General features: G+C 56.3%; 4 protein-coding genes and 1 pseudogene across 4 annotated transcripts; 4 read left to right on the top strand and 1 right to left on the bottom strand.

Moving 5' to 3' along the window:
* The first annotated feature begins 25,103 nt into the window (after window positions 1-25,103).
* Window positions 25,104-26,274, top strand: LOC137319902 (N-acetyllactosaminide beta-1,3-N-acetylglucosaminyltransferase 2-like; annotated as a pseudogene).
* Window positions 26,275-29,620: 3,346 nt separating this feature from the next.
* Window positions 29,621-52,251, top strand: sart1 (spliceosome associated factor 1, recruiter of U4/U6.U5 tri-snRNP). The gene is made up of 20 exons (XM_067981799.1): window positions 29,621-30,047; window positions 32,326-32,380; window positions 32,558-32,613; window positions 33,971-34,100; window positions 35,825-35,930; window positions 36,226-36,303; window positions 38,134-38,233; window positions 38,849-38,988; window positions 39,558-39,764; window positions 39,874-39,992; window positions 41,747-41,880; window positions 43,134-43,255; window positions 43,666-43,836; window positions 46,819-46,929; window positions 47,108-47,195; window positions 48,204-48,294; window positions 49,196-49,331; window positions 50,443-50,532; window positions 50,971-51,092; window positions 51,640-52,251. The coding sequence occupies exons 1-20, from the start codon at window positions 29,840-29,842 to the stop codon at window positions 51,656-51,658; spliced, it is 2,283 nt and encodes a 760-aa protein (XP_067837900.1). The 5' UTR covers window positions 29,621-29,839; the 3' UTR covers window positions 51,659-52,251.
* eif1ad (eukaryotic translation initiation factor 1A domain containing) lies at window positions 52,251-58,283 on the bottom strand. Its single transcript, XM_067981800.1, has 6 exons — window positions 58,060-58,283; window positions 56,590-56,719; window positions 54,680-54,788; window positions 54,193-54,301; window positions 53,265-53,306; window positions 52,251-52,996 (listed from the first exon to the last, which is right to left on the bottom strand). Exons 2-6 carry the CDS (start codon window positions 56,674-56,676, stop codon window positions 52,831-52,833), a joined length of 513 nt encoding a protein of 170 aa, XP_067837901.1. The 5' UTR covers window positions 56,677-56,719; window positions 58,060-58,283; the 3' UTR covers window positions 52,251-52,830.
* A 34-nt stretch (window positions 58,284-58,317) lies between these two features.
* Window positions 58,318-63,803, top strand: LOC137319905 (barrier-to-autointegration factor A-like). Its single transcript, XM_067981801.1, is given in 5 exon segments — window positions 58,318-58,396; window positions 62,369-62,507; window positions 63,571-63,580; window positions 63,583-63,687; window positions 63,690-63,803. Coding segments are annotated over 4 exon segments (264 nt in total). The 5' UTR covers window positions 58,318-58,396; window positions 62,369-62,384; the 3' UTR covers window positions 63,716-63,803.
* A 3,352-nt stretch (window positions 63,804-67,155) lies between these two features.
* On the top strand, window positions 67,156-68,204 carry LOC137319906 (barrier-to-autointegration factor B-like). Its single transcript, XM_067981802.1, has 2 exons — window positions 67,156-67,354; window positions 68,001-68,204. Exons 1-2 carry the CDS (start codon window positions 67,274-67,276, stop codon window positions 68,145-68,147), a joined length of 228 nt encoding a protein of 75 aa, XP_067837903.1. The 5' UTR covers window positions 67,156-67,273; the 3' UTR covers window positions 68,148-68,204.
* The last annotated feature ends 372 nt before the right edge of the window (window positions 68,205-68,576 follow it).

The raw sequence follows: 68,576 nt of genomic DNA, 5'->3' as shown, positions 1-68,576 counted from the left end.
CTTACAGGATGCTGGGCTTTATAAATAGAGGCATAGAGTACAAAAGCAAAGAGGTCATGATGAACCTTTATAAAACACTGGTTCGGCCACAGCTGGAGTATTGTGTCCGGTTCTGGGCACCGCACTTTAGGAAAGATGTGAAGGCCTTAGAGAGGGTGCAGAAGGGATTTACTAGAATGATTCCAGGGATGAGGGACTTTAATTACGTGGATAGACTGGAGAAGCTGGGGTTCTCCTTGGAACAGAGACGGTTGCGAGGAGATTTGATCGAGGTGTTCAAAATCATGAAGGGTTTAGACGGAGTAGCTAGAGAGAAACTGTTCCCATTGGCAGAAGGGACAAGAACCAGAGGGCGTAGATTTAAGGTGATTGGCAAAAGAACCAAAGGTGACATGAGGAAAAACTTTTTTACACAGCGAGTGGTTAGGATCTGGAATGCACTGCCCGAGGGGGTGGTGGAGGCAGATTCAATCATGGCCTTCAGGGAACTGGATAAGTACTTGAAAGGAAAGAATTTGCAGGGCTACGGGGGAGCGGGACTAGCATGGATTGCTCTTGCAGAGAGCCGGCACGGCCTCAATGGGCCGAACGGCCTCCTATAGAATGGGGAATCGAGGAGCCAGAGCTTGGCATAAAGCCTTGGCCAAGACGGTCAGAGGCCTAGTACGTCAGGGCTCCGAGCTTCAGCCCGCAGGATCGGAAGGACGTGGGTCGTTGGCAGGCACGGATGGTGCTGGTGGGGGGGAACGAGAGGCCCTCTGATCTGTAAACTCGAGGGTCACCAACCCTCCAGGAATTAAATATGAATCTCCGGGACGCTGCGAGCAACCGGGGCGATGAACCGCAGAATCTGGCAGCACGGAAGGAGGCCACTCGGGCCATCGTGCCTGTGCTGGCTCTGTGAAGGAGCTATCCCATCAGTCGCACTCCCCCCTGCTCGCTCCCCCCGAGCCCTGTAAATGTCTCCTTTTCAATCATAGCGGCATTTGAGAAAATGTAGTGTGATTGATTTTTTTTTCCCAAGGCTTTCATTTATTAGTTATAAAAAATATTGAAGATGGGAATTTTTAAAAAAGGCTGTTTGACGGACAGTCGAGCATTATCCAATCGGGTAACAGACAGCCTGTTTGCTATCCAATTGGTCTGGGAAGGAGGGGCACTGCGATGATGGACGTGTCGGGCGACCAATTGCCTGGGCAGGGGTATGAGTGACATGTCAGACGACCAATGTCGGGGCTATGATTGACAGGGCGGGTGACCAAGGGCGGAGGCATGATAGTGACTGACAGACGAGGCGACCAACGGCGGGAGCGTGGCGTGATTGATGTGTGAGGCGACCAATGGCAGGAGCGTGGCGGTGATTGATGTGTGAGGCGACCAATGGCGGTAGCTTGGCAGTGATTGACATGTGAGGCGACCAATGGCGGTAGCTTGGCGGTGATTGACATGTGAGGCGACCAATGGTGGGAGCATGGCGGTGATTGACGTGTGAGGCGACCAATGGCAGGAGTGTGGCAGTGATTGACGTGTGAGGCGACCAATGGCAGGAGTGTGGCAGTGATTGACGTGTGAGGCGACCAATGGCAGGAGTGTGGCAGTGATTGACGTGTGAGACGACCAATGGTGGGAGCATGGCGGTGATTGACGTGTGAGGCGACCAATGGCGGGAGCATGGCGGTGATTGACGTGTGAGGCGACCAATGGCGGGAGCATGGCAGTGATTGACTTGTGAGGCAACCAATGGCGGGAGCGTGGCGGTGATTGACGTGTGAGGCGACCAATGGCGGGAGCATGGCGGTGATTGACGTGTGAGGCGACCAATGGCGGGAGCATGGCAGTGATTGACTTGTGAGGCAACCAATGGCGGGAGCGTGGCGGTGATTGACGTGTGAGGCGACCAATGGCGGGAGCGTGGCGGTGATTGACGTGTGAGGCGACCAATGGCGGGAGCGTGGCGGTGATTGACGTGTGAGGCGACCAATGGCGGGAGCGTGGCGGTGATTGACGTGTGAGGCGACCAATGGCGGGAGCGTGGCGGTGATTGACTTGTGAGGCGACCAATGGCGGGAGCGTGGGGCGGAGCGATTGGCGGGTATATGATGAAACCTCCAGGAATACGTTGGCGACCGTAAGACCGTAGCTTGCTGGCTCGTGAGGAAAAAAGAACCGGGAATGTGTTTGATTTTACCTGATCAGTTCGTGCCTTTGTTCCACCAATTTGTTTATCCTCAGCTGCCCCTCGCTCTCCTTCCTCCTTAGCCCGAGGCCTGGGCCATCACGCTCCTCCTCCCCGTCTCCCGCCGACCAGGCGCGGTGCTCGGGCCGCCGTCCAGAGGTCAGCAGCGGTTCCAGAACCTTCCGGTACTGCCCCAAGAATTGGCGGTAGTGGTCGGCGCCACCGGGGCCCCGCTCCCTTCCGTTGGGGCGCGCCGGCGGCAGGGCCCGCTGGGCTGCCCCGGGCTCGCTGGTCGCCCTGATGACCGTGTTGCTAAGGGGCGGGGCCGGCGGCTGCTCCCGCCCGCCGCGTGCCTGCGCACCCCACCGTGCCTTGTCCATCTCCCCTCGGCTGGCCGGGGAGTGGCGGCCGCGTCCCGGCCCCTTCCTGCCTCTGGCCGCCGCCTTGGGGTCGCAGGGGAGGGAGACGCACGGTGGAATGGGTGTTCGACGGCACGTCCGAGGACTCGCGGCGGCTCTCGGCCACCCTCCGCGCTGCTGTTGCTGCTGCCTGCTCCCCACCTCCTGCTGCGGGCTGATTTGGAAGAGTCCGCCGGCGGTGACCTTTGACCCTTTGGCGCCTTTCGCCTGGCCTGGGGCGCACGTTTCCGGCTCGTATGGCGACGCGCTCGCCGCCCTGGGCTTCCTGCGGGGGGCGTAGTCATCGACGGAAAATCCCTCCCACATCCAGCGCAGGGGCGAGCGGCCTTGGCGTCCGCTCCCGTCCGTGCCCCTGCCCGGCGGACATGTCCCAGCGTCCGTGCCCCTGCCCAGGGGGCATGTCCCAGCGTCCGTGCCCCTGCCCAGGGGGCATGTCCCAGCGTCCGTGCTCCTGCCCAGGGGGCATGTCCCAGCGTCCGTGCCCCTGCCCAGGGGGCATGTCCCAGCGTCCGTGCTCCTGCCCAGGGGGCATGTCCCAGCGTCCGTGCTCCTGCCCAGGGGGCATGTCCCAGCGTCCGTTCCCCTGCCCAGGGGGCATGTCCCAGCGTCCGTGCCCCTGCCCAGGGGGCATGTCCCAGCGTCCGTGCTCCTGCCCAGGGGGCATGTCCCAGCGTCCATGCCCCTGCCCAGGGGGCATGTCCCAGGGTCTGTACTCCTGCTCAGCGGGCATGTCCCAGCATCCGTGCCCCTGCCCAGGGGGCATGTCCCAGTGTCCGTGCCCCTGCCCAGGGGGCATGTCCCAGGGTCTGTACTCCTGCTCAGCGGGCATGTCCCAGCATCCGTGCCCCTGCCCAGGGGGCATGTGCCAGTGTCCGTGCCCCTGCCCAGGGGGCATGTCCCAGTGTCCGTGCCCCTGCCCAGGGGGCATGTGCCAGCGTCTGTGCTCCTGCTCGGCGGGCATGTCCCAGCATCCGTGCCCCTGCCCAGGGGGCATGTGCCAGGGTCCGTGCCCCTGCCCAGGGGGCATGTCCCAGCGTCTGTGCCCCTGCCCAGGGGGCATGTGCCAGCGTCTGTGCTCCTGCTCGGCGGGCATGTCCCAGCGTCCGTGCCCCTGCCCAGGGGGCATGTCCCAGCGTCTGTGCCCCTGCCCAGGGGGCATGTCCCAGCGTCTGTGCCCCTGCCCAGGGGGCATGTCCCAGCGTCCGTGCCCCTGCCCAGCGGGCATGTCCCAGCATCCGTGCCCCTGCCCAGCGGGCATGTATCTTCGCCCTCGGCCTCCGCAGTCACCGTTCGCTCCAAGTCGAGAACCGCCGGCTGAAATTCGGGACTCGAATCCCAGGCCCGTTTACACGACCTTAACCAAAATGCAAAAGGAGTCTGATCAGCACGGGTTAGATACAGAGTAAAGCTCTCTCCACACTGTCCCATCAAACACTCCCAGGGCAGGTACAGCACGGGTTAGATACAGAGTAAAGCTCCCTCTACACTGTCCCATCAAACACTCCCAGGGCAGGTACAGGGTTAGATACAGAGTAAAGCTCCCTCTACACTGTCCCATCAAACACTCCCAGGGCAGGTACAGGGTTAGATACAGAGTAAAGCTCCCTCTACACTGTCCCATCAAACACTCCCAGAGCAGGTACAGGGTTAGATACAGAGTAAAGCTCCCTCTACACTGTCCCATTTTGCTCTCCACTAGCAGACACTCCCCTCTGCTCTCCCCGAATGTTGTGTTGGTTCCACCTATTCACTTACCAGTGTTTTCTGGGTATCTCTGCCTCCTCACTCTCTCTGTGAACGGATGGTTCATCGCTGTCTCGATCGCCACAGTTGGTCATTAGTGAGACACTGAACTTGATTTCCTCATCCTCCCCAGTGGACTATGAAAAGATGGATAATAACAAACGGGGCCATGTGTCCCAGGTACTGCACGGGTTAGATATAAACAGCAGCTGCCATTAAAGAGGACGTGTATCCCACTAACGGGGTAATATCCCACTAACGGGGTAATATCCCACTGACGGTAATATCCCACTAAAATAATATCCCACTAACGGGGTAATATCCCACTAAAATAATATCCCACTAACGGGGTAATATCCCACTAAAATAATATCCCACTAATGGGGTAATATCCCACTAAAATAATATCCCACTAACGGGGTAATATCCCACTAAAATAATATCCCACTAATGGGGTAATATCCCACTAAAATAATATCCCACTAACGGGGTAATATCCCACTGACGGTAATATCCCACTAAAATAATATCCCACTAATGGGGTAATATCCCACTAAAATAATATCCCACTAACGGGGTAATATCCCACTAAAATAATATCCCACTAATGGGGTAATATCCCACTAAAATAATATCCCACTAACGGGGCAATATCCCACTGACGGTAATATCTCACTAAAATAATATCCCACTAAAATAATATCCCACTAACAGTAATATCCCACTAACGGGGCAATATCCCACTAATGGGGCAATATCCCACTAACAGTAATATCCCACTAATGGGGTAATATCCCACTAATGGGGCAATATCCCACTAACAGTAATATCCCACTAATGGGGCAATATCCCACTAACGGTAATATCCCACTCACGGTAATATCCCACTAATGGGGCAATATCCCACTAACGGTAATATCCCACTAACAGTAAGATCCGATTAACGGGGCAATATCCCACTAATGGGGTAATATCCCACCAACGGTAATATCCCACTTAGGGGGTAATATCCCACTAACAGTAATATCCCACTAACAATAAGATCCCATTAACGGGGCAATATCCCACTAGCGGTAATATCCCACGAACAGTAATATCCCACTAACGGGGTAATATCCCACGAACAGTAATATCCCACTAACGGGGTAATATCCCACGAACAGTAATATCCCACTAACGGGGTAATATCCCACTGACGGTAATATCCCACTAACGAGGTAATATCCCACTAACGGGGTAATATCCCACGAACAGTAATATCCCACTAACGAGGTAATATCCCACTGACAGTAATATCCCCCTAACGGGGTAATATTCCACTGACGGTAATATCCCACTGACGGTAATATCCCACTAACGAGGTAATATCCCACTGACAGGGACCATGTACCCCATGAATGGCCCAAGTAACCCGCTAATGGGGGCCATGTACCCCTCCAATGACCCATGTACCCCTCTAATGGCCCATGTACCCCGCTAATGACCCATGTACCCCTCTAATGACCCATGTACCCCTCTAATGACCCATGTACCCCTCTAATGACCCATGAACCCCTCTAATGGCCCATGTACCCCTCTAATGACCCAAGTACCCCGCTAATGGCCCATGTACCCCGCTAATGGCCCATGTACCCCACTAATGACCCATGAACCCCTCTAATAACCCATGTACCCCTCTAATGACCCATCTACCCCTCTAATGACCCATGTACCCCACTAATGACCCATGTACCCCTCTAATGACCCATGTACCCCACTAATGACCCATGTACCCCACTAATGGCCCATGTACCCCACTAATGGCCCATGTACCTCTCTAATGGCCCATGTACCTCTCTAATGGGGACCATGTACCCAAAGCCCAGCCACCCAGTGTCCTCTCCTCTGTTTCCTGCCTTGCTGGTGCCTGCTCCCTGGCTGGATGGGGGTGTGTGTGTGGGGGTGGTTTGGGGGGTGTGTGTGGTGGGGGGTGGGGGGTTGGGGGAGGTTGGTTTCTTTGTGATCAAATCCAGCCGTGGGGCTTCAGTGTAACTCACCTGGCATTGAAGGTCGAACATGGAGGCGAGATACCGCATCAGCTCTGCCTGCAGGGATGCCTCGGAGGCGGTCCCGCGGAGCCGTGCCCTGCCCCGGGGGTGGGGTCCGGGTCCGGGGCCGGGACAGGGGCTGGGGCTGGGGCTGGGGCAGGGGCTGGTCCTGGGGCCGGGCTTCACGCAGTGGTTCCTGAACACCGCCTGTCTGTGTGGCGGCCACATGCTGCGCGGGAAACTGCAACTCACCGACCCGGCGTTGCCAGGGCCGCGGTTACCGGGGCAACCGCTACTCGCTCGCAACCAATCAACGGCGCCGCTCCATTTGTTACATCGTGGGCTCTTGTTAAAGGGACCGCCTCACCCTCTTAAAGGGCCCCCCGGGGCTGAGCTTTGGGTACATGGTCTCCTTTAGTGGGGAACATGGGCCATTAGAGGGGTAGATGGGTCATTAGTGGGGTACATGGGTCATTAGTGGGGTACATGGGTCATTAGAGGGGTACATGGGTCATTAGAGGGCCACATGGGTCATTAGAGGGGTACATGGGTCATTAGTGGGGTACATGGGCCATTAGAGGGCCACATGGGTCATTAGAGGGCCACATGGGTCATTAGAGGGGTACATGGGTCATTAGAGGGGTACATGGGTCATTAGAGGGGTACATGGGTCATTAGAGAGGATCATGGGCCATTAGAGGGGATCATGGGCCATTAGAGGGGTACATGGGTCATTAGTGGGGTACATGGGTCATTAGAGGGGTACATGGGTCATTAGAGGGCCCATGGGTCATTAGAGGGGTACATGGGTCATTAGAGGGGTACATGGGCCATTAGAGGGGTACATGGGCCATTAGAGGGGTTCATGGGTCATTAGAGGGGTACATGTGTCATTAGAGGGGTACATGGGCCATTAGAGGGGTACATGGGTCATTAGAGGGGTACATGGGTCATTAGAGGGGTACATGGGTCATTAGTGGGGTTCATGGGTCATTAGAGGGGTACATGGGCCATTAGAGGGCCACATGGGCCATTAGAGTGGTACACGGGTCATTAGAGGGGTACATGGGTCATTAGAGGGGTACATGGGTCATTAGTGGGGTACATGGGCCATTAGAGGGGTACATGGGTCATTAGAGGGGTACATGGGTCATTAGAGGGGTACATGGGTCTTTAGTGGGGTACATGGGCCATTAGAGGGGTACATGGGCCATTAGAGGGGTACATGGGTCATTAGAGGGGTACATGGGCCATTAGAGGGCCACATGGGCCATTAGAGTGGTACATGGGCCATTAGTGGTGTTCATGGGTCATTAGAGGGGTACATGGGTCATTAGAGGGGTACATGGGTCATTAGTGGGGAACATGGGCCATTAGTGGGGTAGATGGGTCATTAGTGGGGTAGATGGGTCATTAGTGGGGTACATGGGCCATTAGAGGGGTACATGGGTCATTGGTGGGGTAGATGGGTCATTAGTAGGGTAGATGGGGCATTAGTGGGATACATGGGCCATTAGTGGGATACATGGGCCATTAGTGGGGTACATGGGTCATTAGTGGGGTACATGGGCCATTAGTGGGGTACATGGGTCATTAGAGGTGTACATGGGTCATTAGTGGGGTACATGGGCTATTAGTGGGGTACATGGGCCATTAGTGGGGTACATGGGTCATTAGTGGGGTACATGGGCCATTCGAGGGGTACATGGGCCATTAGTGGGGTGGATGGGCCATTACTGGGGTAGATGGGTCATTAGTGGGGTACATGGGTCATTAGTGGGGTACATGGGCCATTAGAGGGGTACATGGGCCATTAGTGGGGTGGATGGGCCATTACTGGGGTAGATGGGTCATTAGTGGGGTACATGGGCCATTAGAGGGGTACATGGGCCATTAGAGTGGTACACGGGTCATTAGAGGGGTACATGGGTCATTAGAGGGGTACATGGGTCATTAGTGGGGTACATGGGCCATTAGAGGGGTACATGGGCCATTAGTGGGGTTCATGGGTCATTAGAGGGGTACATGGGTCATTAGAGGGGTACGTGGGTCATTAGTGGGGTACATGGGCCATTAGAGGGGTACATGGGCCATTAGAGGGGTACATGGCTCATTAGAGGGGTACATTGGCCATTAGAGGGGTACATGGGCCATTAGAGGGGTACATGGGCCATTAGAGGGGCACATGGGTCATTAGTGGGGTACATGGGCCATTAGAGGGGTACATGGGTCATTAGTGGGGTACATGGGCCATTAGTGGGGTACATGGGTCATTAGTGGGGTACATGGGCCATTCGAGGGGTACATGGGCCATTAGTGGGGTGGATGGGCCATTACTGGGGTAGATGGGTCATTAGTGGGGTACATGGGTCATTAGTGGGGTACATGGGCCATTAGAGGGGTACATGGGCCATTAGTGGGGTGGATGGGCCATTACTGGGGTAGATGGGTCATTAGTGGGGTACATGGGCCATTAGAGGGGTACATGGGCCATTAGAGGGATACGTGGGCCATTGGAGGGGTACATGGGTCATTAGAGGGGTACATGGTCCCCATTAGAGGGGTACATGGGCCAATAGAGGGGTACATGGGCCATTAGAGGGGTACATGGGCCATTAGAGGGGTACATGGGTCATTAGTGGGCCACATGCGTCATTAGAGGGGTACATGGGTCATTAGAAGGGTACATGGGTCATTAGTGGGGTACATGGGTCATTAGAGGGGTACATGGGTCATTAGAGGGGTACATGGGTCATTAGAGGGGTACATGGGTCATTAGAGAGGTACATGGGTCATTAGTGGGGTACATGGGCCATTAGAGGGCCACATGGGTCATTAGAGGGGTACATGGGCCATTAGAGGGGTACATGGGCCATTAGAGGGGTACATGGGCCATTAGAGGGGTTCATGGGTCATTAGAGGGGTACATGTGTCATTAGAGGGGTACATGGGTCATTAGTGGGGTACACAGGTCATTAGTGGGGTACATGGGTCATTAGAGAGGTACATGGGTCATTAGTGGGGTTCATGGGTCATTAGAGGGGTACATGGGTCATTAGAGGGCCACATGGGTCATTAGAGGGGTACATGTGTCATTAGTGGGGTACATGGGCCATTAGAGGGCCACATGGGTCATTAGAGGGGTACATGGGTCATTAGAGGGGTACATGGGTCATTAGAGGGGATCATGGGCCATTAGAGGGGTACATGGGTCATTAGTGGGGTTCATGGGTCATTAGAGGGGTACATGGGTCATTAGAGGGCCACATGGGTCATTAGAGGGGTACATGGGTCATTAGAGGGGTACATGGGTCATTAGTGGGGTTCATGGGTCATTAGAGGGGTACTTGGGCCATTAGAGGGCCACATGGGTCATTAGAGGGGTACATGGGTCATTAGAGGGGTACATGGGTCATTAGAGGGGATCATGGGCCATTAGAGGGGTACATGGGTCATTAGTGGGGTTCATGGGTCATTAGAGGGGTACATGGGTCATTAGAGGGCCACATGGGTCATTAGAGGGGTACATGGGTCATTAGAGGGGTACATGGGTCATTAGTGGGGTTCATGGGTCATTAGAGGGGTACTTGGGCCATTAGAGGGCCACATGGGCCATTAGAGTGGTACACGGGTCATTAGAGGGGTACACGGGTCATTAGTGGGGTACATGGGCCATTAGAGGGGTACATGGGTCATTAGTGGGGTTCATGGGTCATTAGAGGGGTACATGGGTCATTAGAGGGGTACATGGTTCTTTAGTGGGGTACATGGGCCATTAGAGGGGTACATGGGCCATTGGAGGGGTACATGGGCCATTGGAGGGGTACATGGGTCATTAGAGGGGTACATGGGTCATTAGTGGGGTTCATGGGTCATTAGAGGGGTACATGGGCCATTAGAGGGCCACATGGGCCATTAGAGTGGTACACGGGTCATTAGAGGGGTACACGGGTCATTAGTGGGGTACATGGGCCATTAGAGGGTTACATGGGTCATTAGTGGCGTTCATGGGTCATTAGAGGGGTACATGGGTCATTAGAGAGGTACATGGGTCATTAGTGGGGTACATGGGTCATTAGTGGGGTACATGGGTCATTAGAGGGGTACATGGGCCATTAGTGGGGTGGATGGGCCATTACTGGGGTAGATGGGTCATTAGTGGGGTACATGGGTCATTAGTGGGGTACATGGGCCATTAGAGGGGTACATGGGCCATTAGTGGGGTGGATGGGCCATTACTGGGGTGGATGGGTCATTAGTGGGGTACATGGGCCATTAGAGGGGTACATGGGCCATTAGAGTGGTACACGGGTCATTAGAGGGGTACATGGGTCATTAGAGGGGTACATGGGTCATTAGTGGGGTACATGGGCCATTAGAGGGGTACATGGGCCATTAGTGGGGTTCATGGGTCATTAGAGGGGTACATGGGTCATTAGAGGGGTACATGGGTCATTAGTGGGGTACATGGGCCATTAGAGGGGTACATGGGCCATTAGAGGGGTACATGGCTCATTAGAGGGGTACATTGGCCATTAGAGGGGTACATGGGCCATTAGAGGGGTACATGGGCCATTAGAGGGGCACATGGGTCATTAGTGGGGTACATGGGCCATTAGAGGGGTACATGGGTCATTAGTGGGGTACATGGGCCATTAGTGGGGTACATGGGTCATTAGTGGGGTACATGGGCCATTCGAGGGGTACATGGGCCATTAGTGGGGTGGATGGGCCATTACTGGGGTAGATGGGTCATTAGTGGGGTACATGGGTCATTAGTGGGGTACATGGGCCATTAGAGGGGTACATGGGCCATTAGTGGGGTGGATGGGCCATTACTGGGGTAGATGGGTCATTAGTGGGGTACATGGGCCATTAGAGGGGTACATGGGTCATTAGAGGGATACGTGGGCCATTGGAGGGGTACATGGGTCATTAGAGGGGTACATGGTCCCCATTAGAGGGGTACATGGGCCAATAGAGGGGTACATGGGCCATTAGAGGGGTACATGGGCCATTAGAGGGGTACATGGGTCATTAGTGGGCCACATGGGTCATTAGAGGGGTACATGGGTCATTAGAGGGGTACATGGGTCATTAGAGGGGATCATGGGCCATTAGAGGGGTACATGGGTCATTAGTGGGGTTCATGGGTCATTAGAGGGGTACATGGGTCATTAGAGGGCCACATGGGTCATTAGAGGGGTACATGGGTCATTAGAGGGGTACATGGGTCATTAGTGGGGTTCATGGGTCATTAGAGGGGTACTTGGGCCATTAGAGGGCCACATGGGCCATTAGAGTGGTACACGGGTCATTAGAGGGGTACACGGGTCATTAGTGGGGTACATGGGCCATTAGAGGGGTACATGGGTCATTAGTGGGGTTCATGGGTCATTAGAGGGGTACATGGGTCATTAGAGGGGTACATGGTTCTTTAGTGGGGTACATGGGCCATTAGAGGGGTACATGGGCCATTGGAGGGGTACATGGGCCATTGGAGGGGTACATGGGTCATTAGAGGGGTACATGGGTCATTAGTGGGGTTCATGGGTCATTAGAGGGGTACATGGGCCATTAGAGGGCCACATGGGCCATTAGAGTGGTACACGGGTCATTAGAGGGGTACACGGGTCATTAGTGGGGTGCATGGGCCATTAGAGGGTTACATGGGTCATTAGTGGCGTTCATGGGTCATTAGAGGGGTACATGGGTCATTAGAGAGGTACATGGGTCATTAGTGGGGTACATGGGTCATTAGTGGGGTACATGGGTCATTAGAGGGGTACATGGGTCATTAGTTGGGTACATGGGCCATTAGAGGGGTACATGGGTCATTAGTGGGGTACATGGGTCATTAGAGGGGTACATGGGTCATTAGAGGGGTACATGGGTCTTTAGTGGGGTACATGGGCCATTAGAGGGGTACATGGGCCATTAGAGGGGTACATGGGCCATTAGAGGGGTACACGGGTCATTAGAGGGGTACATGGTTCATTAGAGGGGTACATGGGTCATTAGTGGGGTACATAGGCCATTAGAGTGGTACATGGGCCATTAGTGGTGTTCATGGGTCATTAGAGGGGTACATGGGTCATTAGAGGGGTACATGGGTCATTAGTGGGGAACATGGGCCATTAGTGGGGTAGATGGGTCATTAGTGGGGTAGATGGGTCATTAGTGGGGTACATGGGCCATTAGAGGGGTACATGGGTCATTGGTGGGGTAGATGGGTCATTAGTAGGGTAGATGGGCCATTAGTGGGATACATGGGCCATTAGTGGGGTACATGGGTCATTAGTGGGGTACATGGGCCATTAGTGGGGTACATGGGCCATTAGTGGGGTACATGGGTCATTAGAGGTGTACATGGGTCATTAGTGGGGTACATGGGCTATTAGTGGGGTACATGGGCCATTAGTGGGGTACATGGGTCATTAGTGGGGTACATGGGCCATTCGAGGGGTACATGGGCCATTAGTGGGGTGGATGGGCCATTACTGGGGTAGATGGGTCATTAGTGGGGTACATGGGTCATTAGTGGGGTACATGGGCCATTAGAGGGGTACATGGGCCATTAGTGGGGTGGATGGGCCATTACTGGGGTAGATGGGTCATTAGTGGGGTACATGGGCCATTAGAGGGGTACATGGGCCATTAGATTGGTACACGGGTCATTAGAGGGGTACATGGGTCATTAGAGGGGTACATGGGTCATTAGTGGGGTACATGGGCCATTAGAGGGGTACATGGGCCATTAGTGGGGTTCATGGGTCATTAGAGGGGTACATGGGTCATTAGAGGGGTACATGGGTCATTAGTGGGGTACATGGGCCATTAGAGGGGTACATGGGCCATTAGAGGGGTACATGGCTCATTAGAGGGGTACATTGGCCATTAGAGGGGTACATGGGCCATTAGAGGGGTACATGGGCCATTAGAGGGGCACATGGGTCATTAGTGGGGTACATGGGCCATTAGAGGGGTACATGGGTCATTAGTGGGGTACATGGGCCATTAGTGGGGTACATGGGTCATTAGTGGGGTACATGGGCCATTCGAGGGGTACATAGGCCATTAGTGGGGTGGATGGGCCATTACTGGGGAAGATGGGTCATTAGTGGGGTACATGGGTCATTAGTGTGGTACATGGGCCATTAGAGGGGTACATGGGCCATTAGTGGGGTGGATGGGCCATTACTGGGGTAGATGGGTCATTAGTGGGGTACATGGGCCATTAGAGGGGTACATGGGCCATTAGAGGGATACGTGGGCCATTGGAGGGGTACATGGGTCATTAGAGGGGTACATGGTCCCCATTAGAGGGGTACATGGGCCAATAGAGGGGTACATGGGCCATTAGAGGGGTACATGGGCCATTAGAGGGGTACATGGGTCATTAGTGGGCCACATGGGTCATTAGAGGGATACATGGGTCATTAGAAGGGTACATGGGTCATTAGTGGGGTACATGGGTCATTAGAGGGGTACATGGGTCATTAGAGGTGTACATGGGTCATTAGAGGGGTACATGGGTCATTAGAGAGGTACATGGGTCATTAGTGGGGTACATGGGCCATTAGAGGGCCACATGGGTCATTAGAGGGGTACATGGGCCATTAGAGGGGTACATGGGCCATTAGAGGGATACATGGGTCATTAGAGGGGTACATGGGTCATTAGAGGGGTACATGTGTCATTAGAGGGGTACATGGGTCATTAGTGGGGTACACGGGTCATTAGTGGGGTACATGGGTCATTAGAGAGGTACATGGGCCATTAGAGGGGTACATGGGCCATTAGAGGGGTACATGGGCCATTAGAGGGATACATGGGTCATTAGAGGGGTACATGGGTCATTAGAGGGGTACATGTGTCATTAGAGGGGTACATGGGTCATTAGTGGGGTACACGGGTCATTAGTGGGGTACATGGGTCATTAGTGGGGTACATGGGCCATTAGAGGGGTACATGGGTCATTAGAGGGGTACATGGGTCATTAGAGGGGATCATGGGCCATTAGAGGGGTACATGGGTCATTAGTGGGGTTCATGGGTCATTAGAGGGGTACATGGGTCATTAGAGGGCCACATGGGTCATTAGAGGGGTACATGGGTCATTAGAGGGGTACATGGGTCATTAGTGGGGTTCATGGGTCATTAGAGGGGTACTTGGGCCATTAGAGGGCCACATGGGCCATTAGAGTGGTACACGGGTCATTAGAGGGGTACACGGGTCATTAGTGGGGTACACGGGCCATTAGTGGGGTACATGGATCATTAGTGGCGTTCATGGGACATTAGAGGGGTACATGGGTCATTAGAGAGGTACATGGGTCATTAGTGGGGTACATGGGTCATTAGTGGGGTACATAGGTCATTAGAGGGGTACATGGGTCATTAGTGGGGTACATGGGCCATTAGAGGGGTACATGGGTCTTTAGTGGGGTACATGGGCCATTAGAGGGGTACATGGGCCATTAGAGGCGTACATGGGCCATTAGAGGGTACATGGGTCATTAGAGGGGTACATGGGTCATTAGTGGGATACATGGGTCATTAGAAGGGTACATGGGTCATTAGTGGGGTACATGGGTCATTAGAGGGGTACATGGGTCATTAGAGAGGTACATGGGTCATTAGTGGGGTACATGGGCCATTAGAGGGCCACATGGGTCATTAGAGGGGTACATGGGCCATTAGAGGGGTACATGGGCCATTAGAGGGATACATGGGTCATTAGAGGGGTACATGGGTCATTAGAGGGGTACATGTGTCATTAGAGGGGTACATGGGTCATTAGTGGGGTACACGGGTCATTAGTGGGGTACATGGGTCATTAGAGAGGTACATGGGTCATTAGTGGGGTTCATGGGTCATTAGAGGGGTACATGGGTCATTAGAGGGCCACATGGGTCATTAGAGGGGTACATGGGTCATTAGTGGGGTACATGGGCCATTAGAGGGGTACATGGGTCATTAGAGGGGTACATGGGTCATTAGAGGGGATCATGGGCCATTAGAGGGGTACATGGGTCATTAGTGGGGTTCATGGGTCATTAGAGGGGTACATGGGTCATTAGAGGGCCACATGGGTCATTAGAGGGGTACATGGGTCATTAGAGGGGTACATGGGTCATTAGTGGGGTTCATGGGTCATTAGAGGGGTACTTGGGCCATTAGAGGGCCACATGGGCCATTAGAGTGGTACACGGGTCATTAGAGGGGTACACGGGTCATTAGTGGGGTACACGGGCCATTAGTGGGGTACATGGGTCATTAGTGGCGTTCATGGGTCATTAGAGGGGTACATGGGTCATTAGAGAGGTACATGGGTCATTAGTGGGGTACATGGGTCATTAGTGGGGTACATAGGTCATTAGAGGGGTACATGGGTCATTAGTGGGGTACATGGGCCATTAGAGGGGTACATGGGTCTTTAGTGGGGTACATGGGCCATTAGAGGGGTACATGGGCCATTAGAGGCGTACATGGGCCATTAGAGGGTACATGGGTCATTAGAGGGGTACATGGGTCATTAGTGGGGTTCATGGGTCATTAGTGGGGTACATGGGCCATTAGAGGGCCACATGGGCCATTAGAGTGGTACACGGGTCATTAGAGGGGTACATGGGTCATTAGAGGGGTACATGGGTCATTAGAGGGGTACATGGGTCATTAGTGGGGTACATGGGCCATTAGAGGGGTACATGGGTCATTATTGGGGTTCATGGGTCATTAGAGGGGTACATGGGTCATTAGAGGGGTACATGGGTCTTTAGTGGGGTACATGGGCCATTAGAGGGGTACATGGGCCATTGGAGGGGTACATGGGTCATTAGAGGGGTACATGGGTCATTAGTGGGGTTCATGGGTCATTAGAGGGGTACATGGGCCATTAGAGGGCCACATTGGCCATTAGAGTGGTACACGGGTCATTAGAGGGGTACATGGGTCATTAGAGGGGTACATGGGTCATTAGTGGGGTACATGGGCCATTAGAGGGGTACATGGGCCATTAGTGGGGTTCATGGGTCATTAGAGGGGTACATGGGTCATTAGAGGGGTACATGGGTCATTAGTGGGGTACATGGGTCATTAGTGGGGAACATGGGCCATTAGTGGGGTAGATGGGTCATTAGTGGGGTAGATGGGTCATTAGTGGGGTACGTGGGCCATTAGAGGGGTACATGGGTCATTGGTGGGGCACATGGGTCATTAGTGGGGTACATGGGCCATTAGAGGGGTACATGGGTCATTAGTGGGGTACATGGGTCATTAGAGAGGTACATGGGCCATTAGTGGGGTACATGGGCCATTAGAGGGGTACATGGGCCATTAGAGGGGTACATGGGCCATTAGAGGGGTACATGGGCCATTAGAGGGGTACATGGCTCATCAGAGGGGTACAAGGGTCATTAGAGGGGTATATGTGTCATCGGAGAGGTACATGGGCCATTAGAGGGGTGCATGGGTCATTAGTGGGGTACATGGGTCATTAGAGGGGTACATGGGTCATTAGAGGGGTACATGGGCCATTAGAGAGGTACATGGGTCATTAGAGGGGTACATGGGTCTTTAGTGGGGTACATGTGCCATTAGAGGGGTACATGGGCCATTAGAGGGGTACATGGGTCATTAGAGGGGTACATGGGTCATTAGTTGGGTTCATGGGTCATTAGAGGGGTACATGGGCCATTAGAGGGCCACATGGGCCATTAGAGTGGTACACGGGTCATTAGAGGGGTACATGGGTCATTAGAGGGGTACATGGGTCATTAGTGGGGTACATGGGCCATTAGAGGGGTACATGGGCCATTAGTGGGGTTCATGGGTCATTAGAGGGGTACATGGGTCATTAGAGGGGTACATGGGTCATTAATGGGGTACATGGGCCGTTAGAGGGGTACATGGGCCATTAGAGGGGTACATGGGCCATTAGAGGGGCACATGGGTCATTAGTGGGGTACATGGGCCATTAGAGGGGTACATGGGTCATTAGAGGGGTACATGGCTCATCAGAGGGGTACATGGGTCATTAGAGGGGTATATGGGTCATTAGAGGGGTATATGGGTCATTGGAGAGGTACATGGGCCATTAGATGGGTACATGGGTCATTAGAGAGGTACATGGGTCATTAGTAGGTTACATGGGCCATTAGAGGGGTACATGGGCCATTAGAGGGGTACATGGGTCATTAGTGGGGTGTGAATTTACAAATCTCTATTCCCAGGGCGATTTTAGTCCGGATTCCTTTGTTGTGGGTGTCTGATGAATAAATTTTAAAGGTTCAGCTGGAGGATTTAATCCGACTCTAAAGTAATTGCAGTTTGAAAGTGAAATATGCTTTGATTTTTAATTCAGCTTTATTCCTGCTCTGGTCAGTTTTTTTTTTATTCGTTCATGGGATGTGGGCGTCGCTGGCGAGGCCGGCATTTATTGCCCATCCCTAATTGCCCCATGAGAAGGTGGTGGTGAGCCGCCTTCTTGAACCGCTGCAGTCCGTGTGGTGAAGGTTCTCCCACAGTGCTGTTAGGAAGGGAGTTCCAGGATTTTGACCCAGCGACGATGAAGGAACGGCGATTTATTTCCAAGTCGGGATGGTGTGTGACTTGGAGGGTAACGTGCAGGTGGTGTTGTTCCCATGTGCCTGCTGCCCTTGTCCTTCTAGGTGGTAGAGGTCATGGGTTTGGGAGGTGCTGTCGAAGAAGCCTTGGCGAGTTGCTGCAGTGCATCCTGTGGATGGTACACACTGCAGCCACAGTGCGCCGGTGGTGAAGGGAGTGAATGTTTAGGGTGGTGGATGGGGTGCCGATGGAGCGGGCTGCTTTGTCCTGGATGGTGTCGAGCTTCTTGAGTGTTGTTGGAGCTGCACTCATCCAGGCAAGTGGAGAGTATTCCATCACACTTTTGTGTTTGTGTCTAATTGCCGGCGGGGGGAATAAACACAAGAGTTCTAATAAATAGGCAAAAGTTCAGTGACCGGGTACAGTTTTTAGTACAACATAAAATTAAAACGAACCAAACATTAAAAATGTGGGGTAATGGCGGAGGGGGGGGTAGTGGAGAGAGGGCAGATTGTGTGAATTCTTACAAAGTGCCCAATCAGCAGAGGGGGGGGGAAGGTGTTCGGGGAGAGATTGATTGACGTGTGCCCAGACAACAGAGCCGATTGAAACACAAAGGGGTTCGCCCACAAAGGGGAGCAAATCGTATTTATTTTTTTTGTTCTACATTACAGTGAGTTTGCTGCTCATTCCTTCGATTTTTACAACCAGAGAGGAGGAATAAAAATAGCTGAGACTGTAGAAAAATCAACATTTTAAAATGTGTGATCGGGGAGAGAAACAGCTTGTGGGGACAGATTGTGTTAACATCCCAAAGGAGCAACTTGCATTTATATAGCACCTTTCACCACCTCAGGATGTCCCAAAGAGCTTTACAGCCAATGAAGTACTTTTCTTTTTGAAGTGTAGTCACTGTTGTGATGTAGGAAACGCAGCAGCCGATTTGCGCACAGCAAGATCCCACAAACAGCAATGTGATGATAACCAGATCGTCCGGTTTTTTTTTTAGTGATGTTGGTTGAGGGATAAATATTGGGCTCCAGGACGCCGGGGAGAACTCCCCCCTGCTCTTCTTCCAATAGCGGCAGGCGGTCCTTTTACGTCCACCCGAGGGGCCTCACCCGAAAGACGGCACCTCCGACAGCGCGGCACTCCCTCAGCACCGGCACTGGGGAGTGTCGGCCTGGATTACGGGGCTCGAGTCTCTGGAGTGGGGGCTCGAACCCACGACCTTCCGACTCAGAGGCGAGAGAGAGAGAGAGGGAGAGAGAGACCCACTGAGCCACGGGGAGCAGCAGCAGGTCCTCCTCCGCGTGCAGTTCCTCCTCCCGTGCGCCAGGGGGCGCAATGGGCAGCCTCTCGGGCGGCCTGCGGCAGGTGGTGGAGGTTGCTCAGGCCTTTTCGTTGCCCCCCAAAGACCCCCTTAACTCTCCTAATCTTCATTTAAACGCTTGCTTATAACTCCCCGGCTTCTGATCCTCCTGCGGAGCCTGAACTCGCCGGCTCAGGCTGTGAGTATCCGTGCCTGTTTGCAGCATGGCACTGCCAACCTCTCTGCCCATCGACGTCAAGATGGAGCCTGGTTTAGGGAGAGAGGGGGGGAAATCAGCCAGGGTTCCTGCTCCCGATCGCTGCCCACTGACCCCCTGGGTTAGGGAGAGAGGGGGGAAATCAGCCAGGGTTCCTGCTCCCGATCGCTGCCCACTGACCCCCTGGGTTAGGGAGAGAGGGGGGGAAATCAGCCAGGGTTCCTGCTCCCGATCACTGCCCACTGACCCCCTGGGTTAGAGAGAGGGGGGAATCAGCCAGGGTTCCTGCTCCCGATCGCTGCCCACTGACCCCCTGGGTTAGGGAGAGAGGGGGGGAAATCAGCCAGGGTTCCTGCTCCCGATCGCTGCCCACTGACCCCCTGGGTTAGGGAGAGAGGGGGGGAAATCAGCCAGGGTTCCTGCTCCTGATCACTGTCCACTGACCCCCTGGGTTAGGGAGAGAGGGGGGGAAATCAGCCAGGGTTCCTGCTCCCGATCGCTGCCCACTGACCCCCTGGGTTAGGGAGAGAGGGGGGGAAATCAGCCAGGGTTCCTGCTCCCGATCGCTGCCCACTGACCCCCTGGGTTAGGGAGAGAGGGGGGGAAATCAGCCAGGGTTCCTGCTCCCGATCGCTGCCCACTGACCCCCTGGGTTAGGGAGAGAGGGGGGGAAATCAGCCAGGGTTCCTGCTCCCGATCACTGCCCACTGACCCCCTGGGTTAGGGAGAGAGGGGGGGAAATCAGCCAGGGTTCCTGCTCCCGATCACTGCCCACTGACCCCCTGGGTTAGGGAGAGAGGGGGAAATCAGCCAGGGTTCCTGCTCCCGATCACTGTCCACTGACCCCTGGGTTAGGGAGAGGGGGGGAAATCAGCCAGGGTTCCTGCTCCCGATCACTGCCCACTGACCCCTGGGTTAGGGAGAGAGGGGGGAAATCAGCCAGGGTTCCTGCTCCCGATCACTGTCCACTGATCCCTGGGTTAGGGAGAGACGGGGGAAATCAGCCAGGGTTCCTGCTCCCGATCGCTGCCCACTGACCCCTGGGTTAGGGAGAGAGGGGGGAATCAGCCAGGGTTCCTGCTCCCGATCACTGCCCACTGACCCCCTGGGTTAGGGAGAGAGGGGGGAATCAGCCAGGGTTCCTGCTCCCGATCACTGCCCACTGACCCCCTGGGTTAGGGAGAGAAGGGGGGAAATCAGCCAGGGTTCCTGCTCCCGATCACTGCCCACTGACCCCTGGGTTAGGGAGAAAGGGGGGAATCAGCCAGGGTTCCTGCTCCCGATCACTGCCCACTGACCCCCTGGGTTAGGGAGAGAAGGGGGGAAATCAGCCAGGGTTCCTGCTCCCGATCACTGCCCACTGACCCCTGGGTTAGGGAGAGAGGGGAATCAGCCAGGGTTCCTGCTCCCGATCACTGTCCACTGACCCCCTGGGTTAGGGAGAGAGGGGAATCAGCCAGGGTTCCTGCTCCTGATCACTGTCCACTGACCCCCTGGGTTAGGGAGAGAGGGGAATCAGCCAGGGTTCCTGCTCCCGATCACTGCCCACTGACCCCCTGGGTTAGGGAGAGAGGGGAATCAGCCAGGGTTCCTGCTCCCGATCACTGCCCACTGACCCCCTGGGTTAGGGAGAGAGGGGGAATCAGCCAGGGTTCCTGCTTCCGATCACTGCCCACTGACCCCCTGGGTTAGGGAGAGAGGGGGGAATCAGCCAGGGTTCCTTCTCCCGATCACTGCCCACTGACCCCTGGGTTAGGGAGAGAGGGGGGGAAATCAGCCAGGGTTCCTGCTCCCGATCACTGCCCACTGACCCCTGGGTTAGGGAGAGGAATCAGCCAGGGTTCCTGCTCCTGATCACTGTTCAGTGCCCTCCTAATGTAAAGTTTGTGCATGTGTGTGAATGTCAGTTCCTGTGTGGCTAGGATTGGGCGTGGCTGTGATGCCCCCATAGTCGAATATCATGCCAATGCTTAGAGTCCAGAATAAGCGACTCGGGTGGGGTTCTGGACCAGCACCGTAAGGGGAGGGAGGGGGACAAGGGAGGAGAGGGGGAGGGAGGAGATGGGTGAGAGGGGAGTGGGAGAAGGGGGACGAAGGGGAGAAGTGAGGGAGGGGAGAAAGGGAGGAGAGAGGGGGAGAGGGAGGAGAGATGGGAGAGGGGAGGGGGAAGAGGGAGGGGAGAGGGGAGGGAGGGTGAAGAGGAAGGGGAGAAGGGAGGGAGGGGAGAAGGGAAGGGGGAGAAGGGAAGGGGAGAGGAGAAGGGGAGAGGAAGGGGGAGAAGGGAGGAGAGAGGGGGAGAGGGAGGGGGAGAATGGAGGAGCGAGGAGGAGAGAGGGAGAAGGAGGAGAGAGGGAGAGAAGGGAGGAGAGGGAGGAGAAGGGAGCGGGAGAGGGAAGAGAAGGGAGGGAGGGAGGGAGGGGGGAAAGGGAGGAGGAGAGGGAGGGAGTGGGAAAGGGGAGGAGGGGGGAGAAGGGGGACGGAGGGGGGAGAAGGGAGGGAGGGGAGAGAGGGAGGAAGGTAGGGGGAAAGGGGAAGAGGGAGGGGGAGTGGGAGAAGGAAGGGAGGGGGAGAGAGGGAGGGAGAAGGGGGGAGAGATGGGGAGGGGGAGAAGGGAGGGAGGGGAGAGAGGAGGAGAAGGGAGGAAGGTAGGGGGAAAGGGGTGGAGGGAGGGAGGGGAGTGGGAGAAGGAAGGGAGGGGGAGAGAGGGAGGAGAAGGGAGAGATGGGAAAAGGGAAGCAGAGAGGGAGGAGAAGGGAGGGGAGAGGGAAGAGAAGGGAGAGATGGAAAAGGAGAGAGAGAGGGGAGAAGGGATGGAGGGGGAGAGAGGGAAGGGGAGGAGGGAAGGGGAGGAGGGAGGGGGAGAAGGGAGGGTGGGAGGGCAGAGAGGGAGAGAAGGGAGGGGAGAGGGAGCGGGGAGGAGGGAGGGAGGGGGATGGGAGGAAGGGAGGGAGGAGGAGAAGGGAGGGAGGGAGGGAGGAGGAGAAGGGAGGGAGGAGGGGGAGAAGGGAGGGAGGAAGGGGGAGAAGGGAGGAGGAAGGGGAGAAGGGAGGGAGAGAGGGGGGGGAGGGAGAGAGGGGAGAAGGGAGGGAGGGGGAGAAGGGAGGGAGGAGGGGCAGGGAGGGAGGAGAGAGGGGGAGAGGGAGGGGGAGGGGAGAGGGAGGGAGGGAGGGGGAGGGGAGAGGGAGGGAGGGAGGGGGAGGGGAGAGGGAGGAGGGAGGGGGAGGGGAGAGGGAGGGAGGGGGAGGGGAGAGGGAGGGAGGGGAGAGGGAGGGAGGGAGGAGAGAGGGAGGGGGGAGAAGGGAGGAGAGAGGGAGGGGGAGAAGGGAGGGGGGAGAAGGGAGGAGAGAGGGAGAAGGGAAGAGAAGGGAGGAGAGAGGAAGGAGGAGAGCGGGAGGGAGGAGAGCGGGAGGGGGAGAAGGGAGGAGAGAGGGTGGGGGAGAAGGGAGGAGAGAGGGAGAAGGGAGGAGAGAGGGAGAAGGGAGGAGAGAGGAAGGGAGGAGAGAGGGAGGGGGGAGAAGGGAGGAGAGAGGGAGGGGGGAGAAGGGAGGAGAGAGGGAGGGGGAGAAGGGAGGAGAGAGGGAGGGGGAGAAGGGAGGAGAGAGGGAGGGGGAGAAGGGAGGAGAGGGAGGAGGGGGAGGGGAGGAGAAGGAGGAGAGAGGAGGGAGGAGAGAGGAGGGGGAGAAGGGAGGAGAGAGGAGGGGGGAGAAGGGAGGAGAGAGGGAGGGGGAGAAGGGAGGAGAGAGGGAGGGGGGAGAAGGGAGGAGAGAGGGAGGGGGGAGAAGGGAGGAGAGAGGGAGGGGGAGAAGGGAGGAGAGAGGGAGGGGGGAGAAGGGAGGAGAGAGGGAGGGGGGAGAAGGAGGAGAGAGGAAGGGAGGAGAGAGGGAGGGAGGAGAGAGGGAGGGGAGAAGGGAGGAGAGAGGGAGAAGGGAGGAGAGAGGGAGGGGGGAGAAGGGAGGAGAGAGGGAGGGGGAGAAGGGAGGAGAGAGGGAGGGGGGAGAGAGGGAGGGAGGAGAGAAGGGAGGGGAGAAGGGAGGAGAGAGGAGAAGGGAGGAGAGAGAGAAGGAGGAGAGAGGGAGGGGGAGAAGGGAGGAGGGAGGGAGGGGGGAGAAGGGAGGAGAGAGGGAGGGGGGAGAAGGAGGGGGAGAAGGGAGGAGAGAGGGAGGGGGAGAAGGGAGGAGAGAGGGAGGGGGGAGAAGGGAGGAGGGGGGAGAAGGGAGGAGAGAGGGAGGGGGGAGAAGGGAGGAGAGAGGGAGGGGGGAGAAGGGAGGAGAGAGGGAGGGGGGAGAAGGGAGGAGAGAGGGAGGGGGGAGAAGGGAGGAGAGAGGAAGGGAGGAGAAGGGAGGAGAGAGGAAGGGAGGAGAGAGGGAGGGAGGAGAGAGGGAGGGAGGGGAGAAGGGAGGAGAGAGAGAAGGGAGGAGAGAGGGAGGGGGAGAAGGGAGGAGAGAGGAGGGGGGAGAAGGGAGGAGAGAGGGAGGGGGGAGAAGGGAGGAGTCGAGGGTGGGGGAGAAGGGAGGAGAGAGGGAGATGGGAGAAGGAGGAGAGAGAAGGGAGGAGAGAGGGTAGGGGGGAGAAGGGAGGAGAGAGGGAGGGGGAGAAGGAGGACGAGAGGAGGGGGGGAGAAGGAGGAGAGAGGGAGGGGGAGAGGGAGGAGAGGGGGAGGGGGAGAAGGAGGAGAGGAAGGGAGGAGAGAGGGAGGGGGAGAAGGAGGAGAGAGGGAGGGGGGAGAAGGGAGGAGAGAGGGAGGGGGGAGAAGGGAGGAGAGAGGGAGGGGGGAGAAGGGAGGAGAGAGGGAGGGGGGAGAAGGGAGGAGAGAGGGAGGGGGGAGAAGGGAGGAGAGAGGGAGGGGGGAGAAGGGAGGAGAGAGGAAGGGAGGAGAGAGGGAGGGAGGAGAGAGGGAGGGGAGAAGGGAGGAGAGAGGGAGAAGGGAGGAGAGAGGGAGGGGGGAGAAGGGAGGAGAGAGGGAGGGGGAGAAGGGAGGAGAGGGAGGGGGGAGAGAGGGAGGGAGGAGAGAGGGAGGGGAGAAGGGAGGAGAGAGGGAGAAGGGAGGAGAGAGAGAAGGGAGGAGAGAGGGAGGGGGAGAAGGGAGGAGAGAGGGAGGGGGGAGAAGGGAGGAGAGAGGGAGGGGGGAGAAGGGAGGGGGAGAAGGGAGGAGAGAGGGAGGGGGGAGAAGGGAGGGGGAGAAGGGAGAAGGGAGGAGGGGGGAGAAGGGAGGAGAGAGGGAGGGGGGAGAAGGGAGGAGAGAGGGAGGGGAGAAGAGAAGGTAAGGGAGGAGAGAGGGAGGGGGGAGAAGGGAGGAGAGAGGGAGGGGGGAGAAGGGAGGAGAGAGGAAGGGAGGAGAGAGGGAGGGAGGAGAGAGGGAGGGAGGGGAGAAGGGAGAGGAGGGGAGGGGGAGAAGGGGGAGAAGAGGGAGGGAGGAGAGAGGGAGGGGGGAGGGGGAGCGGGTAGAGGGAGGGGGAGAGTGGAGGGATTGAGGGGAGGGAGTGGAATTCTAACTCCGTTCCCCTCTAAAGCTGTTTTCTTTCTGTCCCCAGGGGCTGACGCTATGAACCTGACGCAGAAGAAGTGCCTCCTTTGGGCGACCTGCACTCTCCTGCCAACCTGCTGATCTACTGGGCCCTGCGGATGGGGAGGAGAGCGGGACGATGCTGGCGGTCCCGGGGAGCTTCTGGAGGCCGGGCTGCCCCCTCCAGTCACTCTGGAACCTGGAGCAGCAGCGGCTGGAGCAGCAGGCGGCCGAGCTGCCCGACCCGCCCCCCTCGGACCCGGGCTCCTGCCGGCCTGACACGGAGGTGGCCGGCCGCTTTGTGACTTCGGCCTGCTGCCCCAGCAGATGAAGGACTTCCTGGTTTACCGGGGCTGCCGGGCCTACCCGTTGCTGCTCGACGCCGGGGGCCTGTGCCGGGAGGAGGGGGGGCCGGCCAGTCCTGCTGCTGCTGGCCGTCAAGAGCGAGGCCTTCAGCTTCGCCCGGAGGCAGGCCATCCGGCAGTCGTGGGGGGGCGTGGGCCGCGGCAAGCGCCGGGGCCCCTGGGGGTCAGGCTGGTCTTCCTGTTGGGGCAGCAGGAGGCGGCGGACTACCAGGCCGACCTGAGCCAGCTGCTGCAGTTTGAGAGCCAGCACTTTGGCGACCTCCTCCAGTGGGCCTTCCGCGACACTTTCTTCAACCTGACCCTGAAGGAGGTCCTCTTCTGCCCTGGCTGGCCAGGCGTTGCCCGGGCGTGCGCTACGTCTTCAAGGGCGACGACGACGTCTTCGTCAACACCGAGCGGCTGCTCGACTACGTGGCGGCGCTGGACCCCGGCCGCAGCCGCGACCTCTTCCTGGGCGACGCCATCTGGAGGCCGCGCCCTCCCGCGACCCCGGCCTCAAGTACTACGTGCCCGGCGCCTTCTACAGCGGCCTGTACCCGCCCTACGCTGGGGGGGCAGGAGTCCTCTACTCGGGGAAACCTGGCCCGCCGCCTGGCCCTGGTCTCCCAGGCCGTGCCCCTCTTCCCCATCGACGACGTCTACACCGGCATGTGCCTGCGGAGGCTGGGCGTGGCGCCGCTGGGACACTGGGGCTTCCGCAGCTTCGGCATCAACGAGACCGACCGCTGGGACGTGTGCGCCTACCGACGGCTATTTGTGGTACACAGGAGGAGCCCGCAGGAGATCATCCGAATCTGCAGATCCTGCACCAGCCCAACATCACCTGCGAGTGAGGGGCTTGGGGCCGGGGGCACAGGGCCTGGTACACGGGGCAGAGTGCACACGACGTGGTACACAGGCATGGTACACAGGAAGAGTATACGTGATGTGGTACACAGGGCGTAGTACACACGGTATGGTACATAGGGCAGAGTATACATGACGTGGTACACAGGGCGTAGTACACATGGTATGGTACACAGGGCAGAGTGTACACGACGTGGTACACAGGGTGTAGTACACATGGTATGGTACACAGGGCAGAGTATACACGACTTGGTACACAGGGCGTAGTACACAGGGCATGGTACACAGGGTAGAGTATACACGATATGGTACACAGTGCACAGGATGTGGTACACAGGGCAGAGTGCACAGGACATGGTACACAGGGCAGAGTGCACAGGACGTGGTACACAGGGCTTGGTACACATGGCACAATACCAGGGTGCAATACACAAGCCACAATACACAGGGCACGATACACAGGGCACGATACACAGGGTATAGTACGCCTGAATACTACACCCTGTGTACTACACACTGTGTACTGTAGGTGTCAGCTGTGCTCAGTGGGCCTCTCTCTCGCTTCTGAGTCAGAAGGTCGTGGCTTCACTCCAGAGACTCGAACCCCATAATCCAGGCCGACACTCCCCAGTGCCGGTACTGAGGGAGTGCTGCACTGTCGGAGGCGCCGTCTTCGGATGAGACGTTAACCGAGGGCCCCGTCTGCCCCTCTCAGGGTGGATGTAAAAGATCCCACGGCCACTATTGGAGAAGAGCAGGGGGGAGTTCTCCCCGGTGTCCTGGGGCCAATATTTATCCCTCAACCAACATCACTAAAAAAATGGGTGTGATCAGCTCAGCACAGACTGGAGATGGAGCCGAGGGCCTTAATCCCTGTGAATCAGTCCCATACTGGCCATAGACGACCATACTCCTGTTTCCTGGGTATCCTCCCCACAAATGTGTTCTCTCCCTGACAAGAGAGTAGGTCTGACCTTCACCCCATGCACTCACCAGTTTTGTGCTCCCCATTGGGCTGTCCCTTCCATTGCCTGATCTCTTTACTGCCCCCACCATCGCCCGCCCAGACCCCACCCCGCCTGACCTCGGTCAATACTGTGTGGGCTCGAGCCTCTCTTCCTGTTGCCTCGAGCTCTGGGCTCCCACGCGCAAGAGGTATTGTTGATGGTTTGATATCCGTGTTACCCTCTTCTGTTTAGAAAGATTCACAGAAATAAAGATTTCATGAGTAAATCGCAAATTTGGACGAGTTTTTTTTAATCGAAACTCAGAACCCAAACCCCCCCCGACCACCACCCCTTTTCCTCAACCTCCGGCTGGGGTACAGTTCCGCGGCTGCCCTCCAGAGCCTTGCTCACCTCTTCGGGGTGTGTGTGTGTGGGGGGGGGTGGTATTCGACCACGTGAGGCATCACAACCAGGCCCGCTCCTGTTCACGCCAGCATCTGCTTTCCAACGGGGCTCAACAGCTAGCAATCAGCGCTGAAGGGCCTCAGCTGATTTCTCAACCCCCTCCGACCCCTCCCTAACCCATCGCCACTGAGGCCCATTGTAGCTGCAGAGATCAGGGACTTTGTCCGTGTGGCATAGTAACACACCAGGTGTGCATGTCGTCAGTCAGACATTAAGGGAGCACGGTTTGGTGTCACTTCTGGCTACGTGGAAGAGAAAGCTCTGATGGTCAGGGGTCCAAAGGGTCGCCTTGTCACTGGATCTGCTGTGTGCTGATTGTGGTCACCTCACCCACTGTCCCAGCAAACACTCCCAGGGCAGGTACAGGGTTAGATACAGAGTAAAGCTCCCTCTACACTGTCCCGTCAAACACTCCCAGGCAGGTACAGGGTTAGATACAGAGTAAAGCTCCCTCTACACTGTCCCGTCAAACACTCCCAGGGCAGGTACAGGGTTAGATACGGAGTAAAGCTCCCTCTACACTGTCCCATCAAACACTCCCGGGGCAGGTACAGCACGGGTTAGATACAGAGTAAAGCTCCCTCTACACTGTCCCGTCAAACACTCCCAGGGCAAGTACAGCGACGGGTTAGATACAGAGTAAAGCTCCCTCTACACTGTCCCGTCAAACACTCCCAGGGCAGGTACAGCACGGGTTAGATACAGAGTGAAGCTCCCTCTACACTTTCCCATCAAACACTCCCAGGGCAGGTACAGGGTTAGATACAGAGTAAAGCTCCCTCTACACTGTCCCGTCAAACACTCCCAGGGCAGGTACAGGATTAGATACAGAGTAAAGCTCCCTCTACACTGTTAGATACAGAGTAAAGCTCCCTCTACACTGTCCCATCAAACACTCCCAGGGCAGGTACAGCACGGTTTAGAGTAAATTAAATAGAGTTACATAGAATTTACAGCACTGAAACAGGCCATTCGGCCCATCTAGTCTATGCCGGCATTTATGCTCCACACGAGCCCACTCCCACCCATCTTCTAACCCCGTCGGCTAGTTCGCATAACGCTTCGCCGATCTCCTGGTGTCTTGGCCAACATTCCTCCTTCATCCAACAGCATTATTGCAGCTTATCTGGGCGTTGACCTCCCTGTCGAGTGTGGGATCTTGCTGTGCACACTTGATGGGCCGTGACAAATTTGTGACAGTCTTTGAAGGAGCGAAGCCATTTTGCGTTGTGCAACTTTAATTCCAGACAAACCCAGAATTCTGCAAAGACAAAGGAATTTCAGCCAGAAGCCGCCTCTGGACCATTAAAAGCAGAAAATATTCAATTTTACACATTTAAAAAAAAATTAGCGAACACCGCGCCCCTTTAATTGGGAGAGTGAGCGGAAGTGACGAGGGGGGTGAAGGGTCGAGTGGAAGTGTGTGCCGCCATCTTTGTTTGAGCCGACGTCGTTGTCGGAGCGGAAAAAAAAGCTCGATCCCGGTCACCGAGAGAGCGCGGCCCCGAGAGAGGGGGGAGAGAGAGAGCGCGGCCCCGAGAGAGGGGGGAGAGAGAGAGCGCGGCCCCGAGAGAGGGGGGAGAGAGAGAGCGCGGCCCCGAGAGAGGGGGGAGAGAGAGAGCGCGGCCCCGAGAGAGGGGGGAGAGAGAGAGCGCGGCCCCGAGAGAGGGGGGAGAGAGAGAGCGCGGCCCCGAGAGAGGGGGGAGAGAGAGCGCGGCCCCGAGAGAGGGGGGAGAGAGAGAGCGAGCGCGGCCCCGAGAGAGGGGGGAGAGAGAGAGCGCGGCCCCGAGAGAGGGGGGAGAGAGAGAGAGCGCGGCCCCGCGAGAGGGGGGGGAGAGCGAGAGCGCGGCCCCGAGAGAGGGGGGGAGAGCGAGAGCGCGGCCCCGCGAGAGAGGGGGGGAGAGCGAGAGCGCGGCCCCGAGAGAGGGGGGGAGAGCGAAGAGCGCGGCCCCGCGAGAGAGGGGGGGAGAGAGCGCGGCCCCGCGAGAGAGGGGGGGGAGAGAGCGCGGCCCCGAGAGAGGGGGGAGAGCGACAGCGCGGCCCCGAGAGAGGGGGAGAGAGAGAGAGCGCGGCCCCGAGAGAGGGGGGAGAGCGAGAGCGCGGCCCCGAGAGAGGGGGGAGAGCGCGGCCCCGATAGTGAGACCAGAGCGCGCTTCCCTGTTACTGTGCGCGCCCCCGGTGCCGAGCGCGCCTCCAACAGTGCGCGCCCCCTATCACTGAGCGCGTCCCCAATCACCGTGCGCGCCCCCGCCATGGGCTCCTCCAAGAAGCACCGCGAGCGCGAGCGGGGCCCGGACGAGGCCGCGCGCCACAAGAAACACAAACACAAGGAGCGGAAACAGCGGGCGGGGAGTCGGGAGAGGGAGAGCCGCCGGCAGAGGGACCGCGACCGCCGGGCTCAGGCTCAGGCTCAGACCGAGCCCGAGCGCCGGGTCAAGAGAGAGAAGGCCGAGGAGTCTGGTGAGAAACGGGGGAGAGGGGGATTATAGGGAGGGAATATAGGGGGGGGGGAGAGGGGGGGAATATAGGGGGGGGGGAGAGGGGGGAATATAGGGGGGGGGGATTATAGGGAGGGGAGAGGGGGGAATATAGGGGGGGGGAGAGGGGAATATGGGGGGGGGGGAGACGGGATTATAGGGGGGCGAGAGGGGGGAATATAGGGGGGGGTAGGTGTGTACCTATAGAGTGCTGGGAGGGGGGGGGTAGGTGTGTACCTATAGAGTGCTGGAGGGGGGGGGGTAGGTGTGTACCTATAGAGTGCTGGGAGGGGGGGGGGGTGGGGGTAGGTGTGTACCTATAGAGTGCTGGGAGGGGGGGGGGTAGGTGTGTACCTATAGAGCGCTGGGAAGGGGCGGGGGGGGGTAGGTGTGTACCTATAGAGTGCTGGGAGGGGGGGGGGTAGGTGTGTACCTATAGAGCGCTGGGAGGGGGGGGGGGGGTAGGTGTGTACCTATAGAGCGCTGGGAAGGGGCGGGGGGGGTCGGTGTGTACCTATAGAGCGCTGGGAGGGGGGGGGGGTAGGTGTGTACCTATAGAGCGCTGGGAGGGGGGGGGGTAGGTGTGTACCTATAGAGTGCTGGGAGGGGGGGGGGGGTAGGTGTGTACCTATAGAGTGCTGGGAGGGGGGGGGTAGGTGTGTACCTATAGAGTGCTGGGAGGGGGGGGGGGGGTAGGTGTGTCCCTATAGAGTGCTGGGAGGGGGGGGGGGTCGGTGTGTACCTATAGAGTGCTGGGAGGGGGGGGTAGGTGTGTACCTATAGAGTGCTGGGAGGGGGGGGTAGGTGTGTACCTATAGAGTGCTGGGAGGGGGGGGTAGGTGTGTACCTATAGAGTGCTGGGAGGGGGGGGTAGGTGTGTACCTATAGAGTGCTGGGAGGGGGGGGGGTAGGTGTGTACCTATAGAGTGCTGGGAGGGGGGGGGGGTAGGTGTGTACCTATAGAGCGCTGGGAGGGGGGGGGTAGGTGTGTACCTATGGAGTGCTGGGAGGGGGGGGGTAGGTGTGTACCTATGGAGTGCTGGGAGGGGGGGGGGTAGGTGTGTACCTATAGAGTGCTGGAGGGGGGGGGGGGGGTAGGTGTGTACCTATAGAGTGCTGGGAGGGGGGGGGTAGGTGTGTACCTATAGAGTGCTGGGAGGGGGGGGGGGTAGGTGTGTACCTATAGAGCGCTGGGAGGGGGGGGTAGGTGTGTACCTATAGAGCGCTGGGAGGGGGGGGGGGGGTCGGTGTGTACCTATAGAGTGCTGGGAGGGGGGGGGGGGGTAGGTGTGTACCTATAGAGTGCTGGGAGGGGGGGGGTAGGTGTGTACCTATAGAGTGCTGGGAGGGGGGGGGGGGTAGGTGTGTACCTATAGAGTGCTGGGAGGGGGGGGGGTAGGTGTGTACCTATAGAGTGCTGGGAGGGGGGGGGTAGGTGTGTACCTATAGAGCGCTGGGAGGGGGGGGGTAGGTGTGTACCTATAGAGCGCTGGGAGTGGGGGGGGGTAGGTGTGTACCTATAGAGCGCTGGGAGGGGGGGGGGTAGGTGTGTACCTCTCGAGCGCTGGGAGGGGGCGGGGGGTAGGTGTGTACCTCTCGAGCGCTGGGAGGGGGCGGGTGGTAGGTGTGTACCCGTTGAGCGCTGGGAGGGGGCGGGGGGTAGGTGTGTACCCGTGGAGCGCTGGGAGGGGGCGGGGGGTAGGTGTGTACCCGTGGAGCGCTGGGAGGGGGCGGGGGGTAGGTGTGTACCTATAGAGTGCTGGGAGGGGGCGGGGGGGTAGGTGTGTACCTATAGAGTGCTGGGAGGGGGGGGTAGGTGTGTACCCGTGGAGCGCTGGGAGGGGGCGGGGGGGTAGGTGTGTACCTCTCGAGCGCTGGGAGGGGGCGGGGGGTAGGTGTGTACCTCTCGAGCGCTGGGAGGGGGCGGGTGGTAGGTGTGTACCCGTGGAGCGCTGGGAGGGGGCGGGGGGTAGGTGTGTACCCGTGGAGCGCTGGGAGGGGGCGGGGGGGTAGGTGTGTATCTGTGGAGCGCTGGGAGGGGGCGGGGGGTAGGTGTGTACCCGTGGAGCGCTGGGAGGGGGCGGGGGGTAGGTGTGTACCCGTGGAGCGCTGGGAGGGGGCGGGGGGTAGGTGTGTACCCGTGGAGCGCTGGGAGGGGGCGGGGGGGTAGGTGTGTACCCGTGGAGCGCTGGGAGGGGGTAGTTGTTTTGCTTTCCTTGAATAGTATTTTACCTTGTCTTTTTTTTTCTCTCTACCGTTAGCTCCTGGACCAAAATCCGCCGCTGGCGATGCCTCACTGACCATCGAAGAAACAAAGTGAGTGAATAAATGCCCCTGACTTTCCTCCTGCTCTGAATCTACATCGGCCCAATTGGTCCATGCTCCACACGAGCCTCCTCCCTCATCTCACCCTATCTGCAGAACCTCCCGTGCTTCCTCGCTCAGAGCAGTCACTGATTTCCGATCTAACTGTTGTCTTGTGTTTCTCTGCAGCAAACTGCGGGCCAAGCTCGGCCTGAAACCTCTGGAAGTACATGAAGCAAAAAAGAGTGAGTCAAACTTTGATATCGCTGTGTGTTTTCTTTTTAAAGCCAGACTATGAACTGTAGGGCCAAGATTCCTAAGCTCAGAACATCGGTACGGGTGGAAAGGAAGGTCTGGGAGAGGGTGCGGAGGAGATTTATCAGAACGGTCCCAGGGATGAGCGACTTCAGTTATGCGGAGACTGGAGAATCTGGGATTGTTCTCCTTAGAACAGAGACGGTTAAGGAGAGATTTAATCGAGGGGCTCAAAATCATGACGGGTTTTGATAGAGTAAATAAGGAGAAACTTTCCAGTGGCAGAAGAGTCAGTAACCAGAGGGCACAGATTTAAAATAATTGGCAAAAGAACCAGAGGGGGAGATGAGGAGAATTTTTTTTACGCAGCGAGTTGTTCTGATCTGGAATTCGCTGCCTGAAAGGGCGATGGAAGCAGATTCAATAATAACTTTCAAAAGGGAATCGGATAAATACTTGAAAAGGCAAAGATGTGCAGGGCTAATGGGGGAAGAGTGGGATTAATTGGATAGCTCTTTCAAAGAGCCAGCACAGGCACGAAGGGCCGAATGGCCTCCTTCTGTGCTGTATGATTCTAAAGAGAATGAAGGCCAAATAGATGGAGGAGTAATGATGAGACACCAAGGTTGGGTTTAAAATCCTTCTGGGGAACACCAAGGGAGGACTGTTGTTTGACGGGTCTGAGAACCTGAGAGAGAATGAGGTGAAGTTGGAGGTGATGTAATGGCTCTTTATTTTAAGATGACACGAGTGTCTTTATTTCTAAATTAATATCGGCTGGGGTGGCAGCTTTTGGTGTCTTTTTCTTTGGTTTAATTTGACACTTCTGTGGCTCGGTGGGTCTCTCTCTCTTGCCTCTGAGTCAGAAGGTCGTGGGTTCGAGCCCCCGCTCCAGAGACTTGAGCCCGTAATCCAGGCCGACACTCCCCACTGCCAGTACCGAGGGAGCGCCGCACTGTCGGAGGTGCCGTCTTTCGGATGAGACGTTAAACCGAGGCCCCGTCTGCCCCACTCAGGTGGATGTAAAAGATCCTACGGCCGCTATTTCGAGGAAGAGCAGGGGGGAGTTCTCCCCGATGTCCTCGACAAATATTTATCCCTCAACCGACATCACTAAAAAACAGAAGATCTGGGTCATTATCACATTGCTGTTTGTGGGATCTTGCTGGGCACAAATTGGCTGCTGCGTTTCTCCACATTACAACAGTGACTACACTTCAAAAAGTACCTCATTGGCTGTAAAACGCTTTGGGACGTCCTGAGGTGGTGAAAGGCGCTACATAAATGCAAGTCTCCTTTTTTCTCTGTTGCTGCCGCACCCGACAATCTCTCTGTCTCCTTTCACAGCCGAGGCTGGGACTAAAGAGGACCCAGTGCTGGTCCCAGCCGTTAACCCCATCGCCTCAAAGCACCAGGAGGACATTCGGGTGAAGCTCGCGGCCCTGAAGGAGAAACGCCTCCTCAACCAGAAACTAGGGTAGGTTGGACCTGGCTTTGAATTCCCTGTCGGGCCCAGGTGCTGGTGGGATGTGGCAAGCTGCTGTGAACATCGATAGAACACTGGGAGGGGGGAGGAGTGGGGGGGGGGGGGGGGGAGAGGAGAGAGGGGGGAGGGAGAGGGGAGAGAGAACAATAAATGTCTCTATCACGGGTACACAGGTAGTAGTGAACGTAATAAATTGGTGCAACATGTACACACTACCTCTAGTGACAGGTAGTAGTGAGCATACAGATTGGTGCAGTCATGACGAGACCCAAGGTTTATCAATACCAGAATATTTCATAGAATTGTAGCAATTTCAGCTCAAAAAGGGGAAGGCGGCTGTTGGGTTCGTGCTGCCTGTGCCAGTGCGAGCTCCCCACGGGCACTGTGTGCTGTAATCCTGCTTCCCCGCTCTTTACCCCACACCCTTCAATATTTTGTGATTGGTGGGGACAGGTCTGTCCCTGTATAACACGGGGGTACAGCACTGGTGGGGACAGGTCTGTCGCTGTATAACACTGGGGTACAGTACTGGTGGGGACAGGTCTGTCACTGTATAACACTGGGGTACAGTACTGGTGGGGGACAGGTCTGTCCCTGTATAACACGGGGGTACAGTACTGGTGGGGACAGGTCTGTCACTGTATAACACTGGGGTACAGTACTGGTGGGGACAGGTCTGTCACTGTATAACACTGGGGTACAGTACTGGTGGGGACAGGTCTGTCACTGTATAACACGGGGGTACAGTACTGGTGGGGACAGGTCTGTCACTGTATAACACTGGGGTACAGTACTGGTGGGGACAGGTCTGTCCCTGTATAACACTGGGGTACAGTACTGGTGGGGACAGGTCTGTCACTGTATAACGCTGGGGTACAGTACTGGTGGGGACAGGTCTGTCCCTGTATAACACTGGGGTACAGTACTGGTGGGACAGGTCTGTCCCTGTATAACACTGGGGTACAGTACTGGTGGGGACAGGTCTGTCACTGTATAACACGGGGGTACAGTACTGGTGGGGACAGGTCTGTCACTGTATAACACGGGGGTACAGTACTGGTGGGGACGGGTCTGTCACTGTATAACACTGGGGTACAGTACTGGTGGGGACAGGTCTGTCCCTGTATAACGCTGGGGAACAGTACTGGTGGGGACAGGTCTGTCCCTGTATAACACTGGGGTACAGTACTGGTGGGGACAGGTCTGTCCCTGTATAACACTGGGGTACAGTACTGGTGGGGACAGGTCTGTCACTGTATAACACGGGGGTACAGTACTGGTGGGGACAGGTCTGTCACTGTATAACACGGGGGTACAGTACTGGTGGGGACAGGTCTGTCACTGTATAACACGGGGGTACAGTACTGGTGGGGACAGGTCTGTCACTGTATAACACGGGGGTTCATTACTGGTGGGGACAGGTCTGTCACTGTATAATGCTGGGGTACAGTACTGGTGGGGACAGGTCTGTCACTGTGGGGTTGAAGCAATCAGCGGGACTGGATTGGAAGGATCAGGACAGTGGAGTATGTTGTGTTGGACGTTTTATTTCCTTTAGCCCCAATATGACAGCGCTGTGACCTCTGAACTGGCCGTTGGGTTCTGCATGGCCATCGGTCTAGGGATAACTGTCGGGCTGGTTCTGTCTCGCAGCCAAGTTACGATGTGTGACGTTCTCTCTCTCTCTCTCTCTCTCTCTCTCTGTGTGCGTGCAGGAAAGTGAAATCTCTCGGAGACGATGACGCCTGGCTGGATGATGCCGTGGCCTGGGTGGAGAAGAGCAGGAAACTGCAGAAGGAGAAGGAGATGGCAGAGAAGAGGGTGAGTGTTGGCGATGGGCAGCAGGCTTCAACCTCCTTCACGCCACCCGCATTTCTCGGGAGTTTGCCCCCACCCCCCCTTCGTGAAGATGCTGACATTTAGCTGGGGTGTGGGGCCCAGAGGCACCTTGGCCAAGGGGATGGGGCCTGAGCCCTTTCCTGCTCTGTGTGGGGGGCTCGGTACCACCCGAGGCACTGAATAGTGCAATTATTTGCAGTGCCTTTAATGGAATGGAACAAGTTTTCTCAAATTCTTTTGCACCGAGCGGTTGTGATCTCTGCATGTTTCTTTCCAGGCAAAACTTCTCGAGGAAATGGACGAAGAGTTTGGTGTCAGCAATCTGATTGAAGAGGAATTACGGACCAAGAAACAGGTGGGATCTCGGAGTCTGGGGCGGTCTGAGGGTTGGCAGTGGGCCTGGATCAGCATCGCTCGACAAACACCATAAACAGGGGCATGAACTCTGGGGGAGCAGAAGTTGTGGAGGGAGTTTTACTCTGTATCTAACCCTGTACCTGCCCTGGGAGTGTTTGACGGGACAGTGTAGAGGGAGCTTTACTCTGTATCTAACCCTGTACCTGCCCTGGGAGTGTTTGATGGGACAGTGTAGAGGGAGCTTTACTCTGTATCTAACCCTGTACCTGCCCTGGGAGTGTTTGACGGGACAGTGTAGAGGGAGCTTTACTCTGTATCTAACCCTGTACCTGCCCTGGGAGTGTTTGATGGGACAGTGTAGAGGGAGCTTTACTCTGTATCTAACCCTGTACCTGCCCTGGGAGTGTTTGATGGGACAGTGTAGAGGGAGCTTTACTCTGTATCTAACCCTGTACTTGCCCTGGGAGTGTTTGTGGCAGTGTACGGAGGGGTTCCAGTGGCTGCCCACCTGCCTGGGAAGCCTCCCAGTGGCACACTCTGAAATTCCTTCTTCTGTAGAGGGAGTATTTGGAGGTGTTGACGAGGGTATAACACTGGTGGATACAGACTCTCATTGGGAGTTTTAAGGGATTAATTAAAGTATTTGTTTAGTTAGGATTCCAGATATTCCTGTGTCCACACCCTGCACTTACACTAAATCCCACCCTTATTCCGATGCTGAAACTACATCAGTTTTTAAAAAATAAATTATTATTTGCTGGTAAGGCCGGCATTTATTGCCCATCCCTAATTGCCCTGAGAAGATGGTGATGTAACTGAGTGTCTTGAGGGGCCACTTCAGAGGGCAATTAAGGGTCAGCCATGTTGTGGGGACTGGAGCCCAGACCGGGTAAGGACGGCAGGTTTCCTTCCCTAAAGGACGTTGGGTTTTTATGACAATCGACAGCTTCGTGGTTACTTTTGCAGGTACCAGCTTTTTAAAAATCTGAATTGAAACTCACGGTGGGATTTGAACTCGCGTGCTCTGTTTTGCTGGCCCAGGCCTCTGGGTTACAAGTCTAGTAACATAACCACTACACCACTGTATCCTCCTTGTTTTTTATCGTCTATATTTCTGCCGGCAGAATGAGAATGTGGAACTCACTAACACAAGGAGTAGTTGAGGCAAATAGTGCAGATGGATTTAAAGGGGAAGCTCGATAAACACATGAGGGAGAAAGGAATAGAAGGATATGCTGATAGGGTGAGATGAAGTAGGGAGGAAGGAGGCTCTTGTGGAGCATAAACACTGGTGGGTTGCTGCAGTGTGTACCATCCACAGGATGCACTGCAGCAACTCGCCAAGGCTTCTTCGACAGCACCTCCCAAACCCGCGACCTCTACCACCTAGAAGGACAATGGCAGCAGGCACATGGGAACATCACCTGCACGTTCCCCTCCAAGTCACACACCATCCCGACTTGGAAATATATCGGCCGTTCCTTCATCGTCGCTGGGTCAAAATCCTGGAACTCCCTTCCTCGCAACACTGTGGGAGAACCTTCACCACACGGACTGCAGCGGTTCAAGAAGGCGGCTCACCACCACCTTCTCAAGGGCAATTAGGGATGGGTAATAAATGCCAGTGATGCCCACATCCCATGAACGAATAAAAAAAAATAGACCAGATGGGCCGAATGGCCTGTTTCTGTGCTGTACGTTCTTTGCAAGTCCATGGACACCTGGCTTGGAAGGAAAGCAGCCCCTGTATAAAAGGGCTTACACTAATGGTAGAGAGGGGTGAGTGATAGTAATGGGTTCCTTCTCTCTCTCTCTCTCTCTCTCTCAGTCTGCCTACACGTCTCGGGATCTGAAGGGAATGACGGTCCTGCATGAATTTGAAGCTTTCAAGGAAGGAGAGGCCGTCGTACTGACGCTGAAAGACAAAGGTAAGGGACGGAGGTGGACAGCAAGGAAATTAAAATTAAAAGCTTAAAATTCGAGCCAGGCCGTTCAGGGGCGATGTCAGGAAGCACTTCTTCACACAAAGGGGGAGTGGAAATCTGGAACTCTTTTTTCCCCCCCCCCCTCCAAAAGCTGTTGAGACTGGGGGTCAATTGGAAAACTTAAAAACTGAGATTGATGGATTTTTGTTCGGCAAGGGTGTTAAGGGTTACAGAACCAAGTAGTTAAGATACAGATCAGCTATGATCTGATTGAATGGCGGAATGAGTTCGAGGGGCCGAATGGCCTCCTCCTGTTGCTATGAAATGCCTGTGATCAGACTGCTGGGCTTTTGAGCCATTATGAGGGGTTTTGATACGTTTTTTTTTAAATTTCACCGGTGAGTTTGTAACTAGAGGGTTTATGTTTAAAATCATCACCAGAAGAATTAGGGGAGAGGGCCGGAGAATTTTTTGAAAAATAATTTAAAAGCTTGGGGGGGGGGGGTGGGAAGGGCAGGGGAACGGGAACAAGGGGAGAGCACAGACCCGATGGGGCTGGACTGGAGATGGTGCTGTGTGCCACAGAACCCTGCGCCTCACGCCCTGTTTCTCTCTCAGGGGTACTGGACGAGGCGGACGATGTCCTGGTCAACGTCAACATCCTGGACAAGGAGAGGGCGGACAAGAATGTGGAACTGAAGAAGAAGAAGCCAGACTACAAGCCCTACGAGGAGGAGAGTGTTGACGACATGGCTCTTGTAAGTCCCGAACGTGCCCCTGCAGCTGCGACCCTGGTCCCGCTCGCTCGGGACTGTGCCAGACTGCTCCTCGTACAACGGGATCGAAAGCTGCCCGCCGCCCAGGGGGCGAAGTCCTCGTCAGACAGGCACAAAGGGGTCTGCGTTCTGAGCCGGTCTCTGCTGTTAGGGCAGTGGGGAATCAGCCAGGGTTCCTGCTCCTGATCACTGCCCAATGACCCCTGGGTTAGGGAGAGGGGGGAAATCAACCAGGGTTTTAATAGAGTAAATATCAACTGTTTCCAGTGGGAGGAGGGTCGGTAACCAGAGGACACAGATTTAAGATAATTGGCAAAAGAACCAGAGGGGGGAGATGAGGAGAATGTTTTTTACGCAGCGAGTTGTTCTGATCTGGAATTCACTGCCTGAAAGGGCGGTGGAAGCAGATTCAATAATAACTTTCAAAAGGGAATAAATACTTAAATAGGAGAGTGCAGGGGTGGGGATTAATTGGATAGTTCTTTCAAAGAGCCGGCACAGGCACGATGGGCCGAAAGGCTGTGAAGATTCTGATTTCTTTTTTGTTCCAGCTCAAAACGAAATCCATCCTGTCCAAGTACGACGAGGAGATTGACGGAGAGAAGAAGAAGTCCTTCCGACTGGAGGCGGGCGGGACGGCAGACGGGTCGCGGGAGAGGGAACTGCAGCAAATCCGGGAGACACTGAGGAGCCAGGCTCAGACCCTGGTCACACCGCAGATGAAGGTGGCTTCGGAGTTCTACACGGAGGATGAGATGGTGAGGAGCTCGCTGCGGTCGTCCTGCTCTGCCCTCCTCTCTGGCCCCCCCACACCCAGGGGGGGAGCGGTTTCTATCTGGTAATATCTTTCTCTCTTTCCCCCCTCAGGTCACATTTAAGAAAACAAAGAGGAGAGTGAAGAAAATTCGAAAGAAGGAAACGGGAATGAAAGCAGACGACCTCCTCGCCCACGGACATGAGAGTACTGTCACCGACTACGGGTCCAGGTGGGTTCGACCGGCTTAATGTCCGAGCAGAGCAGCTGTCCCTGGTTTATCATCTTTATTACAGAGTGAATGCTGCTCCCACCTCCCCACCCTCACTCCCACCTCCCCACCCTCTCCCCGTATCCTCCACCTCCCCACCCTCTCCCCGTATCCTCCACCTCCCCACCCTCTCCCCGTATCCTCCACCTCCCCACCCTCTCCCCGTATCCTCCACCTCCCCACCCTCTCCCCGTATCCTCCACCTCCCCACCCTCTCCCCGTATCCTCCACCTCCCCACCCTCTCCCCGTATCCTCCACCTCCCCACCCTCTCCCCGTATCCTCCACCTCCCCACCCTCTCCCCGTATCCTCCACCTCCCCACCCTCTCCCCGTATCCTCCACCTCCCCACCCTCTCCCCGTATCCTCCACCTCCCCACCCTCTCCCCGTATCCTCCACCTCCCCACCCTCTCCCCGTATCCTCCACCTCCCCACCCTCTCCCCGTATCCTCCACCTCCCCACCCTCTCCCCGTATCCTCCACCTCCCCACCCTCTCCCCGTATCCTCCACCTCCCCACCCTCTCCCCGTATCCTCCACCTCCCCACCCTCTCCCCGTATCCTCCACCTCCCCACCCTCTCCCCGTATCCTCCACCTCCCCACCCTCTCCCCGTATCCTCCACCTCCCCACCCTCTCCCCGTATCCTCCACCTCCCCACCCTCTCCCCGTATCCTCCACCTCCCCACCCTCTCCCCGTATCCTCCACCTCCCCACCCTCTCCCCGTATCCTCCACCTCCCCACCCTCTCCCCGTATCCTCCACCTCCCCACCCTCTCCCCGTATCCTCCACCTCCCCACCCTCTCCCCGTATCCTCCACCTCCCCACCCTCTCCCCGTATCCTCCACCTCCCCACCCTCTCCCCGTATCCTCCACCTCCCCACCCTCTCCCCGTATCCTCCACCTCCCCACCCTCTCCCCGTATCCTCCACCTCCCCACCCTCTCCCCGTATCCTCCACCTCCCCACCCTCTCCCCGTATCCTCCACCTCCCCACCCTCTCCCCGTATCCTCCACCTCCCCACCCTCTCCCCGTATCCTCCACCTCCCCACCCTCTCCCCGTATCCTCCACCTCCCCACCCTCTCCCCGTATCCTCCACCTCCCCACCCTCTCCCCGTATCCTCCACCTCCCCACCCTCTCCCCGTATCCTCCACCTCCCCACCCTCTCCCCGTATCCTCCACCTCCCCACCCTCTCCCCGTATCCTCCACCTCCCCACCCTCTCCCCGTATCCTCCACCTCCCCACCCTCTCCCCGTATCCTCCACCTCCCCACCCTCTCCCCGTATCCTCCACCTCCCCACCCTCTCCCCGTATCCTCCACCTCCCCACCCTCTCCCCGTATCCTCCACCTCCCCACCCTCTCCCCGTATCCTCCACCTCCCCCACCCTCTCCCCGTATCCTCCACCTCCCCACCCTCTCCCCGTATCCTCCACCTCCCCCACCCTCTCCCCGTATCCCTCACTCCCCCACCCTCTCCCCGTATCCCTCACTCCCCCACCCTCTCCCCGTATCCCTCACTCCCCCACCCTCTCCCCGTATCCCTCACTCCCCCACCCTCTCCCCGTATCCCCCACCTCCCCACCCTCTCCCCGTATCCCCCACCTCCCCACCCTCTCCCCGTATCCCCCACCTCCCCACCCTCCCCCCGTATCCCCCACCTCCCCCCGTATCCCTCGCTGCGTGAGGTGTTTATTCTGATGTCACCTTGACAGGTCTCGTGGGCGAGGCTGGAGGTTTGATTCCAAACCAGAAGCAGAGGACAACACGGAAGAAGCAGAGAATCCTGCACCAGAGGTCCAGTCCGTGTCTGATGACATACGTGTGGAAAGCATGGACATCAGTGATGGTATGTGTGATTAGGGTTGGCATGTGTGGGGGTGCCCCTCACTTCCATAACCTTGGATTTCACTGCTGAAACCCTCATCCGAGCCTCTGTCACCTCCAGACTCGACTATTCCAACCCTCTCTTGGCCGGCCTCCCATCTTCCACCCTCTGTAAACTTCAGCGCATCCAAAACTCTGCTGCCCGTATCCTAACTCGCACCGAGCCCCGTTCACCCGTCACCCCGTGCTCGCTGACCTCCATTGACTCCCTGTCCGGTTTCGATTTTAAAATTCTCATCCTCGTGTTCAAATCCCTCCCTGGCCCTCGCCCCCCTCCCTATCTCTGTAACCTCCTCCAGCCCTACAACCCTCCGAGATCTCTGCGCTCCTCCAATTCTGGCCTCTTGCCCATCCCCCGATTTCCATCGCTCCACCATTGGCGGCCGTGCCTTCAGCTGCCTGGGCCCTAAGCTCTGGAATTCCCTCCCTAAACCTCTCCGTCTCTCCCTCCTCCTTTAAGACGCTCCTTAAAACCTCCCTCTTTGACCAAGCTTTTGGTCACCTGTCCTAATATCTCCTTATGTGGCTCGGTCTCAAATTTTTGTTTGATAATCGCTCCTGTGAAGCGCTTCGGGACGTTTTACTACGTTAAAGGCGCTATATAAATGCAGGTGGTTGTTGTATTTGCAGTGCTTGAGTAACAGGCTGTTGGTGAGTAGATCAGAGTTTAGATCCTGTCCCTTTCCTGCCCGTGTGTGCTCCAGAGCCTGACTGAAAGGTCCCAGATCCCATTCCCATTCGATGCTGCCCAAGCTGTGGATGTGGGATCTTTAACGTCCGCCCGAAAGGGCAGGCGGGGCCCTCTGTTTAACGTCTCATCCGAAAGACGGCACCTCCGACAGTGCTGCACTCTCTCAGCACTGCACCGGGGAGTGTCGGCCTGGATTATGGGGCTCACGTCTCTGGAGTGGGGGCTCGAACCCACGACCTTCTGACTCGGAGGCGAGAGAGAGAGAGAGAGACCCACTGAGTCACGACAGGACTTCAGGAGGAAGGGTGGAGAGATGGAACATTTTGTTGGGGGGCGCGGGGGGAGTCGGTGTTTCTATGTGCGTAGGGCGGGGGGTTAATGTCAGCTCCCCTCGTGTGTTTTGTGGGGTGCATCCCTGGGACGTTGGAGCCCTTTGCGGTGCAGAGGAGGGACCGGCTTGTATTTTAGTTTAGTGTGGGAGAGAGGTGCCGGGTGTGATCGGCCTGCACTGTGTCTCCATTCAGATGAAGTGGGAGCTCCTGATTCTCCAGCGGCCATCGAGGAGGACGAGGCCGAGATCGAGCTACAGAAACAGCTGGAGAAACAACGGCGGCTGCGCCAGACCCACAGGCAGTCGTCCGACAAGGTGAGGCGGAGTTAACCCCTTCAAAAAGGAGCTGCACCCACTCCTGGGGTGGGGGGGGGAGGGAGGCCTCGATTTAGGTTATTGTCCTTGAGTGGACCTATTACGGGATATTGTTATAACTGGCCCTATCTATGCACCTGGTTTGCTTCAGTGCCCACTGGGTGGTGCTTTTACCCACTGAGCAACTAAGGGAGCTTTGAGGTCAAAGATTTAATCCCCGTACCGAGTGTACCGCTCCCCACTTCCTCGAGTAGTGATCTGACACTGAGGGGCAGGTTCTCATCGGCAAATTGGGGCAGTTTCTGATCTGTGTTCCCACTGCAGTAACGCAGCTCCTGAGATTGGTGGCATATATTAACAAAGAAATGTTCTTCCTCCTCCCCTCCCCTCCCTCCCTCCCAAATATCCAGGTTATTGATATCGTGAAGAAGCTGAGGTCAGACCGTAAGGACGAGGATGAGGACGACCTGGAGAGGAAAGGAGTGATCGTCTTCAATGCCACATCAGAGTTCTGTCGGACCCTCGGAGAGATCCCGACCTACGGACTGGCCGGGAACCGGGAGGAGCAGGAAGAGCTGCTCGTGAGTTTTACTCTTACAAGGACCGTCGTCGGTGGGGTGGGGGAGACACTTTATATCCCCCACCCCCCCCCCCCCCTGCCCGGGTCACTTCCGCCTCTCCGTTTCTCTCTCCCTTTTTATAACCCGACCATCTCGAACTCCTCTTAACCTTCCTCCTCTGGCTCGGCCCCTCCGTTCCTTTCCCTCCCCCCTGTGAAGGGCATTGGGATGTTAAAGGTGACCCAGAAATGTGCTGTTTATACAACTGTGGATCCATAGATCTGGGCGTCGCTGGCGAGGCCGGCATTAATTGCCCCCCCTGCCGGTCGCTGGCGAGGCCGGCATTAATTGCCCCCCCTGCCGGTCGCTGGCGAGGCCGGCATTAATTGCCCCCCTGCCGGTCGCTGGCGAGGCCGGCATTAATTGCCCCCCCTGCCGGTCGCTGGCGAGGCCGGCATTAATTGCCCCCCCTGCCGGTCGCTGGCGAGGCCGGCATTAATTGCCCCCCCTGCCGGTCGCTGGCGAGGCCGGCATTAATTGCCCCCCCTGCCGGTCGCTGGCGAGGCCGGCATTAATTGCCCCCCCTGCCGGTCGCTGGCGAGGCCGGCATTAATTGCCCCCCCTGCCGGTCGCTGGCGAGGCCGGCATTAATTGCCCCCCCTGCCGGTCGCTGGCGAGGCCGGCATTAATTGCCCCCCCCCTGCCGGTCGCTGGCGAGGCCGGCATTAATTGCCCCCCCTGCCGGTCGCTGGCGAGGCCGGCATTAATTGCCCCCCCTGCCGGTCGCTGGCGAGGCCGGCATTAATTGCCCCCCCTGCCGGTCGCTGGCGAGGCCGGCATTAATTGCCCCCCCTGCCGGTCGCTGGCGAGGCCGGCATTAATTGCCCCCCCCTGCCGGTCGCTGGCGAGGCCGGCATTAATTGCCCCCCCTGCCGGTCGCTGGCGAGGCCGGCATTAATTGCCCCCCCTGCCGGTCGCTGGCGAGGCCGGCATTAATTGCCCCCCCTGCCGGTCGCTGGCGAGGCCGGCATTAATTGCCCCCCCTGCCGGTCGCTGGCGAGGCCGGCATTAATTGCCCCCCCTGCCGGTCGCTGGCGAGGCCGGCATTAATTGCCCCCCCTGCCGGTCGCTGGCGAGGCCGGCATTAATTGCCCCCCCTGCCGGTCGCTGGCGAGGCCGGCATTAATTGCCCCCCCTGCCGGTCGCTGGCGAGGCCGGCATTAATTGCCCCCCCTGCCGGTCGCTGGCGAGGCCGGCATTAATTGCCCCCCCTGCCGGTCGCTGGCGAGGCCGGCATTAATTGCCCCCCCTGCCGGTCGCTGGCGAGGCCGGCATTAATTGCCCCCCCTGCCGGTCGCTGGCGAGGCCGGCATTAATTGCCCCCCCTGCCGGTCGCTGGCGAGGCCGGCATTAATTGCCCCCCCTGCCGGTCGCTGGCGAGGCCGGCATTAATTGCCCCCCCTGCCGGTCGCTGGCGAGGCCGGCATTAATTGCCCCCCCTGCCGGTCGCTGGCGAGGCCGGCATTAATTGCCCCCCCTGCCGGTCGCTGGCGAGGCCGGCATTAATTGCCCCCCCCTGCCGGTCGCTGGCGAGGCCGGCATTAATTGCCCCCCCTGCCGGTCGCTGGCGAGGCCGGCATTAATTGCCCCCCCTGCCGGTCGCTGGCGAGGCCGGCATTAATTGCCCCCCCTGCCGGTCGCTGGCGAGGCCGGCATTAATTGCCCCCCCTGCCGGTCGCTGGCGAGGCCGGCATTAATTGCCCCCCCTGCCGGTCGCTGGCGAGGCCGGCATTAATTGCCCCCCTGCCGGTCGCTGGCGAGGCCGGCATTAATTGCGAAGGTGGTGATGTTGGGCCATCCCCTTGAACCGCTGCAGTCCGTGTGGCCAAGGTGCTCCCACAGTGTTGATGGGGAGTTCCAGGATTTTGTCCCAGTGTCGATGAAGGAACAGCCGATATATTTCCAAGTAGGGGTAATGTGTCAGTTGGAGGGGAACTTACAGGTAATGGTGTTCCCACAACACTGCTGCTCTTATGGAGTGAACTGCTCTGCTCCAGGTGGTGTTGGGCTTCTTGAGTGTTGTTGTGGTGGCACCAGTCCAGGCAAGTGGAGAGTGAGTATTCCATCACAGTCCGGACATGAGCGTCTACCTGCCCCGGGAGTGTTTGATGGGACAGTGTAGAGGGAGCTTTACTCTGTATCTAACCCTGTACCTGCCCCGGGAGTGTTTGATGGGACAGTGTGGAGGGAGCTTTACTCTGTATCTAACCCGTGCTGTACCTGCCCTGGGAGTGTTTGATGGGACAGTGTAGAGGGAGCTTTACTCTGTATCTAACCCTGTACCTGCCCCGGGAGTGTTTGATGGGACAGTGTGGAGGGAGCTTTACTCTGTATCTAACCCTGTACCTGCCCTGGGAGTGTTTGATGGGACAGTGTGGAGGGAGCTTTACTCTGTATCTAACACTGTACCTGCCCTGGGAGTGTTTGATGGGACAGTGTGGAGGGAGCTTTACTCTGTATCTAACCCTGTACCTGCCCTGGGAGTGTTTGATGGGACAGTGTGGAGGGAGCTTTACTCTGTATCTAACCCTGTACCTGCCCTGGGAGTGTTTGATGGGACAGTGTGGAGGGAGCTTTACTCTGTATCTAACCCTGTACCTGCCCTGGGAGTGTTTGATGGGACAGTGTAGAGTGAGCTTTACTCTGTATCTAACCCTGTACCTGCCCTGGGAGTGTTTGATGGGACAGTGTGGAGGGAGCTTTACTCTGTATCTAACCCTGTACCTGCCCTGGGAGTGTTTGATGGGACAGTGTGGAGGGAGCTTTACTCTGTATCTAACCCTGTACCTGCCCTGGGAGTGTTTGATGGGACAGTGTAGAGGGAGCTTCACTCTGTATCTAACCCGTGCTGTACCTGCCCTGGGAGTGTTTGATAGGGACAGTGTAGAGGGAGGGAGCTTTACTCTGTATCTAACCCGTGCTGTTTGTTCAACCTCTCTGCAGGATTTTGAGGTGGAGAACAAGGAATTATCGGATGGAGAGATGGAGCTGGACCGGGATGAGACTGTGGGCTGGAGCACAGTGAATCTGGACGAGGAGAAGAAGCAGCCAGAGGTGAGATCCCGTATCAGGACCGGGGGTGGGTCAAAGGTCGGCTGGCTTCAAAGCCAGTCCAGCCCAACATCACCAAAAAAAAAACCCAGATCATCTGGTCATTACTGTTCATGGGATCTTGCTGTGCTCACGTTGGCTGCCGTGTTACTAACCCACTATCTCTCCCTCCCTCTCTTAGTTCTTGGCCACCTCCACGACCATTCTAGACGAAGAACCCATCGTGAACTGCGGGCTGGCAGCTGCACTGCACCTCTGCAGAAACAAAGGCAGGTTAACCGGCTGCGGGAATCCCACCGCTCAACGTTGGCCCCTCGAAACGTCCTGCTTTGTGATCCAGGGAGAGTGTCAGCGGACTGGCCAGCGCAGCACTGAGCTGTGTACAGATGCTCAGTACAATCGGCAGGGACTTCAGTTAGGTGGAGAGACTGGAGAAGCTGGGGTTGTTCTCCTTAGAGCAGAGAAGGTTAAGGGGAGATTTAATCGAGGGGCTCAAAATCATGAGGGGTTTTGATCGAGTAAATAAGGAGAAACTGTTTCCAGTGGGAGGAGGGTCAGTAACCAGAGGACACGGATTTAAGATAATTGGCAAAAGAACCAGAGGGGGAGATGAGGTGATTTTTTTTTTACACAGCGAGTTGTTCTGATCTGGAATGCGCTGCCTGAAAGGGCGGTGGAAGCAGATTCAATAATAACTTTCAAAAGGGAATTGGATAAATACTTGAAAAGGAAAAATTTGCAGGGCTAATGGGGAAAGAGCAGGGGGGCAGTGCGATTAATTGGATAGCTCTTTCAAAGAGCCGGCACAGGCTCGATGGACCAAATGGCCTCCTTCTGTGCTGTATGGTTCAACGAAATCGGGAGAGTCCAAGACTCTGCCCCGAGCTGCGCTGAATTATCCTGTCTGAGCCAGGGGCGGCTCGTGGAGGCTGCGATCGTCCCTGAGTAGCCCCCACCCCGGATCAGCCCTGTTTCCTGCTCCCTAGTCGCTACCCAGTGACGCCTGCTGGAAAGTGTGCGAAATACCGGGTTGAGGGCAGGACCGGGCTTGCGCGTGCTGCTCCCGTGGTCGAATAGCCGGCCGACGCTCGGTGTCCGGGCTCACACGCGAAGAAGGGACCACTTGGGTGCGGTGCTGAAGGGCTGCCCTCAGCACGAGCTGGACCTGCAGCAGAGGCGGGGGAACGTGGTGAGATTTGATCGACGCAGCCTGTAAGTTAACGAGGAGCTTTGGCCCAGCGAGAAGCGCCAGTGACTCCTGTTCCTCTCTGTTCCAGGTCTGCTCGACACCACCATGCAAAAAGTGGCCCGAGTCCGGTCATCGGTCAAAACCCTGCCATCGACAGTTTACGCCATTGAAGACAAAATGTAAGCAACAGCTTCACGGGGGAGCTCCGCGCCCGGGGCGGGGGGCTCCGCGCGCCCGGGGGCGGGGGCGGGGGGCTCCGCGCGCCCGGGGGCGGGGGCGGGGGGCTCCGCGCGCCCGGGGGCGGGGGCGGGGGGCTCCGCGCGCCCGGGGGCGGGGGCGGGGGGCTCCGCGCGCCCGGGGGCGGGGGCGGGGGGCTCCGCGCGCCCGGGGGCGGGGGCGGGGGGCTCCGCGCGCCCGGGGGCGGGGGCGGGGGGCTCCGCGCGCCCGGGGGCGGGGGCGGGGGGCTCCGCGCGCCCGGGGGCGGGGGCGGGGGGCTCCGCGCGCCCGGGGGCGGGGGCGGGGGGCTCCGCGCGCCCGGGGGCGGGGGCGGGGGGCTCCGCGCGCCCGGGGGCGGGGGCGGGGGGCTCCGCGCGCCCGGGGGCGGGGGCGGGGGGCTCCGCGCGCCCGGGGGCGGGGGCGGGGGGCTCCGCGCGCCCGGGGGCGGAGGCGGGGGGCTCCGCGCGCCCGGGGGCGGAGGCGGGGGGCTCCGCGCGCCCGGGGGCGGAGGCGGGGGGCTCCGCGCGCCCGGGGGCGGAGGCGGGGGGCTCCGCGCGCCCGGGGGCGGAGGCGGGGGGCTCCGCGCGCCCGGGGGCGGAGGCGGGGGGCTCTCCGCGCCATTAAATCACGGCCCGGCGACAACAGCTGGTACAAGTTCAGTGCATGTCCCTGATCAGGGCTGTCCAGCTGGAGGTGGGAACACGGGGGGCCCACTTCCCGACTCAGCCCCATGTCTTATTTCTGGCGGATTGCCACCCCCAAAATAATTAGGAATAACAAAATAATTCTTCATAAGGGACCCGTCCCTGTGGGCGAGCCCTCGCCGAGCCTGCTGGTAACTTTAACTGTGATGTTTCGATGCAGGTTGATTGACGACAAGTACAGTAGGAGAGAGGAGTACCGAGGCTTCACTCAGGAGTTCAAGGAGAAGGAGGGATACCGGCCGGACGTCAAGATCGATTATGTCGATGAGTCGGGGAGGAGACTGACTCCGAAGGAGGTAAGGAGATGAAAATCTGAATCGGCAGCTCGTGCGGAGGTACAAAAAAAACACGGTGGATGTAAAAGATCCCACGGCCACTATTGGAAGAAGAGCAGGGGGGAGTTCTCCCCGGTGTCCTGGGGCCGATATTTATCCCTCAACCAACATCACAAAAAAAAAATGATCTGATCATTATCTCAATGCTGTTTGTGGGATCTTGCTGTGCGCAAATTGGCTGCTGCGTTTCCTACATTACAACAGTGACTACACTTCAAAAAAAGTACTTCATTGGCTGTAAAGCGCTTTGGGATGTCCTGAGGACGTGAAAGGCGCTATATAAATGCAAGTCTTTTTTCTTTTACAATGGACCAAGAACACTCTGGGTTTCATTACGCTCCCGTATATTTTTTGCAAGTGTAAGTGACTAGTGATTAATTTCTCTCTCCCTCAGCCGCAGTAACCCTGCTCTGGGTCTCTTCTGCTACTTGCACCCGGAGCTGTGTGACGTTGTCCCTCTTTTTGTTATATTCATTCTTGGGATGTGGGCGTCGCTGGCGAGGCCGGCATTTATTGCCCATCCCTAACTGCCCCTTGAGAAGGTGGTGGTGAGCTGCCTTCTTGAACCGCTGCAGTCCGTGTGGTGAAGGTTCTCCCACAGTGCTGTTAGGAAGGGAGTGCCAGGATTTGGACCCAGCGATGATGAAGGAACGGCCGATATATTTCCAAGTCGGGATGGTGTGTGACTTGGAGGGGAACGTGCAGGTGGTGTTGTTCCCATGTGCCTGCTGCCCTTGTCCTTCTAGGTGGTGGAGGTCACTGGTTTGGGAGGTGCTGTCGAAGAAGCCTTGGCGAGTTGCTGCAGTGCATCCTGTGGATGGTGCACGCTGCAGCCACAGTGCTCCGGTGGTGAAGGGAGTGAATGTTTCGGGTAGTGATCGGGCAGACTGATTTATCCTGGTTGATGGGGTTGAGGGAGATGGTGGGAAAAGATGGAGTTGACATTTCAAAGTTATTCCTGTTGCCCTCATTTCTCCTGTTGAGCCCTCCCTTGAGATAGAGGGTGAGACCTGCTGTCAGACCCGCCGTGTTCTTTGTCTGTAACTAACGGGCGTCATCTTACTACAAACAGGCCTTCAGACAGCTCTCTCACCGCTTCCATGGGAAAGGATCTGGCAAGATGAAGACTGAGAAACGGATGAAGAAGCTGGAAGAGGAACATGTGAGTTGTATTTTATATTTGAGAGTTTCCCCACACCAGTCTGCGCGTCAGGCACCTATGTCTTTCTTGGGAGCTGGACACGGGTGGCTCCCTCAAATACCTCTGCTGTGGTCATTCTTCTCTTTCCCCCACCCCCCCTTGGCCGGTCCCATGGGTCTCGACCTCTCCCACGTCTGTGCACGGATAAATCGGCCGAATATTCAACTGTGGGGGGCATCACAGCGGACTCTGTCCTCGCCTGACGCCCGTGTAGATTCCGCCAGGGATCACGGGACAGCGAGCAGGAACTATGGCCGATTCTCCCTCTTCCCAACACCTAGTGACCGACCCCTCAGGAGAAAACTGGGGAGGGACGAGCCCTGGGACACTAGGGTGGAACGTAACCCGTCCGTCTGATTTGTGACCGCCGCCGCCTTTTTCTTTCCCTGCTCCGTCCAGCTGCTGAGGAAGATGAGCTCGAGCGACACGCCACTGGGGACCGTGGCCCTCCTGCAGGAGAAGCAGAAAGCGCAGAAAACGCCCTACATCGTCCTCAGCGGGAGTGGAAAGAGCATGAACGTGTACGTGAGCCGGGCCTGGGGGGGGGGGGTGCCTGTCTTCTGGGGTGGGGGTTTGTGTTAGTCTGTATTTTGGGGGTGGGGGTTTGTGTTGAGCCTGTGTTTTGGGGTTTGTGTTGAGCCTGTGTTTTGGGGGTGGGGGGGGTGTTTGTGTGAGCTTGTGTTTTGGGGGGGGGGTGGAGGTTTGTGTTGAGCCTGTGTTGTGGGGGGGGTTTGTGTGAGCTTGTGTTTTGGGGGGGTGGAGGTTTGTGTTGCTCCTGTGTTTTGGGGGCGGGGTTTGTGTTAGCCTGTGTTTTGGGGGCGGGAGTTTGTGTTTTGGGGGCTGGGGTTTGTGCTGCTCCTGTGTTTTGGGGTTTGTGTTGAGCCTGTGTTGTGGGGGGGGGTTTGTGTGAGCTTGTGTTTTGGGGGGGTGGAGGTTTGTGTTGCTCCTGTGTTTTGGGGGCGGGGGTTTGTGTTAGCCTGTGTTTTGGGGGCGGGAGTTTGTGTTTTGGGGGCTGGGGTTTGTGCTGCTCCTGTGTTCACGTCTCTCTTTTTCCCTTTTCTCTTACAGAAACACGATTACCAAATGAAACTTACTGACCGAGGACTGACTGAACCGGGGAGGGAGGGGAATTAGTTGCTGGATAGATTTGACTGTTTTATGAGTTGTTTTACACTGTGTCTGTGCTTTCCTTCTGTACATTAATAAAATACAACTTCCTGTGAAAGCTTTGTGAGTGGTGTGGAGGGAATGTAATCCTGTGGGCCAGGGAGGTGCTACCCATTGTGTTCCTTCACCGCCCTGGCAGTTTTTCGATTCTGCTGGTTTAGTAATGAGGCGGAGAGCTGCAGTCCTTCTGGTCCGCAGCGTTCAGTCGGGTCTCTGCCCCTCCCTCGGGTAACAGGGTCGTTTCCCATTAGCCGAGGGACGACTTAGTGTTGCCCCAGTGATTGGGATGCAATTAGGGGGAAGTTTCAATTCATCCAGGTCAAATCAAAAGACCCTCCGTTTGTCCGCTCCCCCTGAACCTGACGCTACAAGTGGTGGGAGAGAGAGAGATTATACCCACCCATTGGCCTGTGTGTACCCCCGAGCCCCATTCTTACTAGAGCCAGATTCTTGGAATTATCACCTCTCCCCCGTGTAAACTTCTACTGAAACAATAAACTGCCACAAACTGCTCACCCGGCTCCAATTTTTTTTTATTTACACAGAACAAGATTTTCCTCCCTTCCTCTCCCCACCCAGGAATGTAAGATTGTTTCCTCTTCAAACTGGGTGTTACCTCTGGCGCTCGCTCTGAAACCCACAGGAAAATAAATGCTCGTTCTGTTCGACGGTTTGGTTGGTTGGAGGGAGGGAGAGGCACAGGTCTTGGAATTGGATCACAGAATGAAACGATCAACACGTCAGGCGGGTTGGACCCACTCCCGTGAGATCGGTTACCTGTGCCTGGACAGGGTGCAGTAAACCCCCCCCCCCAGGCCTTCAGTGCCTGCTAGCACCAGGACTGGTACATTGTACTCGGCCCAAAGTGTTGAGGGGGGAGGGGAGGGGAGTGGTCGTTTGGAAAGGCGGGCAGCCGCCCTGAGGAAGATGCAGAACGACGTCAGAGCTGGGCAGTCGGAAAGTGCCCTTTCCACAGCTTGTATCGTCACGTAACAACTGTCAGATCAAGCAGTAAACGGCCACTCCCTTCGACAAACGTCAGCCCCTCCGGCGAGCGCATGCTCGCGGTGCCTGGCAGATGATCCCAAGCATCTAAACTCGCTCCTCCTCCTCCTCACTCTCCTCATCGCTTTCCGAATATTCGTAATTTCTCCGGTTTGTGTTGACAAATAAGTCGCTGTCGTCGTCTGAATCCTCAGACTTGCCTTCAAGCTCCTCCTCCTCTGACCCCTGGTTACTGTTCTCTGTCTTCGAGTTACTAGGGGGGAAGAGAACTTTGAAAATTAGTATTCTCTTGCTTTGCTTCCCCCCTCCCCGCCGTCTGAGCACCCCCAACACAGCAGGAAAGGCCCAGGCTCGATCCCCGGCCTGTGCTGCGTTACCCGATCCCAGTTAGGTACCACGACCGCTCAGAGATGGGGGAAGCCTGTGGTTAAGAGCGGCCGCTCCTCACCGGACGGCATAAAAACCTCAGCGGGCCTAGTGTTGGTGGGGGGGGAGAAAGTGTTACAGACAAGACCACTCACCTCTCGAGACTTTCTGCCGCCGGGTCGGAGAAACTGGCAGGCCTTGAGGGGGACAAAAAGGAACAACGTTCAGAGGCAGGGTTAGTGTGGAGCAGTCCACTGTCAATCTTTAGAAAGGAACCTTCTGTTAAATGCAACCCCCTCTCCCCTTGATTTGCCAGCCCCCCCCCCCCCATGGGCAGAGAGCAGCCCAGCTCCCAATTCTTCACCCCCCACCCCAAAAAGACTTGCCTTTCACCACCTCAGGACGTCCCAAAGGGCTTCACAGCCAATGAAGTACTTTTGAAGTGTAGTCACTGTTGTAATGTGGGAAACCTGGCAGCCAATTTGTGCACAGCAAGATCCCACAAACAGCAACGTGATAAACGACCAGATCATTTTTTTTTAGTGATGTTGGTTGAGGGATAAATATTGGCCCCAGGGAGAACTCCCCCTGCTCTTCTTCCAATAGTGGCCGTGGGATCTTTTACATCCAGTTGAGAGGGGCAGACGGGGCCTCGGTTTAACGTCTCATGCGAAAGACGGCACCTCCGACAGTGCAGCACTCCCTCAGTACTGGCACTGGGAGTGTCAGCCTGGATTATGGGGCTCAAGTCTCTGGAGTGGGGGCTCGAACCCACGACCTTCTGACTCAGAGGCGAGAGAGAGAGAGACACTGATCCACAGCTGACAGCCCAAAGCTGGGAAGCACAGGGTCTCCTTAATGGGAGGGGGAGGGGGAAAAAAAGAGAAGAGGTATCACCTTAATTAGGCAACCTGCCCTCCCGGTGGTACTGCACGACTCGAGAGAGAGAGAGAGAGAGAGGGGGCAATTAGTACCAATCTTCAAGCTCCGGGAGCGAAGAGGCAACAACCCCCCTCCCTCAGGGTCAGCACCGACTCTCAGCCGGGGATTAACACAGCAGGGTTGAGAAGCTGCCGACCTTACCACACTCCCTCCTTCCTCAGCTGTTTAATGTGCTCCTTGTACAGGATGGAGGCGATCTCTGCCTTCACCTTCTCTCCTTCCTCAATCGGATCCACGATCAGGAAGTCACCTGAACAAAAAAAAACTCAGCCATCAGTGTAGAAACAGGAAAGGCTCAGGCTCCTCTCCCGGCCTGCCCCGAGTTAGGCCGTCCTCCCCCTCTCTCCCCCCCCACACCCCCTCTCCTGCAGCTCAGGGCTCCGATAAGAGCAGCCCGACAAGTCCCTGAGGTCACCCGGCACCCGGAGGTTAGGAACGAAAACACAATCCCCAGCGCCCAGATTATGCCCAGTCATTCTGGCGCGTTCCCACCCCCCACCCCAAGTGAGCGGCCCCCCCCCCCCCGTTTAAAGGGGCCTCACACCAAGTCTCGCTCCTGACTGGCGTGAGGTGAGGGGGGGCTCCCCGAGCGGGCGCGAACGATGCCCGGGCTCGGTCGTCTCCGTACCTCGTTTGATCCAGATGTTCTTGCGGAATTTGGTGGGCATGCTGGCGAGGAAACGCTCCCCCTCGGAGGTTTCCACTTGGTGCAGATTATTCCCTGGCGTTCCGATCACCTGGAGGAATGAGTTCAAGAGAATAGTCAGACTCCCATTTCTACAGCACCTCTCACCACCTCAGGACGTCCCGAAGCGATTTACAGCCAATGAAGTACTTTTTGAAGTGTGGTCACTGTTGTGATGTAGGAAATGCGGCAGCCCCGGTTTGTGCACAGCAAGATCCCAAACAGCAATGTGATAATGACCCAGATCTTCTGTTTTAGGTGTTAGTTGAGGGATAAATATTGGCCCAGCACACCGGGGAGAACTCCCCCTGCTCTTCTTCGAAATATTGGTCGTGAGATCGAGTACATCCACCTGAGGGCAGATGAGTGTCCGCGGGACCCGTACCCCAGCGAGAGTCCGTGTCCGCGGGACCCGTACCCCAGCGAGAGTCGGTGTCCGCGGGACCCGTACCCCAGCGAGAGTCGGTGTCCGCGGGACCCGTACCCCAGCGAGAGTCGGTGTCCGCGGGACCCGTACCCCAGCGAGAGTCGGTGTCCGCGGGACCCGTACCCCAGCGAGAGTCGGTGTCCGCGGGACCCGTACCCCAGCGAGAGTCGGTGTCCGTGGGACCCGTACCCCAGTGAGAGTCCGTGTCCGTGGGACCCGTACCCCAGTGAGAGTCGGTGTCCGCGGGACCCGTACCCCAGTGAGAGTCGGTGTCCGTGGGACCCGTACCCCAGTGAGAGTCGGTGTCCGCGGGACCTGTACCCCAGCGAGAGTCGGTGTCCGCGGGACCTGTACCCCAGCGAGAGTCGGTGTCCGCGGGACCCGTACCCCAGCGAGAGTCAGTGTAGGTTTTAGAGGCATTAGCAGAATATAGCTGACAGAGGTATTTTAGGTAAGTGAATTTAGCCTGAGTCTGTATAATCAGATAGTCACATCTCTCAGCAGAGATAGCGCAGGTAAGAGACATATCTGTTAGCTAGCCAGCTAGAAAAGGCAAGATAAGATTGAGAGGGGATAAGGAAGGAGGTGTGACTGTCTATGGCTGATTACAACGTAGACTAAATCAATAGTGAACAACAGATCAGATTATAACATATGATTTTAATACAATAAGAACTAACATGACTAACAAAAACTAAGCTAGTTTAGGGATGAAGGAGAAACACAAAGAGCTCTGTCAGGCAGCAAGGAACAGGACCCCTGTGAAACACAGATAAGAAAGGGGCCCAGTCACAGCTGTGGTTTCGCACTGAAATCGAGCACACTTGGAGTTCTGTCTGTCAGGTGAGATGAGTTTGTTTGAGAGTGAGTGAGTGAGGATAAAGGTTAGAGCATCCTAGTGGCCGGTGAGCAGCTTGGACTAAAGACAGCGGAGAACGAGCTCAGGCCACGCGAGGTCCACTCAATCGGCACTCTGCTTGTAAGTATATAGACGTATTTCACTTGCCAGCTTACTTCGAGTGATGAATTATATGTATAAGATAAGGCAGAGGCTAAATCTTACATTAATAAAGTATGAAAGTTATTCATAACAGACTCTCAAACCTATTAATCAATCAATCAGATAAGGTAGAGGCAAAGGTCTTACAGTCAGCGTCCGTGGGACCCGTGCCCCAGTGCGGGTCCGCGTCCGTGGGACCCGTGCCCCAGTGCGGGTCCGCGTCCGTGGGACCCGTGCCCCAGTGCGGGTCCGCGTCCGTGGGACCCGTGCCCCAGTGCGGGTCCGCGTCCGTGGGACCCGTGCCCCAGTGCGGGTCAGGGACATTGGGGGGGGAGGGGGCGGGGATAAAGAGCCTCAGCTGCACCCAGTGTCTGGGGTTACCCTGTGAGGTAGTGGGTGCTGGGCCAAGTTCTGACACGTCCTTACCCGCACAATCTGTTGTTTCTCGGACGGTGGTGCGTAATCGCCCAGCACCTCCTGCACCACGTGCTTCCGCTTTGTCGCCTGGGACATCTCGGGCTCTGGGCAGTGCGTTCAACTCAGAGTCCAGTAAAACCTGCAGGACAAAAGCACAACTGAGCCCGAGGCAGCAGCAGGCCCACCTCCCCGATTCCCTGGGGCAGCGCCAGGCCCACCTCCCCCGATTCCCTGGGGCAGCGCCAGGCCCACCCACCCCCGATTCCCTGGGGCAGTGCCAGGCCCACCCACCCCCAATTCCCTGGGGCAGTGCCAGGCCCACCCACCCCCACTGAAACATGGTGGAATGGGCTTGTGGTTAGCTTTAAAGGGAACTGGCAATTTTTGGGAGAATTCAGGTCCAGTTTTTTTGAGGCAGAAGCCTTTAAGAACAGACTTTGCTCTGATTTTCTGCCCCAAAACAGGGGGTAATTCGGAGGGGAATCCAGGCCTCTGTTTCACTTAATGATCCAATTACAGGCCGCCGCAGGACTTCAAACTTCCTCCAGCACTTGGCAATCAATCAGTGTTCTGGCAAGCTGTAATATCTGTGCAGCGCATTTTATCAAAAGCACCGAGTGGAGCAGAAAGAAGTTGCAGTTTATATAGCGCCTTTAACGTAGTAAAACATCCCAGGAGCGATTATCAAACAAAATCAGACACCGAGCCACATGAGGAGATATTAGGACAGGTGACCAAAAGCTCGGTCAAAGAGGGAGGTTTTAAGAAGCGTCTTAAAGGAGGAGAGAGAGGCGGAGAGGTTTAGGGAGGGAATTCCAGAGCTTAGGGCCCGGGGGGCTGAAGGCACGGCCGCCAATGGCGGAGCGATGGGAATCGGGGATGCGCAAGAGGCCAGAATTGGAGGAGTGCAGAGATCTCGGAGGGTTGGAGGGACTGGAGGAGGTTACAGAGATAGGGAGGGGGGGCGAGGGCCACGGAGGGATTTAAATACGAGGACGAGAATTTTAAAATCGAGGTGTTCCTGGACCGGGAGCCGATGTAGGTCAGCGAGCACAGTGGGGTGATGGGTGAATGGGGCTCGGGGCGAGTTAGGATACGGGGCGGGGGGGGGGGGGGAGGGTTTTGGATGAGCTGAAGGTTTACGGAGGGTGGGAGATGGGAGAGCGGCCAGGGGAGGGTTGGAACAGTCCAGTCTGGAGGTGATAAAGGCACGGATGAGGGTTTGAGCAGCAGATGGGCTGAGGCAGAGGGGATGGAAGTCGGTGAACGCTCCCCCCGGGGCCCAGACCCCCCGGGCCGCCGATCTCCTCCCCGGGACCCGCCGCCGCCGCCCCGGGACCCGCCGTCGCCGCCGCCCCTCCTCCCCGGGACCCGCCGCCCCTCCTCCCCGGGACCCGCCGCCCCTCCTCCCCGGGACCCGCCGCCCCTCCTCCCCGGGACCCGCCGCCCCTCCTCCCCGGGACCCGCCGCGTCTCTCACCTGCTCTCAGCCGCCATCATCGCCCAACAGAACTTCCGGTCCGACCTTTCTTCCTTCCCCCACCCCCGGCTCATTAAATCGGTGACCGGGGAGGAGGAGGGGGCTTTACCCGGGGAGGGGGTGAGTGAAGTGCGTTCTTCACTCGGGATTCAGCGCCCCCTCCCCCTCTCTTTCTGGAACTAAAAGGAGCGGCTGGATTTATATTTACCGCTCGGAACGAAAGAGCAGCGGCGACGGGGGCGCGGGACCGGGGGGGAGGGTTTAAAAAGGACGGGACGAGGTCGTGACCCAGAAGCGGTTGGTTGGCGGGATCGGGCGGCAGGAGCAGCAGCGGCGGGTGAGGGAGAGCGGGGCCCGGCCCGGGGGGAGGAGAGAGGAGAGAGGGGTGGAGGGAGGCGAGGGGAGAGGGGTGGAGGGAGGCCGGGTGAGAGGGGAGCCGGGCGCCGGGCCGAGGAGTTCCCGGGCCCGGGGGGGAGCCGACCGGCCGGTCGGTCTGACTCTCTCTACTGCGCAGCCGCAGAGACCCCCGGCCTCCCCCCGGGAGCGGCGGCGATGCCCCCTATCGGTCAGTGCGGGGTATCACGGGCTGGGCCCGGCTGTGCAGCCTCCCGCAGTCGGATAGTCAGGAGAGTTGGACATCTTTCAGCGATGAGCCCGAGGTGGGGAGGGGGTCTGCATGGGGAAAAAAAACATTCCCCCTCCCTGGTGTGTGGGGGGCATCTTTGCCACATCCTGAGCCCAGGTGGTACTGGGTCAGCCAGGCTGAGTTTTACCAACCAGCCTGGGAGGGGGGGGCGGTTTGGAGCGGGGGTGGGGTTAGGGTTTGGAGCGGAGCAGGGGGAGGGGGCAGTCCCTGGTGACAGTCCGGGTTTATTCCTGCTTTGCGCCCCTCGTGTGGGTTACCTGATTGTTTTGTTTACTGTCGTTCTCTGGATGTGGGTGATGCCTCGCCCTAGGGTGTTGATTCAGCAACACATTGCGTGACTACAGTCACTGCCAGCCCAGTCAGGGCGGCAGGTACCTTTCCCTGAAGCACATTCCTGAACCAGTTGGGCGTTTGTGCCAATCTGGCAGCTTTTCGTGGCTGTTTTTCCAGAGACGGACCATGAATTGCCAGATTTATTGAACGTGGTGAGATTTTCTGGCCCAGTCCCTTAAACTCTGGGCTGCTGTACCCGTGTTCCAGGTTTCAGCCGTGGCTCAGTGGGTAGCATTCTTGTCTCGAGTCAGAAGGTTGTGGGTTCCAGGGCCACGCCAGAGATATAATCGAGCCTGGCACTCCCACAGCAGTATTGAGGGAGCGCTGCACTGTCAGAGGTGCTGTCTTTCAGGTGAACGTAAAAGATCCCAAGACAATATTTTGAAGAGTGGGGGAGTTCTCTCCGGTGTCCTGGTCAATATTTATCCCTCAACCAACAGCACTAAAACAGATTATCTGATCATTATTACATTGTTGTTTGTGGGATCTTGCTATGTGCAAATTAGCTGCTTTGTTTCCTTCATTACAACAGTGACTGCACTTCAAAAAGTACTTCATTGGCTGTAAAGCACTTTGGGATGTCCTGAGGTTGTGAAAGGCGCTATATAAATGCAAGTTCTTTCTGTACGATCAATGGGGCATAAGGAGTTGGAGATGGATCATATAGTTTACCTTGCATCTTGGCCAGTATGTTTCCAGCCCAACGAGGGAGGAGGCATTGCTGGATCTGGTTCTAGGGAATGAGGCGGGCCAAGTGGAGCAGGTGGAGCAAGTGTCAGTGGGGGAGCATTTAGGGAACAGCGATCACAGTATCATAAGGTTTAGAATAGCTATGGAAAAGGACACGGACCACTCTAAAGTAAAAATACTCAATTGGAGGAGGGCCAATTTCAGTGGGATGAGAACAGACCTGGCCCGGGTAAATTGGAATCAAAGATTGGCAGGCAAAACTGTAATTGAACAGTGGGCGGCCTTTTAAGGAGGAGATGGTTTGGGTACAGTCTAGGTACATTCCCATGAGGCAGAAAGGCAGGGCAACTAAAGCCAGAGCTCCCTGGGTGACACAAGAGATAGAGAGTAAGATGAAATGGAAAAAAGGGGCGTATGACAGATGTCAGGTCGATAACACAAGTGAGAACCAGGCTGAATATAGAAAGTTCAGAGGGGAAGTGAAAAAGGAAATGAGGCAAAGGGAGAGTATGAGAATAGACTGGCGGCCAACATAAAAGAGAATCCAAAAGTCTTCTACAGGCATGGAAACGGGTAGTGAGAGGAGGGGTGGGACCGATTAGGGACCATAAAGGAGATCTACACATGGAGGCAGAGGGCCTGGCTGAGGTACTAAATGAGTACTTTGCATCTGTTTTTATCAAGGAAGAAGATGCTGTCCGGGTCTCAGAAAAGAAAGATAGAGTTGAGAGATTGGATGGGCTAAAAATTGATAGAGGTATTTGAAAAGCTAGCTGTATTAAAGTAGATAAGTCACCCGGTCCGGATGGGATGCATCCTAGGTTGCTGAGGGAAGTAAGGGTGGAAATTGCGGAGGTACTGGCCATAATCTTCCAAACATCCGTAGATACAGGGGTGGTGCCAGAGGACTGGAGAATTCCAAATGTTACCCCAAAAAAGGGTGTAAGGATAAACCCAGCAACTATAGACCAGTCAGTTTAACCTCAGTGGTGGGGAAACTTTTAGAAACGATAATCTGGGACAGAATTAACAGTCACTCGGATGAGGGTGGATTGATTAGGGAAAGCCAGCATGGATTTGTTAAAGGCAAACCGTATTTAACTAACCTGATAGTTTTTTTTTTGATGAGGTAATGGAGAGGGTAGATCAGGGCAATGCAGTTGATGTGGTGTATGTGGACTTTCAAAAGGTGTTTGGTAAAGTGCCACATGGTAGGAATCAAGATTGCGGCCCATGGAATAAAGGGGGCAGTAGCACCATGGATACAGAATTGGCTAAGAGACAGGAAACAGAGTAGTGGTGAACGGTTGTTTTTTGGACTGGGGAACAGTGATGTTCCCCAGAGGTCAGTGCTGGGACCACTGCTTTTCTTGATATATATTAATGACTTTGGTGTACAGGGCACAATTTCAAAATTTGCAGATGACACAAAACTTGGAAGGGTAGTGAACAGTGAGGAGGATAGTGATAGACATCGTCGCTGGGTCAAAATCCTGGAACTCCCTTCCTAACAGCACTGTGGGAGAACCGTCACCACACGGACTGCAGCGGTTCAAGAAGGCGGCTCACCACCACCTTCTCGAGGGCAATTAGGGATGGGCAATAAATGCCGGCCTCTCCAGCGACGCCCACATCCTGTGAACAAATAAAAAAAAATATAGACAGGCTGGTGACATGGGCGGACACGTGGCAGATGAAAATTAATGCAGAAAGATGCAAAGTGATACATTTTGGTAGGAAGAATGAGGAGAGGCAATATAAACTAAAGGGCACAACTCTAAAAGGGGTACAGGAACAGAGAGATCTGGGGGTATATGTGCATAAATCGTTGAAGGTGGCAGGGCAGATTGAGAAAGTGGTTAAAAAAGCATACGGGATCCTGGGCTTTATAAATAGAGGCATAGAGTACAAAATTATGGAAGTCATGATGAACCTTTATAAAACACTGGTTCGGCCACAACTGGAGTATTGTGTTCAGTTCTGGGCACCGCACTTTAGGAAAGATGTGAAGGCCTTAGAGAGGGTGCAGAAAAGATTTGCTAGAATTTCCAGGGATGAGGGACTTTAGTTACGTGGATAGACTGGAGAAGCTGGGGTTGTTCTCCTTGGAATAGAGACGGTTGCGAGGAGATTTGATCGAGGTGTTCAAAATCATGAAGGGTCGAGACAGAGTAGATAGAGAGAAACTGTTCCCATTGGCGGAAGGGACAAGGACCAGAGGGCGTAGATTTAAGGTGATTGGCAAAAGAACCAAAGGTGACATGAGGAAAAACTTTTTTACACAGCGAGTGGTTAGGATCTGGAATGCACTGCCCGAGGGGGTGGTGGAGGCAGATTCAATAATGACCTTCAAAAGGGAACTGGATAAGTACTTGAAAGGAAAAAAATAGCATGGCTACAGGGATCGGGCGGGGGAGTGGGACTAGCTGGATTGCTCTTGCATAGAGCTGGCACGGACTCGATGGGCCAAATGGTCTCCTTCCACGCTGTAACCTTTCAATGGTGAGCTGCGATTGGTCTTGGTCTCCTTACCCCTGATTGTGATTGATCGATCTCGGTCTTGAAAGCTCCAGTGCTCGTAATTTAACCCTCCAAGCCCCGCTGTTCTGATTTTCTGCGTGTGTTTGTTTTTTTTTTAAGTACACACAGCGGCACAATGACGACATCGCAGAAACACCGGGATTTCGTGGCAGAGCCCATGGGGGAGAAATCGGTCCGGTGCTTGGCGGGAATCGGAGAAGCCCTTGGCAGACGACTGGAAGACCAGGGGTTCGACAGGGTAGGTGATTGGCGCCCACAGCGTGGACAGCTAGGCCCTGGGTTCTGTCCCCGACCTGTGCTGAGAGCAGCCGTGTACAGAACACCGGCCCTCTCTGGCTCTGATTCTCCGTTTTGTAATTACACGCATCGTACAGCACAGAAATAGGCCATTCAGCCCAACAGGTCTATGCCCTGCACGAGTCTCCTCCCTCCCTACTTCATCTCACCCTATCAGCATATCCTTCTATTCCTTTCTCCCTCGTGTGTTTATCGAGCTTCCCCGTAAATGTATTTATTATTCGCCTCAACCACTCCTTGTGGGAGCGAGTTCCACATTCTCACCACTCTCTGGGTAAAGAAGTTTCTCCTGAATTCCTGATTGGGTTTATTAGTGAATTTATTATTTATTACTGTTAATTAAACTAAACTAAGGCAGTTGTGATCTGTTTCTACAGAACGTGGGCCCTTTCTGCTCTGAGTTTGCACATTTAACTCGCTGACTTATCAGTAGCTATTGGTGTGTAGATTCGGAGAAAACACCCCAGTGTTCTCAGCGGATCTCCATTTGTGTAGCTGGGGGGGTTGTCTATTAAGCCCTAACTCTACCACTAATGAGTGGGTAGCACTCTCTCGCCTCGGAGTCAGAAGGTCGTGGGTTCGAGCCCCCACTCCAGAGACTTCAGGCCGACACTCCCCAGTGCCAGTACTGAGGGAGCGCCGCACTGTCGGAGGTGCCGTCTTTCGGATGAGACGTTAAACCGAGGGCCCCGTCTGCCCCTCTCGGGTGGATGTTAAAGATCCCCCGGGCCGCTATTGGAAGAAGAGCAGGGGGGGAGTTCTCCCCGGGGTCCTGGGGCCGATATTTATCCTTCAACCAACACCTAAAAACAGATGATCTGGTCATGATCACACTGCTGTTTGTGGATCTGCTGTGTGCAAATTGGTGGCCATGTTTCCTACATCAGTGTCTACACTTCAGTAAAGTACTTCATTGTCTGTAAAGCGCTTTGGGACGTCCTGAGGTGGTGAAAGGCCCTGTGCGAATGGGCACTAGAAGTAATCTCTCATTAATTTCTCTTCAGGCGTACGTGGTGCTGGACAGTTTCTCGTCCTGAAGAAAAACGAGGACCTCTTCAAAGAGTGGCTGAAGGACACGTGCCAGGCCAACTCCAAGCAAAGCAGCGACTGCCATACCTGCCTGAGGAGTGGTGTGACGCCTTCCTGTAAACCAACCAACCAACCTGCCTGCCTGCGGTTCCCCTCCCGTTCCCTGCCCCCCTCCCCTCCTCCCCGTTGTACTTTTAGTGATCTTAAAATGAAGTGAAATTATCTCCAGCTTTTGAGATTCCACGGTTCACACCCGGGGAGAGCGTTTTCCCTCTCTGCTGAAATCGTATCAGTCGCCCGACTTGGCTGCTGAGATTAGTGAGTGTGGACTGATGGCAATGACGAAAGCGTCTCTGTTTCACCCAGCTGCTGCGTTGCAGGGAGGGGAGGGTGCAAGATACCGACCTCCCTTGTGGCATGAGTTGTTTTTAATCTCCTGCATTTCTCTCCTGCTACGGTTAAATCGAGCCTGTCTTTACTGACCCGGTGAGGTTTTTACTTTGCCGAATGCTAGACTGCTCGTTTGGGTTGGCGTCTCTCTCTCCCCCTCTGGCACCCCCCCCCCCCTCCTTTTGAAGCTCCCCTCAATCCGCTCATGGTAGTGTACACTGTTAAATACCCAACCGCATCCCCTCGAAGACCACTGCTCCTTTTTTTGCTGTGTGAAGTAATTTGCTGTTTTGAGTGGGAGAAAGTGAATCCAAGCTGAATTTTCTATGTAAACGTGAACCATTTTATTCAATCTTAACTTCAGGATTTCCGTCTGATCTGATTTCACTTGTACTTTTCACAGTGGTGAGATTCAGGGTCTCTCTGGAAACCTGTTATTAAATTTTATATAATAAAAAATAAATAAATCAAAGTGTTAATTGAATTCTCTTTTTTTTTCTCTCGTGTTTTCCTTTCTTTCCAGTGGCGGTGGCGCTGGCTGTGTGGTTTTTTTTCCCCTATCCATCCCTGGGAGGGCCCTGACACCATTTGCGGACTCAGCCACTCCTCTCCTCCCTCCACCCCCCTAACGAAGGTGAGATCTGCTGAATGGGGCTGGAACCTGGGCCCTCGGATCAGTACGTCTCTACGCACCAAAGGAGCACGTTTTTAACATTCCTTGTGTGTCTGCAGCTGCTAATGTGGCCTGTCCCTTTTAAAAGCCACGGGCAAGGAGTAGCAACCGGGTCATTGTAAGTGCTTGTAGATTCCTGGCTCCAGCTCAAAGGAAATCCGGCCTTGAAAGGCCATGGCCGTCGATTGTTGTGGGCCAGGCATGTGTTAGGTGCAGGTCTGTAACTGAGAGTCTGCCTTGGAAGTGCTCAGAGAGTCTGCTGTTTTATAGCACGTGTCGTGGATTATGCTGCCTGTCCCTTTAAGACCATAAGGTTACATTGCTGCGAATTCTGGCTGCGAGTGTTTGGGTCGGGTGGGGTGGGCGAGAGTCTAAGAATGAATCAGAGTAAGGTGCAGAAAGAGTTGAGAAGGGAAAGCATCTGTCAGAAGCAGCCTGAAGTTGCCTGTAAACCTATCCTGGGTTAACTGCTCATCTGCTGCTGCAACCCTCGTGCATTTACATTGCTCCTTACACGGCCTCAGCAAGTCCTTTCTCGAATGCAGTGCTCACCCCCCACCTCACATTCAACCAGGCGGGGACGGTCCCTTTTAATCACTGGCCTGAGGGTTGCGATCGTCTGCTCGCTGGCTCGATGCTAATGAGGCCCGCGACCCAATATCGGGGGCACCTGGGCCTCACCATTCAGGCCCCCCTCCCCAAACCCCACCCCCAGCGTGCTCAAAAATGGGTCTGCGCGAATCTCTAGGCTGCTGATTGTTGCCGAGAAGGGTGGGAAGTTTGGTGGTGAGATGGAGTGGGCCTGCGATGTATCCAGGGGGGAGTTATACCTGCACAAGGTGCGAGTTGTGCGCTAAATCAGAAAGCAAGGAGCTCCCGGACCCAGCGGTTACACTCCCGACATCTGCAATGGCTACGGGCCCAGCGGTCCTGGTATCGGACTGGGTGCTGTGTATATAGGTATGTATGTGGGTGGTGTGTAACTGTGTTGTATATGGGTGCAGTGTATATAGGTGCAATGTGTATAGGTATGTAAATGGGTGCTGTGTGTATGGGGCACTGTGAATGGATGCCGTGTATATAGGCGCTGTGTGTATATAGGCCCTGTATATGGGCGCTGTGTATATGGGTTCTGAGTACACTCCCTTTCACCCCCAGCCCGTGGCTATAAATCCAGCACAGGCCGATGGGCTGAAAACCTCCCTCAGGAGCAAACTACGCCTTTTCCCCACTGAGACCATGGTGGGGCCAAATGGAATGGGTTGACTGAGTGTTCTCAGGACACACTGCACCAAAACCAGCTGCCATCTGAGCAGCACCAACCTCCTCCCCCCACACACCACACAGGAGAGGTGGCCCGAGAGGTCACAATGGGCCCCTGTCACCCACTACCTGTGGTCAGTCCTGTGTAACCCTGACACCACAAAGGGTGACCTCACTGACTGCGGTCTGCACCTCACTGACCCCAGCCAGTGGTACAAAGTGGACTTCGATCATAAAGTGGAAAGGCCTGCAGCAGTTAGTGCGAGTCACTGGGAATCAGAGATGAATTTGCGATCGCCTGCAGTCACTGAATTCAATGCAGAGAAAGGTGAGAGGTCCTTCAAGGAGGGGAGAGCTGTTTTAGGTAGGAATCTTTTACATTGATCATATGCTCATCAAAATAAGGGAAGGAAGTCAGTGCACATCTTTCTCACTGTCTCTCTCAGTCTCTGTCTGTCTGTGTCTCTCTGTCTGTCTGTCTCTGAGTCTCTCATTCTCTCTCTCACTGTCTCTCAGTCTCTGTCTGTCTCTCCTCAGTCTCTGTCCTCTCTCTGTCTGTCTCAATCTCTGTCTGTCTCTGTCTCTCACTGTTTGTCTCTCTCTCTTAGTCTCTCTGGCTGTCTCTCTCACTGTCTCTGTCTCTCACTATCTCTCTCTCAGTCTCTCTCACTGTCTCTCAGTTTCTGTCTCTCTCACTGTCTGTGTCTCTCTCACGATCTCTTTCTCTCTATCTGACTCTCATTGTCTCTGTCTCTCTCACACTCAGTCTCTGTATCACTGTCTCTTTCTCTCTCAGTCTCTCGCTCACTCAGTCTCTCTCAATCTCTGTCTCTCTCTGTCTCTCAGTTTCTCTCACTGTCAGTCTCTTTCTGTTTCTCACTGTTTTTCTCTCTCTCTCTCTCTGACGGTCTACGTCTATCTGACTCACTGTCTCTCTCCCTCTCTCTGTCCGTCTCTCATGAGGGAGAAGGGAATAGAAGGATATGTTGATAGGGATAGATGAAGAGGGGTGGGAGGAGGCTCATGTGGAGCATAAACACCGGCATGGACCAGTTGGGCTGAATGGCCTGTTTCTGTGCTAAAGGGCAGGGGGGAGTGGGACTAATTGGATGGCTCTGTCAAAGAGCCGGCACAGGCAAGATGGGCCGAATGGCCTCCTTCTGTGCTGTCTGAGTCTATGACACACATCCTGGGCGTGGGATCGAAGGGCAGTGCTCGACCCCTGACCTCCGCTCGGCTGTTACTAACGGTGCCCCCCTCTCTCTCTCTCTCTCTCTGACAGTTCCACAGCGAGCACCCGTCTGCCCATCTCCACCACGTCGCAGAAGCACAAGAATTTCGTGGTGGAACCCATGAAGGAAAAGTCCGTGAAGGAGCTGGCGGGCATTGGCCTGGTCCTGGGGGGCCGGCTGGAGGAGAAGGGCTTCTGCAAGGTGAGAGCTCTGCCCCCGGGGTGGGGGGGTCACGGAAAGCTTCAGGGCGAGCCTTGACCTTCCTAATGCCCCACCGACCTGACAGACCTCATTCAGTCTTGCGGTGTGGGACAAGGCCGGCGTTTATTGCCCATCCCTGGTTGCCCCTTGAGAAGGTGGTGGTGAGCCGCCATCCTGAACCGCTGCAGTCCGTGTGGTGAAGGTTCTCCCCCCCCGTGCTGTTAGGCTCAGTGGCAGCACTTGCCTCTTGAGTCAGAAGGTCGTGGGTTCGATCCCCACTCGAGCACAAAATCCAGGCTGACTCTTCCAGCGCAGTACTGAGGAGTGCTGCACTGTCGGAGGCGCCGTCTTTCAGATGAGACGTTAAACCGAGGGCCCCGTCTGCCCCTCTCAGGTGAATGTAAAAGATCCCACGGCCACTATTGGAAGAAGAGCGGGGGGGGGGGAGTTCTCCCTGGCGTCCTGAGATCCCCCGGGGGCTGGACACTCAGATACCCTGACTGGGGACTGTGTGGCTCATTACCACACATTGCTGCCTTATAAATATATATAACACGTGTATGTAGGGGGTGTGCGCGGGGAGCATTAAGATGTGTGTGTGAGTACGGAATATCATAATGTCTTGTTTTGACTGGTCCCTTTTTAGGCCAAAGATGTCCTGGGCCAGTTCCTACTACTCAAGCAGGATAAAGCAGCCTTCAAGTGTTGGATGAGACAGGCGTGCTATGCAGGCAACAGACAATCAGAGGACTGTTACCGCTGCCTCAGGGAGTGGTGCGATGCCTTCCTCTAAACCCCACCCCACCCCCCTCCTCCCTCCTCCTCCCACCTCCTCCTTCCACCTCCTCCCACCACCCTCACCCCTTTAATTCACAGAGTAATAATCTCCTCCAGAAACCCCCCCCAGAATCCTTATTCACTATATATTGATCTTTGCAGCCCACTGTCACCAGGGTTGTCCAGATTTTATGCGTGTGTTAAAGCTGATTTATTAATAAAAGCACCACAAGGAATGACCGAGCCCGATGTGCCTTTATACCTGATGTCTCAGGGCCCACATTAAGGTCTTTCACATTCAATGTACCACCACACCACAAAAAAGGATATAGAGGCACTGGAGAAGATGCAAAAAAGATTTACAAGGATGGTACAGGGTTAGATACAGAGTAAAGCTCCCTCTACACTGTCCCATCAAACACTCCAGGGCAGGTACAGCACGGGA

Source organism: Heptranchias perlo, unplaced genomic scaffold, assembly GCF_035084215.1.
Source record: "Heptranchias perlo isolate sHepPer1 unplaced genomic scaffold, sHepPer1.hap1 HAP1_SCAFFOLD_928, whole genome shotgun sequence".
In the NCBI taxonomy this organism is placed as follows: domain Eukaryota; kingdom Metazoa; phylum Chordata; class Chondrichthyes; order Hexanchiformes; family Hexanchidae; genus Heptranchias; species Heptranchias perlo.
Note: the sequence above shows the minus strand (reverse complement) of the source record. Positions and strands in the feature narration are given on the sequence as shown.

Bases quoted from the DNA above. Each gene is read 5' to 3' on its own strand.
- LOC137319906 (XM_067981802.1), top strand. From the start codon at position 67,274: ATGAAGGAAAAGTCCGTGAAGGAGCTGGCGGGCATTGGCCTGGTCCTG. The intron at 67,355-68,000 runs GTGAGAGCTCTG...GTCCCTTTTTAG, and splicing joins AGGAGAAGGGCTTCTGCAAG to GCCAAAGATGTCCTGGGCCA.
- sart1 (XM_067981799.1), top strand. From the start codon at position 29,840: ATGGGCTCCTCCAAGAAGCACCGCGAGCGCGAGCGGGGCCCGGACGAG. The intron at 43,837-46,818 runs GTGAGTTTTACT...ACCTCTCTGCAG, and splicing joins AGGAGCAGGAAGAGCTGCTC to GATTTTGAGGTGGAGAACAA. The intron at 48,295-49,195 runs GTAAGCAACAGC...GTTTCGATGCAG, and splicing joins TACGCCATTGAAGACAAAAT to GTTGATTGACGACAAGTACA.
- eif1ad (XM_067981800.1), bottom strand. From the start codon at position 56,676: ATGTCCCAGGCGACAAAGCGGAAGCACGTGGTGCAGGAGGTGCTGGGC. The intron at 54,302-54,679 runs GTACGGAGACGA...TTTTTTGTTCAG, and splicing joins GAACATCTGGATCAAACGAG to GTGACTTCCTGATCGTGGAT. The intron at 52,997-53,264 runs GTGAGTGGTCTT...CTTCCCCCCTAG, and splicing joins GCGGCAGAAAGTCTCGAGAG to TAACTCGAAGACAGAGAACA.